At 52.0% G+C, this 71,287-nt stretch overlaps 6 protein-coding genes across 6 annotated transcripts; all 6 read left to right on the top strand.

The window, feature by feature from the left end:
• Nucleotides 1-10,299: 10,299 nt before the first annotated feature.
• On the top strand, nucleotides 10,300-10,614 carry LOC308037779 (feather keratin-like; the record flags this gene model as incomplete). Its single annotated transcript, XM_080339782.1, has 1 exon — nucleotides 10,300-10,614. One exon carries the CDS (start codon nucleotides 10,300-10,302, stop codon nucleotides 10,612-10,614), a length of 315 nt encoding a protein of 104 aa, XP_080195908.1.
• Nucleotides 10,615-13,863: 3,249 nt separating this feature from the next.
• On the top strand, nucleotides 13,864-14,178 carry LOC308038258 (feather keratin-like; the record flags this gene model as incomplete). Its single annotated transcript, XM_080340610.1, has 1 exon — nucleotides 13,864-14,178. One exon carries the CDS (start codon nucleotides 13,864-13,866, stop codon nucleotides 14,176-14,178), a length of 315 nt encoding a protein of 104 aa, XP_080196736.1.
• Nucleotides 14,179-20,801: 6,623 nt separating this feature from the next.
• LOC308038208 (feather keratin-like) lies at nucleotides 20,802-21,116 on the top strand (the record flags this gene model as incomplete). Its single annotated transcript, XM_080340535.1, has 1 exon — nucleotides 20,802-21,116. The coding sequence occupies one exon, from the start codon at nucleotides 20,802-20,804 to the stop codon at nucleotides 21,114-21,116; it is 315 nt and encodes a 104-aa protein (XP_080196661.1).
• Nucleotides 21,117-27,740: 6,624 nt separating this feature from the next.
• On the top strand, nucleotides 27,741-28,055 carry LOC308037391 (feather keratin-like; the record flags this gene model as incomplete). The annotated part of the gene is made up of 1 exon (XM_080339127.1): nucleotides 27,741-28,055. The coding sequence occupies one exon, from the start codon at nucleotides 27,741-27,743 to the stop codon at nucleotides 28,053-28,055; it is 315 nt and encodes a 104-aa protein (XP_080195253.1).
• A 17,035-nt stretch (nucleotides 28,056-45,090) lies between these two features.
• LOC308037390 (feather keratin-like) lies at nucleotides 45,091-45,405 on the top strand (the record flags this gene model as incomplete). The annotated part of the gene is made up of 1 exon (XM_080339126.1): nucleotides 45,091-45,405. The coding sequence occupies one exon, from the start codon at nucleotides 45,091-45,093 to the stop codon at nucleotides 45,403-45,405; it is 315 nt and encodes a 104-aa protein (XP_080195252.1).
• A 3,226-nt stretch (nucleotides 45,406-48,631) lies between these two features.
• On the top strand, nucleotides 48,632-48,946 carry LOC308038276 (feather keratin 4-like; the record flags this gene model as incomplete). Its single annotated transcript, XM_080340632.1, has 1 exon — nucleotides 48,632-48,946. The coding sequence occupies one exon, from the start codon at nucleotides 48,632-48,634 to the stop codon at nucleotides 48,944-48,946; it is 315 nt and encodes a 104-aa protein (XP_080196758.1).
• Nucleotides 48,947-71,287: the final 22,341 nt, after the last annotated feature.

Raw genomic sequence — 71,287 nt, 5'->3', positions numbered from 1 at the left:
TCCTGGCTCCCTTCCTTGACTTCCTACGTGTGGGGATGCTCTGATCCTGAGCGTGGAAGAAGCAATCTCTGAATGCAATCCAGCTCTCTTGGGCCCCTTTTCCTTCAAGCAGTCTTGCCCATGGGATTTCCCCCAGCAATTGCTTGAAAAGGCCAAAGTTAGCCCTGCTAAAGTCCAGGGTTGCAATTCTACTTGCTATTCTGTTCCTGCCACACAAGATGCTGAACTCCACCATCTCGTGGTCACTACAACCCAGGCAGCCCTCAACCTTTACTGCTTCGACCAGACCCTCCTTGTTAGTGAGGATGAGATCCAGCAGTGCACCTCTCCTAGTCGGCTCCTCCACCATCTGCATGAGGAAGTTATCATCAATGCACTGGAGGAACCTCCTGGACTGTGGCTGGCTGGCTGAATGGTCCTTCCAGCAAACATCAGGGAAGTTAAAATCCCCCACAACAACCAGGGCCTGTGACTGCGAGGCCACTCTCAGCTGCCCATAGAAGGCCTCATCAACTTCCTCAGCCTGATCTGGTGGCCTGTAACAGACACCCACAACAGTGTCACCCCTGCCAGCCTGCCCCTTGATCCTGACCCATACACTCTCAACTCGCTCATCATCCACTCCTGGGCAGAATTTAGTACATTATAGTTGCTCTCTCACATAGAGAGCAACTCCACCACCACGCCTGGCCGGCCTGTCTTTTCTGAAAAGGGCATAGCCATCCATGACCACATTCCAGTCATGTGAACTGTCCCACCATGTTTCTGTAATTGCCACCAGGTCATAATCTCCCAGCCGAACATAGGATTCTAACTCCTCCTGCTTATTCCCCATGCTGCGCGCATTGGTGTACAGGCATTTCAGGGAGCGAGCAGAGCACTCCCATTTCTCCCTAGGAGCATAGGAGGCCACCTGGTCCTCATCAGTTTTAGAATGCTGCCCCACTGGGACAAGCCCAGCTACAACCCCATCCCCCTTCGAGCCTAGTTTAAAGCTCTCCAAATGAGCCCAGCTAATTCCTGCCCCAGCATTCTTTTGCCCCTCTGAGATAAATCTTTCCCACGTGACACTGTCCGGACTGGTGTGTTATAGAACCAACCATTATCAAAAAATCCAAAGCCCTGCCTGTAGCACCACTCTTGGAGCCAACCACCTCCCACCCCCAGAGCACCGCCGTCGGATCCTCCTCATTGGCTGCCATGGGCAACGAACTCGGTGCCCAGGGCGTTGCCATCAACTCCGGCGCTTTTGGCTACGGCTTCGGAGGACTGGGCGGCTTCGGAGGCCTGGGCTGCTTTGGTGGCAGAAGGGGTGGATACATCTGCTAAGGGCCCTCGCCACCGCCCGTGATGCCAACCACACACACCCTGGAAGCAACGGCACACATTGAGGACAGGCACCTCTAGGCCCTTCCTGGCACATGGACCTGCTGTCCATGGCTCCTCGTCTCCAGGCACCAAACACAGAAGCAGGGAAGTTGCCAGCCTGGGCTGCCTGCGTACCTCCATGAAGGTCCTTCTCCTCTTCTCCCACATCTTTCTTTGCACCTCAGACTTGTGCTGTTCCACTTGGCACTCCTGCCTTTTCACTCTTCTCCCTCAATAAAATTCTCCTTCATCCCAGCTAGAGATGCAGCCTATTGTCTTTTTCTCCCACGGCTCGTCCAACTTCACCTGACAAAAACCAGGCTCAGTAGCTCATCGGGGTGAGTGGAAAAGGGAAACAAGACCTCTCCCAGGAAATATGCCACCATCAACACCTGCGCACAGTGTTTTCCAGGATGTGACACAAACCAACCTTGGCTCAAACAGAGCCTTCTGCATGAGAACGCTTCCCTGCGCTCATCTTGGACAAGATATCTCCCATGTCAGCACACACATGAATAACTCTCTTCCCCAGCATGACTCTCCAGCCCTCCCAGCAAACACACTTCATTCCCTCCCCTCAGAAAGTTCCACACATTGATAACATCCCCCATGTGCTCTTTGCCTCCTGGCTAAAACATCCCAGCTCTCTCAGTCTCTCCTCTGGTGGAAAATGTTCCAGACCCTTTAGCTTCTTCATGAAACCGCACTAATACATCCATGTCCTTTTTCCACTGGGGAACTCAGTCCTGCACGCAGGACTCCACACGGGACCTCACCAGTGCTGAGGAGAGAAGAACAGCCACCTACCTTTACCTTCTGTCAAGACTATCCTTAATGTTGCCTTGGACACTGGTGGCTCCTTTTGTGTCAAGGGTTCATTGCCACCTTAGGGCCCATTTCTTCTCCACCAAAACCACAAGACCCTTCTATGCCAAGCTGTTTTCTGTTCAACTGTCCCCCAGTCATTCCTTTTGCCAGCTCTGAGTCCTCCCCAGAACAGCACTTGGTCTCTGCCCTTGCTCAGTTCCATGAGATTCCACTGTGTCCAAGGAAATCAGGAAGCTACATTGGCAATCCACCGTTTCCCATGGACTTATGCACATCCAGATACACAACCACCTTTTGGAGGGCAGACTTGAGTCCACCTGACTCACCAGCACCACCAGCCCAGCCCTGCACTGGCCCAACCTGCCTCTTGCCTGCCAGGCGCTCCAGCACCATCAACACACACGCACAGAGACCCTTCCTGCCCCACCTCATCTTCCTCACCAACAAACACTGCTCATGCGGTGAACAACCCTCACCACACTCACCTCCACTGAATTCAGCCAGGTCTGGGGAGGCCAGAGATGCTCTCACTCACTGCAAGCCAGCCAACGTTATTCCAGTTTGTAAAAAGGGCGTGAGTGAAGAGCCAGGAATCTGCAGACCTGTTAGTCTGACCACAGTACCTGGAAAATTAGGGAGAAGATCCAACTGAGTGCTGCTGAGAAGCACTTAAGGGTAATGTAATCATCAGGTACAGTCAACAGGGGTTCACTAAGGGAAAGTCCTGTGTAACTGATTTCCTGTCCTACAATAAGGTCACCTGCCTAGTGGATGGAGGGAAAGTGGTAGAAGTAGCTTTTCTGGATATTAGTAAAGCTTTTTATCTGTCTGCAATAGGGGAGAACTGTGACCTGTTCTGGGTTGCACAATTAAAGAAAAATGTCAAGGTACTTGAAAGCACCCACAGGAGGGCAACTACGGTGAAGAAAAGGCTGGAAAGCGTGTCCTAAAGGAGCAACTGAAGACAGTTGGTTTGTGTAGTTTGGACAGAAATAGGCTGAGGGGCGACCTCACTGTTCTCTGCAGCTTCCTGGGGAGGGAACATGGAGAGGGAGGTGCTGAGCTCTTCTCCATCAGATCCAGTGACAGGACACATGGGAATGGATCAAAGCTGCAGCACTGGAGGTTTAAACCAGATATGAGGAAACATTTATTTACAGGGTGGGTGGTCAAACACTGCAACAGGCTGCCTAGAGAGGTGATTGATACCCGAAGCCTGTCAGTGTTTCTGAGGCATTTGGACACTGCTTTTAAAAACATGATTTAAATTATACTCAACCCTGAAGCGCTCTGGCAGTGGGACCTGATGATCACTGAAGATCCCTTCCATCTCAACTGCTCTAGTCTCATCTATCCTGCTTCCCCAACCCTTTCCCATGCAAACATCCCCTCGAGGTTCTCAGCTTCACAGCCCCGCGCACCACACACGCCTCCCATTGCCCCTGCACTACGCCCAGTCCCACTCTGGCCCCACAAACACTGCACACAGAAATGGCCTCACCCCTCGGCGCTCACCCCACATTCACCCCCCAAAGCCGTCACTCACCAGCCTCCCCTGCCTGCCGGTCCCGCTCCCCTGGGCCTCTCACCGGCCTCACCAGCTCTCCCAGAGCTCACCAGCCTCAGCCCCCAGTCGCAGCCTCCCCTCCCCACACCAGGCACTGCCTCAGCACTCACTGACCAGCCAGTCAGGGCGCAGGTAACAACCTGACCATCAGTGGGCAGCTTACAGTCACTATAGAAGCACCTGGAATGTTCCAGAAGGTGCCTTTCAGGACCTCAAAATCAACATTTCTTTTACAAGAGATAATCCTCAACAAATGGCCCCAAAACAACTGCTGAAGGATGAATGATGGAATGAAGGAGTAGAAATGCTGCCAGAACCAAACCAAAGGCCTCAGACTAGGGTAGTTCAGGAGACGCGGAAGAGTGAGATGGAAGGAAATTGTCCTGATTAAATAACAGCCGAAAAAAACTGCGATCAGTAAATACATCAACAGACCCTGCACTGCTTGCCTCACCTGCAGGTGTCAGGGCACCCATGTGGGGTCCCTGTCATGGCCCCCCTTGCTGTGGTCCCCAGCCCAACCACCTGGCAGTGCCCATGACACCATCTTCACTCACGGTCAGGTTCCAGGGACAAAAACACAGGAGTCCTGTATCCTGCGTCCCCTTGCGGCCAGGACCCTGGGCAACACAGCTCATTGTTTTAGGATTTCTCTCTCTGAGGTGATCCTGCAAGATCCTGGAAACTTAAAACTAAAACCTATTTTCCCATCAAACTTCTCCTCATTTCCTTAGATAACTTGTTTTCTCTAGTGGTGAAAACTAAATCTGTTTCTTGTTAAAATATTCCTTCTTGTCTTTTACTCTAGAACATTCTGGAGCAACATAACTCCAAACTCTTTTCTCTATATGTTTTGTATAATAGCCTTGCTGAGAGTATGAAGTACCGGTCTCTCCTTCTGGGCATGCTCCTGAAGTTTGGCTGGAGACACTCAGATCTTGGCTGGAGACACACTCAGTTGTTCCAAGCCATGGTTTTCCCCTTGCTGTACAGTGGTTTTACTGCATAGGACACTAGTACCACCACTGTGTTCACACACAACCACAGGCATACACTCGTCTGTGGAACACAACTACCGTTTTTTTAAAAAAAGTAGAATGTCAACGTATATTGCCGCAGCGACATATTTTGGCTTCTGATTTGAAGTCTATTATAAGTGAAAAGGACACTGAAACTGTTTTTAATTATTTCTTTTTTTCTTGCTGTATGGAGTATTGAGGCATAAATAAAAACTGGAAATGCCAATAGCAAGTTGTAGAAATTAAATCTTCTACGATAAGGATTTTATTTTGGCCGACCGAAATGAATTGGGTAGCTGCTTGTTGCTGCGCTACCACATATTTCTGAACTTGGATGATCATTTTCTCACAATCCTTTCAGCACAATATCTAAAACTGCATCATGCCAAAAAGTGGGGAACGGTACAAACTTTTCTCTAGTTTTCTTTGCTTCTGTTACTGATTCTGTTATCCCAGTAGCAAGATTCCAGAAGACCTTGTGTAATTTCAGTAAGTAGAGTCATAATAGTAGAGTAGGCATCTTAAGAATCCTGAATATCCTAAGGAAGTTTATTTACTTGTCTTTTGCCAGTAATCCAGGAGACATCTTTCACTTGCATTGTAAGTGTTTTCAGTGCAAATCAGATGCAATGTACTGGATTGTCTGATACTAAAAGGTACGGGGGTCTTTACTCTGCTATTTGCCTACTCATTTTTTTTCTCCCAGAAATTTCGTACACCCTGGAAGAGATTTTTCACTTCAATGCCAGTTTATGCAATCATTGTGGCAAACTTTTGCAGAAGTTGGACCTTCTACTTGCTCCTTATAAGTCAACCTGCTTACTTTGAAGAAGTCTTTGGGTTTGCGATAAGTAAGGTAAATGTCTGAGACGAAGCAGCAATATCCAGACCTCACCCTAGGACGTGCAGGGTGCTTAAAGATTCCCAGATCTCTCTGGAGTAATTACAGTAGATTATTCACAGTAGTTGGCATGACATGCTTCTGGTGATCGGACAGAGGGAAAAGTTTGTTAGCATCAAATTCTTAGCAAAAGAAACAACTGAAAAGTTGTTTTGGGAAAGCTGATTTAAAAACTACATATAATGAAAAGCACAATGTAAAGTAAATAGAAATACGTGTTTTGTTTCGTGCCAGCAGATTAGCATTACTTTCCAGGTAATTTTTATCCCTTTTTTTTTTTTTAATTTTATTACTTTCCATTGACAATGAGAGGTCAAGTTCTGTATGAACTTATATTCCCTTCCACTGCCACTTCTTCATTAAAGCCAGTATTATTGCACTCCCACTTCAGAGCATGAACGAGGACTTCAGAATATTTCTTCCAGAAAAGTTTTCACAAAATTACTTTAAAGAAACCTTCTTGCTGTACTGTGAATTATTTTCAAGCAAGTGTAATCCTGCAAACTGAAAACAAACAACATCATGGTCTGGGAGCTCTAGTGTGTCCAGGTTCTGTAATGCTGTCATGATAGCAATGATACTCTGAATGGCCAAGAGCAGCATGGTGGTGAAGAACATGGCTATTAAGACAAAACAGGTTTGTTTATTCTGAATTGTCTTTCATAAATCTGAGAGTTGCACCTCTGTGTGCCTCACTAGTTAAAAATTCATGTAAAACTAACTCAGTGTCAATGTAAGGTGGCAGCATGTCCTAAAAAATAAACTCAAATTTCTCTCTAAATTACTTCTTCAAAGAAAAGCTTCTGGAAAAAGACATGCTGATCACTGGAACTCCACCAAATAGTCTTTTTGCATATCTGGGCTAAGTACCAGAGCTAATAGAAACAGTAATAACCCTTTGGTGGAAAATCCATCAAGGGGAAGTCACAGTCGACCAACTTGATAAACTTCTACAATGAAATAACTAGCCTGGTAGACAAGGAGAGGGCAGAGGATATTGTCTATCTAGTCTTTGATAAGGTCTTTAACACCATTAGGGGAACAAGGATGACTAAGGGAGTGGAGCATCTCCCTTATGAGGAAAGCCTGAGGGAAGTGGGTCTCTTTAGTATGGAGAAGACTGAGGGGTGACCTTATTAACGTGTACAAATATATAAAGGCTGAGTGTCAGGAGAATGGAGCCAGTCTCTTCTCGGTGACAACCAACGGTAAGACAAGGGGTAATGGGTTCAAACTGGAACACAGGAGGTTCCACTTTAATTTGAGAAGAAACTTCTTCTCAGTGAGGGTAACAGAACACTGGAACAGGCTGCCCAGGGGGTTCTGGAGTCTCCTTCTCTGGAGACATTCAAAACCTGCCTGGACACCTTCCTGTGTAACCTCATCTAGGTGTTGATGCTGTGCCAGGGGGATTGGACTAGATGATCTTTTGAGGTCCCTTCCAATCCCTAATGTTCTGTGATTCTGTAACATATGCTGGGTCACCACCCCCTTGCTGTGGGGTCCTCAGCTGAGTCAGGTGTCGATCCTTGTTACATCGTCCCCCAGGCCCCATGGTCCCCATTCCACCTACGCAGGAGTCCCCAGACCACGGTCTCACCTTGCTGTGGGGTCCCCAAATGATCCCTTGGGGGGGATCTCCAGGCTACCATCCCCTCTTCTCTGCAGGCCCCACAGTGACCAATGCAGGGGGTCTCTGGACCACCAGCCTCCCTGCTGCAGGGTCCATGGAGCACCAGTGCAGGGGACACCAAGCAACCGTCCCTGTGCTCTGAGGTCACACAGAAAGCCCCTTTGTGACGTCACCGTCCTCCTCAGTGTGGGGTCCCTGAGGCACAGCCTGGGGCACTGAGGACCAGGAGCAGGAACAAGCCTGTGACCCTGCTCTGCTGGGTTGATCTTGGCTGGATGGCAGGTGCTCACAAAGCTGCAGTGGGACAATCTGCTCCAGCGTGGGGTTCACAACGGGCTGCAGGGGAATCTCTGCTCCAGCACCAGGAGCACATCCTGCACCTCCTTCTTCACTGAACTTACTTTCTGTAGGGTGTTTTCTCTTTACATACATCCATCCCTCTCTCTCTTCCAGTTACAATTTTGCAGCAGTTTTCCCCCTTCTTAAAGATGTTCACACATCTGTGCTACCACCATTGCTGACTGGCTCCGGTTTCACCAGCAACCAGTCTGGTTGGAGCTGGCTGGTGCCATTGAATAGAATCAAATGCTTGCTTAAGGTACAAAAGACCTTTAAGATCATCAAATCCAAGTGTTAACCAAGCAATACCAAGGTCACCACTAAACCATGTCCCCAAGCATCACATCCACACATCTTTTAAACACCTCCAGGGATGATGACTCCACTACTACCCTGGGCAGTCCATTCCAGTGTTTCACAACATTTTTGGTGAATAAATTTCCCTAATATCCAATGTAAATCTCCCCTGGTGCAGCTTGAGCACATTCTCTCCTGTCCTGATGCTTCTTCCTTGGGAAAGACACTGACACCTACCTCACTAAAACCGCCTTTCAGGTAGTTGTAGAGAGTGAGATGGTGTCCCCTCTGCCTCCCTTTCTCCAGGCTACGCCTACTGAGGGTCCACTCGATCCCCACATCAGACCATGGAGACAGATACTGAACAGAACTGGCCCCAGCACTGAGCCCTGGGGAACACCACTTGTGAGCAGCCACCAGCTGCATTTAACTCCAGTCACCACAGCTATTTGGGCCCAGTCATCCAGCCAGGTTTTTTGCCGGTGAAGAATACACCTGTCCAAGCCATGAGCAGCCACTTTCTCCAGTGGAATCACTGTCAAAGGCTTTAATAAAGTCCAGGTGGACAACATCTACAGCCATTCCCTCATCCACTAAGTGGGTTACCTGGTCAGAGAAGGAGATCAGGTTGGCCAAGCAGGACCTGCCTTTCATCACCCCATCCTGACTGGGCCTGATCACCTGGCCATCCCATACGTGCTGCATAATGTCACTCAACATGATCTGCTCCATGACCTTCCCTGTCACCAAGGTCACACTGACAGGTCTGCAGATCCACAGATCCTCCTTCTGTCCCTTCTTCTTACATAAGCAGCACATTTGCCAACCTCCAGCCAAGTGGGATCTCCCTGCTGAGCCAGGACTGCAGATAAATGATGCAAAGTGGCTTGGTGAGCGCCTCCGCCAGCTCCCTCGGTACGCTTGGCTGGATCCCATCAGGCCCCATAGGTTTGTGAGTGTCTAATTGGTGTAGGAGGTTTCCAACCATTTCCTCGTGGATTCTGGGGGTTTGTTCTGCTCCCTGTCTTCTACATCAGAGGCTTCGTATCAAGAGAATTATTGGTCTTATTAGAAAAACTGAGATGAAAAAAGCATTAAAGCATTTTCTTCATATTTGGCCATGTGACTGCCCCCACAACCAGTAAAGGATGGAGATTCTCTTTATCCCTCCTTTTTTCGAAATGTATCTCTAGAATAATTTTATTGTATTTTAGAACAATAACCAGATTATGTAGTAATTATGCTGTCGCAATTCTGATTTTCCCCCTGCATGACCATATGACATCCCTGTAGTCCTCCTGACATACCTGCCCCTTCCTGTAAAAGTCATATTCTCTCATTATTATCCAGAGATCCAGCTAAAGTTCTCTGTTTAGCCAGGAATGTCCTCTTCACCACAGCTTCATATTTCTGCACATACAGACTCTCTATGAACATCATAGAATCCTCGACAGCCTTATCTCAGAAACCACCCCTGTAGCTCCCTTGCTCCAAAACATTCTGAATGTATAACAAACAACACAGCTGCAACCTTAAAAGCAAGAGGGGCACCAAGACATGCACTGATCAAACCCAACTAGAAAGTCAAGCTTAAAGAGAGGCTTAGAGAGATGTTACCGAAGAGGGGACAGACCAAAGACCAGCTTAGAGGCAGCTCCTCATGCCTGGCACAGCTCCAGAGCCCAGACCAGGCTGCAAGGGCTGTGAGGAAATGAGGCGTCCTCCACACAATGCAACCGCAAACCACACGAGTGCTGTGGGATGACCTCACTCATGACACTCCACCTCACTTTTGCTTTGGACACGTTCTCTGCCCGCCCTGACACATGGCAGCAACGCCAAGTCCTTGCCCTCTAAAGCTCACACTTCAAAGGTGCCACCAGGGCCAAGTGAACACATCCTCAAGACAAGAACAAGAAACTGGAGCACTGCGGAAAGGAAAACACACCCTCCTCATTCCTGGCCAGGCTGTGGCATCAGACAGCTGCTGGCTGCAAAATGCCGCCATGCGCAAAGCCTGTCCCGCCCCTCGGGGACCGGCATAAAAGCCGGCCCAGCGCCTCTCTCCCTCACACACTCTCCTGACGCCTTCTCCTCCCTCCGCGCTCAACAAGGTGAGCCTCAAGCCCCTTCCCCTCCTTCTCCTGCCCCGCCTGGCCCCTCTCTTCCAGCACGCTCTGCCCCCAGCCTCAGCAGCCCTCACGCCTCCCCACCGCCACGCTCCCCACAGCCCCACACCAGCCTCCCCACTCCCTCGCCCTCCTGCACCACCGCTCCTCGCACCCTCAGCCCCCTGCGCTTGCTCAACAGCCTCTCGTCCCTTCCAGGGCCCCTCCACACCACACACATGGCCTGCTACAACGCCTGCGGATCCTGGGGACCCACCCCGCTGGCCAACAGCTGCAACGAGCCCTGTTCCCTGCAGTGCCAGGACTCCCGCGTCGTCATCCAGCCTCCCGCCGTGCTGGTCACCCTGCCAGGACCCATCCTCACCTCCCACCCCCAGAGCACCGCCGTCGGATCCTCCGCATCGGCTGCCGTGGGCAACGAACTCGGTGCCCAGGGAGTTGCTGTCAACTCCGGTGCTTTTGGCTACGGCTTCGGCTATGGCTTTAGAGGCCTGGGCTGCTTTGGCGGCAGAAGGGCTGGATACATCTGCTAAGGGCCCTCGCCACCACCCCTGACGGACACCACCTACCGCACTGAAGCTACGGCATGGATTATCGACTCACCTCTGGACCCTTCTTGGCACGTGGACCTGCTCTCCATGGCTCTTCCTCTAAAGGAGCCAGGAAGATCTTGGTGCTCTGGCAAGATCTCTGTCACAGAAGCAACTTCAGCTGACGCTCACCCTACGTGCAGCTTATACTTGTCACCGCCTACTTGTTGTTCCTGCCTTTTCACTCTTGTCTTTCCTCAATAAAGATCTCTTGCATCCCAGCCTGAGACATCTCGCTTTACTTTCTTCTCTCAAGGCTCTTCCAGCCTCACCCAGCACAAAGCCAGGGCTCAAGAAGCAAACTGGATAGGGGGGAAAAGGGCCACAAGACTTCTCCCAGGAAATATGTCACCACCTATACCACCAAGAACACAGACCAGAATCTGAGGGTCTTCCACAACATCATACAAGCCCATCACTGCATCAAAGAAAGATTTTGACATGAGAACACTCTCCTCAACATGCCTCTGGTGACACCTCCCTATGACAACACACACTTGACCATCTTCCTTCCCCAGCATGACTCTCCAGCTCCACCAGGAGCAGAATGACAGAATCATTTGGTATTTAGACTTTCCTCATGGGTTCACGGGTCCCACCAATTCTGTGGTCCAACACAGGCTTCCTACAGGGTCACACCTCCTGTGTGTGCACCCACCTGCTCCAGCGTCAGGTCCTCTACGGGCTCCAGGTGGTCATCTCCTCCACTGTGGACAACCCTTGTCTGGGAAGAAAATTTTCCTAATATCCAATCTAAACGTTCTCTGGCACAACTTAAGGCCATTTCCTCTTGTCCTGTCACTTGGTCGTTTGGAAAAGAGACTGAATCCCTTCCTCACTACAACCTCCTTTCAGGCAGTTGCAGACACACAGGAGCTCTCCCCTCACTTTTCTTTTCTCCAGGCTATACACCCTAAAACCCAAAGTGGGTCCTCCATCACTGCTGTGCTCCAACTTGTCACAAGTTTCCTTCTCCTTCTTTGAAATGGCTTAGGCACTTGAAGGTCTTTCTTTCCCTCAGGGGCCCAAAACTGAACACACCATTCAAGGGGTGGCCTCACCAGTGCCCAGAATAGGGCATGGTCACCGTCCTGCTCCTGCTGGCCACACCAGCTGGCATTGGTGTGACACAAGCCAAGACGCCGGTGGCCGTCACGGCCACACACGCTGGCTCATATGCAGCCACTGTCGACCCACACCCCCAGGTCCTTGACCACCGGGCAGCTTTCCAGCTACTCTTCCACAGCTCTTGACAGTTACTGGAGTCTTCATGGCGTTGTGGTGACCCAAGTGCATGACTCGACACTTGGCTTTGTTGAACCTCATGCAATTGGTCTCAGCCTATTGATCCAGTCTTTCCAGGGCCATCTGTAGAGCCTTCACAGCTCCAAGTGGCTCAACGCTCCTGCCTGTACTTGGTGTCATCTGCAGATGTACTGAGGGTGCACTCGATCCTCTCGTCCAGATCAAGAAGAAAGATTATTAAACAGAACTGGCCGCAGTATTTAACCAGGGGGAAAAGCACTTGTGAGTGGCCACCAAATGGATTTCACTCCAGTACCACAACTCTTTGGGCTCTGCCATCCAGTCAGTTTTTCAGCCATCAATGACTACGGTAGCCCAAGACATCAACACCCACTTTCTCTGGGAGAAACAGGGTCAGCTTGTTGTCTACACACCAACACTGTCTATGTACCATGAGTAAACTTCCAGAACCTCTGCTCAGCTTCCAACTAAAACCTTAAAAAATAAACTCTGTATACCCAGCTCATACGCAAGACACACACCAAGACCCCCAGAGATCGTAAGGAGCGTGGAAGGAAAGGATTAGTCAGATGCAAGCAAGCCACGCAGGGATCCTATTCCATGGAAGAGACAATTCCTCAAGGCCAGCACAGCTCCAAAGCCCAGAGCAGATTGTCAGCGCTGCAAGCAAATGAGGTCCCCTCCACACAATGCAACCGCAAACCACACGAGTGCCATGGCATGACCTCACTGATGACACTCCACCTCTCCTGCGCTTTGGCTGCATCCTCTGCCCGCCCTGACACGCGCCATCAATGCCATGGCATGGTCATGTTTTCAAGCAGTAGGCAGATGAAGTTCTTATTGAGCTTTGGCCCTTCTAGTGTTCTCCCTGCAGAAACTCACAACACTCATGTAGTCCTTCTAAGTTGCCTGCCCTGCCTTACAGAGGTCATAAACTCTCTTCTCCGGAGTTCCAGCCAGTCTTCTACCCCACTAGGTCATCTTTCTGCAGCTCAGGACTCTGTTTCACACATAGGGAAACTTGTGCAAGCTTCTGACAGAGAACAACCAAGCAGCTCCCTTGCAACCCAAACCGTGCCACGTAAGCCCAGTATACCCAGCTACAAGCTTGCAGCAAGAGGTGCAACAAGACACCCATAAAGGAAACTCAGTGGGATAGGCCAGGCCTAAAGAAAGGCTTAGCGAGATGGTAGCAAGAAAGGGAGTGAAAGGACATTGGAAGTGGCAGCCCTCATGACTACAAAAGCCCAAAAGCCAGGACCAGCCTGTCAAGGCTGTGAGGAACTGGGGCCCTCTCTTCACAAGGCAACCGCAAACCACACGAGTGCTGTGGGATGATCTCACTGACGACACTCCACCTCTGCTACGCCCTGGCCGCGTTCTCTGCCCGCCCTGACACGCGCCATCAACGCCAAGTCCTTGTCCTCTAATTCATGGACTTCAAAGCTGCTGCTGCCAAGGCCAAGTGGACACGTTCTCAAGAAAAAAACAAGAAACTGGAGCATTGTGGGAAGGAAAACACACCCTCCTCATTCCTGGCCAGGCTGTGGCATCAGACAGCTGCTGGCTGCAAAATGCCGCCATGCGCAAAGCCTGTCCCGCCCCTCGGGGACCGGCATAAAAGCCGGCCCAGCGCCTCTCTCCCTCACACACTCTCCTGACGCCTTCTCCTCCCTCCGCGCTCAACAAGGTGAGCCTCAACCCCCTTGCCCTCCTTCTCCTGCCCCGCCTGGCCCCTCTCTTCCAGCACGCTCTGGCCCCAGCCTCAGCAGCCCTCACGCCTCCCCACCGCCACGCTCCCCACAGCCCCACACCAGCCTCCCCACTCCCTCGCCCTCCTGCACCACCGCTCCTCGCACCCCCACACACCTGCGCTTGCTCAACAGCCTCTCGTCCCTTCCAGGGCCCCTCCACACCACACACATGGCCTGCTACGACGCCTGCCGCCCCTGCGGACCCACCCCGCTGGCCAACAGCTGCAACGAGCCCTGTTCCCTGCAGTGCCAGGACTCCCGCGTCGTCATCCAGCCTCCCGCCGTGCTGGTCACCCTGCCAGGACCCATCCTCACCTCCCACCCCCAGAGCACCGCCGTCGGATCCTCCTCATCAGCTGTCGTGGGCAACGAACTCGGTGCCCAGGGAGTTGCCATCAACTCCGGCGCCTTCGGCTACGGCAACGGCTATGGCTTTGGAGGCCTGGGCTGCTTTGGCGGCAGAAGGGCTGGATACATCTGCTAAGGGCCCTCGCCACCACCCCTTACGGACACCACCTACTGCATTGAAGCTCCACACAGTGGACCCTTCTGTCCATGGTTCCTCCTCTAAGAAAGGCAGGAAGATCTTGGTGCTCTGCCAAGATCTGTTTCACACAAGACACCTCACCTGATGGTCACCCTTCATGTAGCTTATACCTGTGACCTTCTACTTGGCGCTCAGTCCTTTTCACTCTTTTTGTTCCTCAATAAATTCTCCTGCATCCCAGCCTCAGACAATGCCTCTTCCTTTTTTTTTCCTAAGGTATTTCCAAGATAACCAAAACAAAGTCAGGGCGCAATAGGACTTTATGGTGGGTGCATGTGCACCACAATAGCTCTCCTTTGAAACAGGTAACCAGCATGACCACCACCAAAACAGACTGGCATCTATGGGGCTTCCATGATGTGTCACAAGGCCATCACTTGCTCAAACAAAAGCTTCAAACTCATAATGCCCCCCTCCACATGCCTCTATCAACATCTCCCTGCACCAGCGAACCCCTGACTATCTTTCCCAGCATGAGCTGATGGTCCTCCTGAGAAACACAATCTCAGAATCATTGAGTCTGGCAGGAACATCTGGACAGCAAGTGCTTCAATCCACTTGCTAAGGCAGGGCCACATTGAGCATAAACCAGGGCCAGTTGGGTTTAAATACGTCTCAGGATGGAGTCTCTACCACCTCCACTCCCAAGTCCCAGCTTTCTCAGCCTCTCCTCAGGTGGAAGATGTTCCAGCCCCTTAAGCATCTTTATGGCCCTGCACTGGCCTTACTCCACTAATTCCATGTCTTTTTCCAGTGGGGAACCCAGACCCGCACACAGGACCCCACATGGGACCTTCACAGTGCTGAGGAGAGAGGAAGGGTCACCCTCCTCAACCTCCTGCCAACACTTTGCCCGGGAGACTGGTGGCCCCTTTTGCCTCAGGAGCTCATTGCCACCTCAGGGTCCATTTGTTCTCCACCAGGATCACAAGGTCCTTCTCCACCAAGCTGCTTTCTATCCAACTGGCCTCCAGTCATTCCTGCTGCCAGCTCTGAGTCCTCTCCAGAAACAGGACTTGGCCTCTCCTCTTGCTCAGTTCCATGACATTCCACTATGTCCAGTGAAAGGAAATCAGGAAGGTCCCCCAGCAATCATGGCTTCAAACCACCATTCCCCCTGGACTTATGCACATCCAGATACACAACCCACCCTTTCTGGGGGGCAGACATGAGTCCACCTGACTCACTGGCACTCCAGCCCAGCCCTGCACTGGCCCAACCTGCCTCTTGCCTGCCAGGCGCTCCAGCACCATCAACACACACGCACAGAGACCCTTCCTGCCCCACCTCATCTTCCTCACCAACAAACACTGCTCATGCGGTGAACAACCCTCACCACACTCACCTCCACTGAATTCAGCCAGGTCTGGGGAGGCCAGAGATGTTCTCACTCACTGCAAGCCAGCCAACGTTATTCCAGTTTGTAAAAAGGGCGTGAGTGAAGAGCCAGGAATCTGCAGACCTGTTAGTCTGACCACAGTACCTGGAAAATTAGGGAGAAGATCCAACTGAGTGCTCCTGAAAGGCACTTAAGGATAATGTAATCACCAGGTACAGTCAACAGGGGTTCACTAAGGGAAAGTCCTGTTTCACTGCTTTCCTGCCCTTCTACGATAAGGTCACCTGCCTTGTGGATTGTGAGAAGTGCACTTGTGATTCGCGCTGATGTTTACACATACAACCAAATAAGGCACGGGCTTTTAAGGAAATAAAATGATAGTTAACTTTTATGTAAAAAGTGGGACTTGTTCTGCACCTTATGCACATGTGTACAGGAAAGGCAGGGGGGAGTGATGTGAAGGAGAAGGTGACCTTCCCCGAGATGGCCCCGTGGGGGAAGGAGGAGGGACTCGGTTAGCAAAGACCCCTAAGTAACAACCTGGAGTCTGCAGAGCAGAGACTCACCATGCACCCAGCACGGTTTGCTTGCCTCAATTCACCTATTTAATAAATCAGACTCTTGTTTGGCAAATATCGGAGTCTTGGTCATATATCACATGGATGAAGAGAAGGTGATGGATGTAGCTTTTCTAGATTTCAGAAAAGCTTTTGATTCATCCACAAGAGGGGAGTACTGTGGGCTGTTCTGGGTCACACAATTTCAGAAAAATGTCAAGGTACTTGAAAGCACCCGGAGGAGGACAACTAAGGTAATGAAAAGACTGGAAAGCGTGTCCTAAAGGAGCAACTGAGGACAGTGGGTTTGTCTAGTTTGGAGAAAAGGAGGCTGAGGGGCGACCTCATTACTCTCTGCAGCTTCCTGAGGAGGAACGTGGAGAGAGAGGCGCTGAGCTCTCCTCCATCAGATCCAGTGACAGGACACATGGGAATGGATCAAAGCTGCACTACTGAGGTTTAAACTTGATATAAGGACACATATATTTACAGGGAAGGTGGTCAAACACTGGAACAGTCTTCCTGGAGAGGTGGTCGATACCCCAAGCCTGTCAGTGTTTCTGAGGCATTTGGACAATGCCCTTAAAAACATGATTTAACTTGTACTCGGCCCTGAAGTGCTCAGGCAATGGGACTAGATGGTCACTGAAGGTCCCTTCCAACTGCAGTCTCATCTGTTTATTCTGCTTCCCAAACCCTTTCCCATGCAAACATCCCCTCGAGGTTCTCAGGTGCACAGCCCCGCGCACCACACACGCCTCCCATTGCCCCTGCACTACGCCCAGTCCCACTCTGGCCCCACAAACACTGCACACAGAAATGGCCTCACCCCTCGGCGCTCACCCCACATTCACCCCCCAAAGCTGTCACTCACCAGCCTCCCCTGCCTGCCGGTCCCGCTCCCCTGGGCCTCTCACCGGCCTCACCAGCTCTCCCAGAGCTCACCAGCCTCAGCCCCCAGTCGCAGCCTCCCCACCCCACACCAGGCACTGCCTCAGCACTCACTGACCAGCCAGTCAGGGCGCAGGTAACAACCTGACCATCAGTGGGCAGCTTACAGTCACTATAGAAGCACCTGGAAGGTTCCACAAGGTGCCTTTCAGGACCTCAAAATCAACATTTCTTTTACAATAGATAATCCTAGGCAAATGGCCCCAAAACAACTGCTAAAGGATGAATGACAGAATGAAGGAGTAGAAATACTGCCAAAACCAAACCAAAGGCCTCAGACTAGGGTAGTTCAGGGGACTTGGAAGGGTAAGATGGAGGGAAATTGTCCTGGTTAAATAACAGCCCAAAAAAGATGCGATCAGTAAATACATCAACAGACCCTGCACTGCTCTACAGGTGTCAGGGCACCCATATGGAGTCCCTGTCATGGGCCCCCTTGCTGTGGTCCCCAGCCCAACCACCTGGCAGTGCCCATGACACCATCTTCACTCATGGTCAGGTTCTAGGGACAAAAACACAGAGTCCTGTATCCTGCGTTCCCTTGCTGCCAGGACCCTGGGCAACACATGCTGGGTGCCCAGGTCACCATCCCCTTGCTGTGGGGTCCTCAGCTGACCCAAGTGTGCGTCCTTGTTGCACTGTCCCCCTGCACACATGGTCCCCATTCCACCTACGCAGGAGTCCCCAGACCACGGTCCCACCTTGCTGTGGGGTCCACAAATGATCCCTTGGGGGGGATCTCCAGGCCACCATCCCCTCTTCTCTGCAGGCCCCACAGTGACCTATGCAGGGGGTCTCTGCACCACCAGCCTCCCTGCTGCAGGGTCCATGGAGCACCAGTGCAGGGGACACCAAGCAACCATCCCTGTGCTCTGAGGTCACACAGAAAGCCCCTTTGTGAGGTCACCGTCCTCCTCAGTGTGGGGTCCCTGAGGCACAGCCTGGGGCCCTGAGGACCAGGAGCAGGAACAAGCCTGTGACCCTGCTCTGCTGGGTTGATCTTGGCTGGAGGCAGGTGCTCACAAAGCTGCAGTGGGACAATCTGCTCCAGCGTGGGGTTCACAACGGGCTGCAGGGGAATCTCTGCTCCAGCACCAGGAGCTCATCCTGCACCTCCTTCTTCACTGAACTTACTTTCTGTAGGGTGTTTTCTCTTTACATACATCCATCCCTCTCTCTCTTCCAGTTACAATTTTGCAGTCGTTTTCCCCCTTCTTAAAGATGTTCACACATTTGTGCTACCATCATTGCTGACTGGCTCCGGTTTCACCAGCAACCAGTCTGGTTGGAGCTGGCTGGTGCCATTGAATAGAATCTAAGAATTGTTTCAGGTACAAAAGACCTTTAAGATCATCAAATCCAAGTGTTAACCAAGCAATGCCAAGGTCACCACTAAACCATGTCCCCAAGCATCACATCTACATATCTTTTAAACACCTCCAGGAATAATGAATCCACTACTACCCTGGGCAGTCCATTCCAGTGTTTCACAACATTTTCGGTGAGTAAATTTCCCTAATATCCAATGTAAATCTACCCTGGTGCAGCTTGAGCACATTCTCTCCTGTCCTGATGCTTCTTCCTTGGGAAACACACTGACGCCTACCTCACTAAAACCTCCTTTCAGGTAGTTGTAGAGAGTGAGAAAGTCTCCCCTCTGCCTCCCTTTCTCCAGGCTACACTTACTGAGGGTCCACTCGATCCCCACATCAGACCATGGAGACAGATACTGAATAGAACTGGCCCCAGGACTGAGCCCTGGGGAACACCACTTGTGAGCAGCCACCAACTGCATTTAACTCCAGTCACCACAGCTATTAGGGCCCAGTCATCCAGCCAGGTTTTTTTGCCGGTGAAGAATACACCTGTCCAAGCCATGAGCAGCCACTTTCTCCAGTTGAATCACTGTCAAAGGCTTTAATAAAGTCCAGGTGGACAACATCTACAGCCATTCCCTCATCCACTAAGTGGGTCACCTTGACAGAGAAGGAGATCAGGTTGGCCAAGCAGGACCTGCCTTTCATCACCCCATCCTGGCTGGGCATGATCACCTGGTCATCCCATACGTGCTGCATAATGTCACTCAACATGATCTGCTCCATGACCTTCCCTGGCACCAAGGTCAGACTGACAGGCCTGCAGATCCACGGATCCTCCTTCTGTCCCTTCTTCTTACATAAGCAGCACATTTGCCAACCTCCAGCCAAGTGGGACCTCCCTGCTGAGCCAGGACTGCAGATAAATGATGCAAAGTGGCTTGGTGAGCGCCTCCGCCAGCTCCCTCAGTACCCTTGGCTGGATCCCATCAGGCCCCATAGATCAGTGAGTGTCCAACTGGTGTAGGAGGTTTCCAACCATTTCCCTTTGGATTCTGGGGGCTTCGTTCTGCTCCCTGTCTTCTACATCAGAGGCTTGGTATCCAGAGAATAATTGGTCTTATTAGAAAGACTGAGGTGAAGAAAGCATTAACGCATTTTCCTCATCCTTTGCCCTGCGACTGCCCCCACATCCAGTAAAAGATGGACATTCTCATTAGCCCTCCTTTTGTGGATAATGTATGTCTAGATTCATTTTATTGTATTTTGCTACAGTACTTGGATCATGTTGTAGTAGCGCTTCCACAATTCTCATTTTCCCCCTGTACAACTTCATGACATCCCTGCAGTCCTCCTGATTTACCTGCCCCTTCCTGTAAAAGTCATAACCTCTCATTGTTATCCGAGATCCAGCTAACGTTCTCTGTTTAGTCCAGATGGTCTTATTTCCGACAGCTTCATATTTTCACACATGCAGACTCTCTTTCGAACGTGACAGAATGTTCTGGAACCTTATCTCAGAAACCACCCCTGCAGCTCCCTTGCTCCAAAACTTTGTGAAGTATAACGAATCCACCCATCGACAAGCTTAAAAGAAGGACGGGCACCAAGGCATGCACAAAGTAAACCCAAGCAGGAAGCCAGGCCTAAAGACAGGTTTAGAGACATATTAGCAAAGAGAAACTGAACACCATATAGGAGGCAGGTCCTCAAGTCTGGCACAGCTCCAAAGCCCAGACCAGCCTGACGGAGCTACAAGGAAATCCAGCCCCGTGCTCGCAATGCACCTGCAAACCACATGGATGCCATGGGATGAGCTCACTGACAACATCCCACCTCTGCTACGCTTTGGCTGTGTCCTCTGCCCACCTAACACGCGCCATCAACGCCAACTCTTCGGTCTCTCGTGCTCACACTTCAAAGCTGCCGCCAGGGCCAAGTGGATACGTCCTCAAGGCAAAACCAATAAATTGGAGCATTGCGGGAAGGAAAACACACCCTCCTCATTCCTGGCCAGGCTGTGGCATCAGACAGCTGCTGGCTGCAAAATGCCGCCATGCGCAAAGCCTGTCCCGCCCCTCGGGGACCGGCATAAAAGCCGGCCCAGCACTTCTCTCCCTCACACACTCTCCTGACGCCTTCTCCTCCCTCCGCGCTCAACAAGGTGAGCCTCAACCCCCTTGCCCTCCTTCTCCTGCCCCGCCTGGCCCCTCTCTTCCAGCACGCTCTGGCCCCAGCCTCAGCAGCCCTCACGCCTCCCCACCGCCACGCTCCCCACAGCCCCACACCAGCCTCCCCACTCCCTCGCCCTCCTGCACCACCGCTCCTCGCACCCCCACACACCTGCGCTTGCTCAACAGCCTCTCGTCCCTTCCAGGGCCCCTCCACACCACACACATGGCCTGCTACGACGCCTGCCGCCCCTGCGGACCCACCCCGCTGGCCAACAGCTGCAACGAGCCCTGTTCCCTGCAGTGCCAGGACTCCCGCGTCGTCATCCAGCCTCCCGCCGTGCTGGTCACCCTGCCAGGACCCATCCTCACCTCCCACCCCCAGAGCACCGCCGTCGGATCCTCCTCATCAGCTGTCGTGGGCAACGAACTCGGTGCCCAGGGAGTTGCCATCAACTCCGGCGCCTTCGGCTACGGCAACGGCTATGGCTTTGGAGGCCTGGGCTGCTTTGGCGGCAGAAGGGCTGGATACATCTGCTAAGGGCCCTCGCCACCACCCCTTACGGACACCACCTACTGCATTGAAGCTCCACACAGTGGACCCTTCTGTCCATGGTTCCTCCTCTAAGAAAGGCAGGAAGATCTTGGTGCTCTGCCAAGATCTGTTTCACACAAGACACCTCACCTGATGGTCACCCTTCATGTAGCTTATACCTGTGACCTTCTACTTGGCGCTCAGTCCTTTTCACTCTTTTTGTTCCTCAATAAATTCTCCTGCATCCCAGCCTCAGACAATGCCTCTTCCTTTTTTTTTCCTAAGGTATTTCCAAGATAACCAAAACAAAGTCAGGGCGCAATAGGACTTTATGGTGGGTGCATGTGCACCACAATAGCTCTCCTTTGAAACAGGTAACCAGCATGACCACCACCAAAACAGACTGGCATCTATGGGGCTTCCATGATGTGTCACAAGGCCATCACTTGCTCAAACAAAAGCTTCAAACTCATAATGCCCCCCTCCACATGCCTCTATCAACATCTCCCTGCACCAGCGAACCCCTGACTATCTTTCCCAGCATGAGCTGATGGTCCTCCTGAGAAACACAATCTCAGAATCATTGAGTCTGGCAGGAACATCTGGACAGCAAGTGCTTCAATCCACTTGCTAAGGCAGGGCCACATTGAGCATAAACCAGGGCCAGTTGGGTTTAAATACGTCTCAGGATGGAGTCTCTACCACCTCCACTCCCAAGTCCCAGCTTTCTCAGCCTCTCCTCAGGTGGAAGATGTTCCAGCCCCTTAAGCATCTTTATGGCCCTGCACTGGCCTTACTCCACTAATTCCATGTCTTTTTCCAGTGGGGAACCCAGACCCGCACACAGGACCCCACATGGGACCTTCACAGTGCTGAGGAGAGAGGAAGGGTCACCCTCCTCAACCTCCTGCCAACACTTTGCCCGGGAGACTGGTGGCCCCTTTTGCCTCAGGAGCTCATTGCCACCTCAGGGTCCATTTGTTCTCCACCAGGATCACAAGGTCCTTCTCCACCAAGCTGCTTTCTATCCAACTGGCCTCCAGTCATTCCTGCTGCCAGCTCTGAGTCCTCTCCAGAAACAGGACTTGGCCTCTCCTCTTGCTCAGTTCCATGACATTCCACTATGTCCAGTGAAAGGAAATCAGGAAGGTCCCCCAGCAATCATGGCTTCAAACCACCATTCCCCCTGGACTTATGCACATCCAGATACACAACCCCCCCTTTCTGGGGGGCAGACATGAGTCCACCTGACTCACTGGCATCCCCAGCCCAGCCCTGCACTGGCCCAACCTGCCTCTTGCCTGCCAGGCGCTCCAGCACCATCAACACACACGCACAGAGACCCTTCCTGCCCCACCTCATCTTCCTCACCAACAAACACTGCTCATGCGGTGAACAACCCTCACCACACTCACCTCCACTGAATTCAGCCAGGTCTGGGGAGGCCAGAGATGTTCTCACTCACTGCAAGCCAGCCAACGTTATTCCAGTTTGTAAAAAGGGCGTGAGTGAAGAGCCAGGAATCTGCAGACCTGTTAGTCTGACCACAGTACCTGGAAAATTAGGGAGAAGATCCAACTGAGTGCTCCTGAAAGGCACTTAAGGATAATGTAATCACCAGGTACAGTCAACAGGGGTTCACTAAGGGAAAGTCCTGTTTCACTGCTTTCCTGCCCTTCTACGATAAGGTCACCTGCCTTGTGGATTGTGAGAAGTGCACTTGTGATTCGCGCTGATGTTTACACATACAACCAAATAAGGCACGGGCTTTTAAGGAAATAAAATGATAGTTAACTTTTATGTAAAAAGTGGGACTTGTTCTGCACCTTATGCACATGTGTACAGGAAAGGCAGGGGGGAGTGATGTGAAGGAGAAGGTGACCTTCCCCGAGATGGCCCCGTGGGGGAAGGAGGAGGGACTCGGTTAGCAAAGACCCCTAAGTAACAACCTGGAGTCTGCAGAGCAGAGACTCACCATGCACCCAGCACGGTTTGCTTGCCTCAATTCACCTATTTAATAAATCAGACTCTTGTTTGGCAAATATCGGAGTCTTGGTCATATATCACATGGATGAAGAGAAGGTGATGGATGTAGCTTTTCTAGATTTCAGAAAAGCTTTTGATTCATCCACAAGAGGGGAGTACTGTGGGCTGTTCTGGGTCACACAATTTCAGAAAAATGTCAAGGTACTTGAAAGCACCCGGAGGAGGACAACTAAGGTAATGAAAAGACTGGAAAGCGTGTCCTAAAGGAGCAACTGAGGACAGTGGGTTTGTCTAGTTTGGAGAAAAGGAGGCTGAGGGGCGACCTCATTACTCTCTGCAGCTTCCTGAGGAGGAACGTGGAGAGAGAGGCGCTGAGCTCTCCTCCATCAGATCCAGTGACAGGACACATGGGAATGGATCAAAGCTGCACTACTGAGGTTTAAACTTGATATAAGGACACATATATTTACAGGGAAGGTGGTCAAACACTGGAACAGTCTTCCTGGAGAGGTGGTCGATACCCCAAGCCTGTCAGTGTTTCTGAGGCATTTGGACAATGCCCTTAAAAACATGATTTAACTTGTACTCGGCCCTGAAGTGCTCAGGCAATGGGACTAGATGGTCACTGAAGGTCCCTTCCAACTGCAGTCTCATCTGTTTATTCTGCTTCCCAAACCCTTTCCCATGCAAACATCCCCTCGAGGTTCTCAGGTGCACAGCCCCGCGCACCACACACGCCTCCCATTGCCCCTGCACTACGCCCAGTCCCACTCTGGCCCCACAAACACTGCACACAGAAATGGCCTCACCCCTCGGCGCTCACCCCACATTCACCCCCCAAAGCTGTCACTCACCAGCCTCCCCTGCCTGCCGGTCCCGCTCCCCTGGGCCTCTCACCGGCCTCACCAGCTCTCCCAGAGCTCACCAGCCTCAGCCCCCAGTCGCAGCCTCCCCACCCCACACCAGGCACTGCCTCAGCACTCACTGACCAGCCAGTCAGGGCGCAGGTAACAACCTGACCATCAGTGGGCAGCTTACAGTCACTATAGAAGCACCTGGAAGGTTCCACAAGGTGCCTTTCAGGACCTCAAAATCAACATTTCTTTTACAATAGATAATCCTAGGCAAATGGCCCCAAAACAACTGCTAAAGGATGAATGACAGAATGAAGGAGTAGAAATACTGCCAAAACCAAACCAAAGGCCTCAGACTAGGGTAGTTCAGGGGACTTGGAAGGGTAAGATGGAGGGAAATTGTCCTGGTTAAATAACAGCCCAAAAAAGATGCGATCAGTAAATACATCAACAGACCCTGCACTGCTCTACAGGTGTCAGGGCACCCATATGGAGTCCCTGTCATGGGCCCCCTTGCTGTGGTCCCCAGCCCAACCACCTGGCAGTGCCCATGACACCATCTTCACTCATGGTCAGGTTCTAGGGACAAAAACACAGAGTCCTGTATCCTGCGTTCCCTTGCTGCCAGGACCCTGGGCAACACATGCTGGGTGCCCAGGTCACCATCCCCTTGCTGTGGGGTCCTCAGCTGACCCAAGTGTGCGTCCTTGTTGCACTGTCCCCCTGCACACATGGTCCCCATTCCACCTACGCAGGAGTCCCCAGACCACGGTCCCACCTTGCTGTGGGGTCCACAAATGATCCCTTGGGGGGGATCTCCAGGCCACCATCCCCTCTTCTCTGCAGGCCCCACAGTGACCTATGCAGGGGGTCTCTGCACCACCAGCCTCCCTGCTGCAGGGTCCATGGAGCACCAGTGCAGGGGACACCAAGCAACCATCCCTGTGCTCTGAGGTCACACAGAAAGCCCCTTTGTGAGGTCACCGTCCTCCTCAGTGTGGGGTCCCTGAGGCACAGCCTGGGGCCCTGAGGACCAGGAGCAGGAACAAGCCTGTGACCCTGCTCTGCTGGGTTGATCTTGGCTGGAGGCAGGTGCTCACAAAGCTGCAGTGGGACAATCTGCTCCAGCGTGGGGTTCACAACGGGCTGCAGGGGAATCTCTGCTCCAGCACCAGGAGCTCATCCTGCACCTCCTTCTTCACTGAACTTACTTTCTGTAGGGTGTTTTCTCTTTACATACATCCATCCCTCTCTCTCTTCCAGTTACAATTTTGCAGTCGTTTTCCCCCTTCTTAAAGATGTTCACACATTTGTGCTACCATCATTGCTGACTGGCTCCGGTTTCACCAGCAACCAGTCTGGTTGGAGCTGGCTGGTGCCATTGAATAGAATCTAAGAATTGTTTCAGGTACAAAAGACCTTTAAGATCATCAAATCCAAGTGTTAACCAAGCAATGCCAAGGTCACCACTAAACCATGTCCCCAAGCATCACATCTACATATCTTTTAAACACCTCCAGGAATAATGAATCCACTACTACCCTGGGCAGTCCATTCCAGTGTTTCACAACATTTTCGGTGAGTAAATTTCCCTAATATCCAATGTAAATCTACCCTGGTGCAGCTTGAGCACATTCTCTCCTGTCCTGATGCTTCTTCCTTGGGAAACACACTGACGCCTACCTCACTAAAACCTCCTTTCAGGTAGTTGTAGAGAGTGAGAAAGTCTCCCCTCTGCCTCCCTTTCTCCAGGCTACACTTACTGAGGGTCCACTCGATCCCCACATCAGACCATGGAGACAGATACTGAATAGAACTGGCCCCAGGACTGAGCCCTGGGGAACACCACTTGTGAGCAGCCACCAACTGCATTTAACTCCAGTCACCACAGCTATTAGGGCCCAGTCATCCAGCCAGGTTTTTTTGCCGGTGAAGAATACACCTGTCCAAGCCATGAGCAGCCACTTTCTCCAGTTGAATCACTGTCAAAGGCTTTAATAAAGTCCAGGTGGACAACATCTACAGCCATTCCCTCATCCACTAAGTGGGTCACCTTGACAGAGAAGGAGATCAGGTTGGCCAAGCAGGACCTGCCTTTCATCACCCCATCCTGGCTGGGCATGATCACCTGGTCATCCCATACGTGCTGCATAATGTCACTCAACATGATCTGCTCCATGACCTTCCCTGGCACCAAGGTCAGACTGACAGGCCTGCAGATCCACGGATCCTCCTTCTGTCCCTTCTTCTTACATAAGCAGCACATTTGCCAACCTCCAGCCAAGTGGGACCTCCCTGCTGAGCCAGGACTGCAGATAAATGATGCAAAGTGGCTTGGTGAGCGCCTCCGCCAGCTCCCTCAGTACCCTTGGCTGGATCCCATCAGGCCCCATAGATCAGTGAGTGTCCAACTGGTGTAGGAGGTTTCCAACCATTTCCCTTTGGATTCTGGGGGCTTCGTTCTGCTCCCTGTCTTCTACATCAGAGGCTTGGTATCCAGAGAATAATTGGTCTTATTAGAAAGACTGAGGTGAAGAAAGCATTAACGCATTTTCCTCATCCTTTGCCCTGCGACTGCCCCCACATCCAGTAAAAGACGGACATTCTCATTAGCCCTCCTTTTGTGGATAATGTATGTCTAGATTCATTTTATTGTATTTTGCTACAGTACTTGGATCATGTTGTAGTAGCGCTTCCACAATTCTCATTTTCCCCCTGTACAACTTCATGACATCCCTGCAGTCCTCCTGATTTACCTGCCCCTTCCTGTAAAAGTCATAACCTCTCATTGTTATCCGAGATCCAGCTAACGTTCTCTGTTTAGTCCAGATGGTCTTATTTCCGACAGCTTCATATTTTCACACATGCAGACTCTCTTTCGAACGTGACAGAATGTTCTGGAACCTTATCTCAGAAACCACCCCTGCAGCTCCCTTGCTCCAAAACTTTGTGAAGTATAACGAATCCACCCATCGACAAGCTTAAAAGAAGGACGGGCACCAAGGCATGCACAAAGTAAACCCAAGCAGGAAGCCAGGCCTAAAGACAGGTTTAGAGACATATTAGCAAAGAGAAACTGAACACCATATAGGAGGCAGGTCCTCAAGTCTGGCACAGCTCCAAAGCCCAGACCAGCCTGACGGAGCTACAAGGAAATCCAGCCCCGTGCTCGCAATGCACCTGCAAACCACATGGATGCCATGGGATGAGCTCACTGACAACATCCCACCTCTGCTACGCTTTGGCTGTGTCCTCTGCCCACCTAACACGCGCCATCAACGCCAACTCTTCGGTCTCTCGTGCTCACACTTCAAAGCTGCCGCCAGGGCCAAGTGGATACGTCCTCAAGGCAAAACCAATAAATTGGAGCATTGCGGGAAGGAAAACACACCCTCCTCATTCCTGGCCAGGCTGTGGCATCAGACAGCTGCTGGCTGCAAAATGCCGCCATGCGCAAAGCCTGTCCCGCCCCTCGGGGACCGGCATAAAAGCCGGCCCAGCACTTCTCTCCCTCACACACTCTCCTGACGCCTTCTCCTCCCTCCGCGCTCAACAAGGTGAGCCTCAACCCCCTTGCCCTCCTTCTCCTGCCCCGCCTGGCCCCTCTCTTACAGCACGCTCTGCCCCCAGCCTCAGCAGCCCTCACGCCTCCCCACCGCCACGCTCCCCACAGCCCCACACCAGCCTCCCCACTCCCTCACCTTCCTGCAGCACCGCTCCTCGCACCCTCAGCCCCCTGCGCTTGATCAACAGCCTCTCGTCCCTTCCAGGGCCCCTCCACACCACACACATGGCCTGCTACGACGTCTGCCGCCCCTGCGGACCCACCCCGCTGGCCAACAGCTGCAACGAGCCCTGTTCCCTGCAGTGCCAGGACTCCCGCGTCGTCATCCAGCCTCCCGCCGTGCTGGTCACCCTGCCAGGACCCATCCTCACCTCCCACCCCCAGAGCACCGCCGTCGGATCCTCTGCATCGGCTGCCGTGGGCAACGAACTCGGTGCCCAGGGAGTTGCCGTCCACTCCGGCGCCTTCGGCTACGGCAACGGCTATGGCTTTGGAGGCCTGGGCTGCTTTGGCGGCAGAAGGGCTGGATACATCTGCTAAGGGCCCTCACCACCACCCCTGACGGACACCACCTACCGCATTGAAGATCCTTCTGTCCATGGTTCCTCCTCTAAGAAAGGCAGGAAGATCTTGGTGCTCTGGCAAGATCTATGTCACACAAGACACCTCACCTGATGGTCACCCTTCATGTAGCTTATACCTGTGACCTTCTACTTGGCGCTCAGTCCTTTTCACTCTTTTTGTTCCTCAATAAATTCTCCTGCATCCCAGCCTCAGACGATGCCTCTTCCTTTTTTATTTCCTAAGGTATTTCCAAGATAACCAAAAACAAAGCCAGGGCGCAACAGGACTTTATGGTGGGTGCATGTGCACCACAATAGCTCTCCTTTGAAACAGGTAACCAGCATGACCACCACCAAAACAGACTGGCATCTATGGGGCTTCCATGATGTGTCACAAGGCCATCACTTGCTCAAACAAATGCTTCAAACTCATAATGCCCCCCTCCACATGCCTCTATCAACATCTCCCTGCACCAGCACACCCCTGACTATCTTTCCCAGCATGAGCTGATGGTCCTCCTGAGAAACACAATCTCAGAATCATTGAGTCTGGCAGGAACATCTGGACAGCAAGTGCTTCAATCCACTTGCTAAGGCAGGGCCACATTGAGCATGTTATCATAAACCAGGGCCAGTTGGGTTTAAATACGTCCCAGGATGGAGTCTCTACCACCTCCACTCCCAAGTCCCAGCTTTCTCAGCCTCTCCTCAGGTGGAAGATGTTCCAGCCCCTTAAGCATCTTTATGGCCCTGCACTGGCCTTACTCCACTAATTCCATGTCTTTTTCCAGTGGGGAGCCCAGACCCACACACAGGACCCCACATGGGACCTTCACAGTGCTGAGGAGAGAGGAAGGGTCACCTTCCTCAACCTCCTGCCAACACTTTGCCCTGGAGACTGGTGGCCCCTTTTGCCTCAGGTGTTCGTTGCCACCTCAGGGTCCATTTGTTCTCCACCAGGATCACAAGGTCCTTCTCCACTAAGCTGCTTTATATCCAGCTGGCCTCCAGTCATTCCTGCTGCCAGCTCTGAGTCCTCTCCAGAAACAGGACTTGGCCTCTCCTCTTGCTCAGTTCCATGACATTCCACTATGTCCAGTGAAAGGAAATCAGGAAGGTCCCCCAGCAATCATGGCTTCAAACCATCTTTCCCCATGGACTTATGCACATCCAGATACACAACCCCCCCTTTCTGGGGGGCAGACTTGAGTCCACCTGACTCACTGGCACTCCAGCCCAGCCCTGCACTGGCCCAACCTGCCTCTTGCCTGCCAGGCGCTCCAGCACCATCAACACACACGCACAGAGACCCTTCCTGCCCCACCTCATCTTCCTCACCAACAAACACTGCTCATGCGGTGAACAACCCTCACCACACTCACCTCCACTGAATTCAGCCAGGTCTGGGGAGGCCAGAGATGTTCTCACTCACTGCAAGCCAGCCAACGTTATTCCAGTTTGTAAAAAAGGCGTGAGTGAAGAGCCAGGAATCTGCAGACCTGTTAGTCTGACCACAGTACCTGGAAAATTAGGGAGAAGATCCAACTGAGTGCTCCTGAAATGCATTTAAGGGTAATGTAATCACCAGGTACAGTCAACAGGGGTTCACTAAGGGAAAGTCCTGTTTCACTGCTTTCCTGCCCTTCTACGATAAGGTCACCTGCCTCGTGGATTGTGAAAAATGCAGTTGTGATTCGCGCTGATGTTTACACATACAACCAAATAAGGCATGGACTTTTAAGGAAATAAAACGATAGTTAACTTTTATGTAAAAAGTGGGACTTGTTCTGTACCTAATGCACATGTGTACAGGAAAGGCGGGGGGGAGTGATGGGAAGGAGAAGGTGACCTTCCCCGAGATGGCCCCGTGGGGGAAGGAGGAGGGACCCGGTTAGCAAAGACCCCTCAGTAACAACCTGGAGTCTGCAGAGCAGAGACTCACCATGCGCCCAGCACTGTTTGCTTGCCTCAATTCACATATTTAATAAACCAGACTCTTGTTTGGCAAATTATCGGAGTCTTGGTCATTTATCACATGGATGAAGAGAAGGTGATGGACTGTGGAGGGGTTTTGATAGATAAAGATCTGTTGCTGAATTAGTCAGGCTCAAAGGAATCTCAAGGCCGATTCCAGAAGCTGAGAAAAGAATCTGCTGTGAGAACGAGGGGCGTTCCAAAATCACCGGGGTCCTGGCGTGGCGTGAATCATGGGACGTATCATCAGTGAGACTCCAGTGCATGGACAGCCCATGATACTCATTTAGTGAATCCATGTTTGAAGCGCGGACGTGTGATTAGAATATAGTTATATATATAAGGAGACTTGTTTCTGTAATAAATGGCTTTAGCGTGATTCACATTGAATCGACTTGTTTTGCTGAGTCCTTATTTCGCTCCAACAATGGACGTAGCTTTTCTAGATTCCACTAAAGCTTTTGATTCATCCACAAGAGGGGAGTACTGTGGGCTGTTCTGGGTCACACAATTTCAGAAAAATGTCAAGGTACTTGAAAGCACCCACAGGAGGGCAACTAAGGTAATGAAAACACTGGAAAGCGTGTCCTGAAGGAGCAACTGAGGACAGTGGGTTTGTCTAGTTTGGAGAAAAGGAGGCTGAGGGGCGATTTAATTACTCTCTGTAGCTTCCTGAGGAGGAACGTGGAGAGAGAGGTGCTGAGCTCTCCTCCATCAGATCCAGTGACAGGACACATGGGAATAGATCAAAGCTGCAGCACTGGAGGTTTAAACTTGATATAAGGACACATTTATTTACAGGTGGGTGGTCAAACACTGGAACAGGCTGCCTAGAGAGGTGGTCGATACCCCAAGCCTGTCAGTGTTTCTGAGGCATTTGGACAATGCCCTTAAAAACATGGTTTAACTTGTACTCGGCCTCGAAGTGCTCAGGCAGTGGGACTAGATGAACACTGAAGGTCCCTTCCAACTACAGTCTCATCTGTTCTGCTTCCTCAATCCTTGCCCATGCAAAAATCCCCTCGAGGTTCTCAGGCGCACAGCCCCGCGCACCACACACGCCTCCCATTGCCCCTGCACTCATCTTGGACAAGATCTCTCCCATGCCAGCACACACATGAATAACTCTCTTCCCCAGCATGACTCTCCAGCCCTCCCCGCAAACACACTTCATTCCCTCCACTCTGAAATTTCGACGCATTGATAACATCCCCCATGTGCTCTTTGCCTCCTGGCTAAAACATCCCAGCTCTTTCATTGTCTTGTCAGGTGGAACATGTTCCAGAACCTTTGGCATCTTTGTGAACCTGAACTTCTCCTGGACTAATACATCCATGTCCTTCTTCCACTGGGGAACTCAGTCCTGCACTCAGGACTCCACATGGGACCTCACCAGTGCTGAGGAGAGAAGAACAGCCACCTACCTTTACCTTCTGTCAAGACTGTCCTTAATGCTGCCTTCGATACTGGTGGCTCCTTTTGTGTCAAGGGTTCATTGCCACCTTAGGGCCCATTTCTTCTCCACCAAAACCACAAGACCCTTCTCTGCCAAGCTGTTTTCTGTTCAACTGTCCCACAGTCATTGCTGCTGCCAGCTCTGAGTCCTCCCCAGAACAGCACTTGGCCTCTCCCCCTGCTCAGTTCAATGAGATTCCACTGTGTCCAAGGAAATCAGGTAACTCCATCGGCAATCGTCTGTTTAAACCACCTTTCCCCATGGACTTACGCACACGCAGATACACAACCACCTTTTGGAGGGCAGACTTAAGTCCACCTGACTCACCAGCACCCCCAGCCCAGCCCTGCACTGGCCCAACCTGCCTCTTGCCTGCCAGGCGCTCCAGCACCATCAACACACACGCACAGAGACCCTTCCTGCCCCACCTCATCTTCCTCACCAACAAACACTGCTCATGCGGTGAACAACCCTCACCACACTCACCTCCACTGAATTCAGCCAGGTCTGGGGAGGCCAGAGATGTTCTCACTCACTGCAAGCCAGCCAACGTTATTCCAGTTTGTAAAAAAGGTGTGAGTGAAGAGCCAGGAATCTGCAGACCTGTTACTCTGACCACAGTACCTGGAAAATTAGGGAGAAGATCCAACTGAGCGCTGCTGAAAGACATTAAAGGACAATGTAATCATCAGGTACAGTCAACAGGGGTTCACTAAGGGAGAGTCCTGTTTCACTGACTTCCTGTCCTTCTACAATAAGGTCACCTGCCTAGTGGATGGAGGGAAAGTGGTGGACATTGCTTTTCTGCATATTAGTAAAACTTTTGATCCAACTGCAATAGGGGAGAACTGTGAGCTATCCTGGGTTGCACAATTAAAGAAAAATGTCAAGGTACTTGAAAGCACCCACAGGAGGGAAACAAAGGTGATGAAAAGACTGGAAAGCTTGTACTAAAGGAGCAACGGAAGATAGCAGGTTTGTCTAGTTTGGACAGAAGGAGGCTTAGAGGTGACCTCACTACTCTCTGAAGCTTCCTGAGGAGGGGACATGGAGAGGGAGGTGCTGAGCTCTTCTCCATCAGATCCAGTGACAGGACACATGGGAATGGTTCAACGCTGCACGACTGGAGGTTTAAACTTGACATTACGAAACAGTTATTTATAGGGACAGTGGTCAAACACTGCAACAGGCTTCCGAGAGAGGTGATTGATACCCCAAGCCTGTCAGTGTTGCAGAGTCATTTGGACAGTATCTTTAATACCATGCTCACTTTTGCTCAGCCCTGAAGTGCTCAGGCAGTGGGACTAGGTGGTCACTGTAGGTCTCTTCAATTGGACTGCTCTAGGCCCATCTGTTCTGCTTCCCCAACCCTTTCCCATGCAAACATCCCCTCGAGGTTCTCAGGTGCACAGTCCCGCGCACCACACACGCCTCCCATTGCCCCTGCACTACGCCCAGTCCCACTCTGGCCCCACAAACACTGCACACAGAAATGGCCTCACCCCTCGGCGCTCACCCCACATTCACCCCCCCAAAGCCGTCACTCACCAGCCTCCCCTGCCTGCCGGTCCCGCTCCCCTGGGCCTCTCACCGGCCTCACCAGCTCTCCCAGAGCTCACCAGCCTCAGCCCCCAGTCGCAGCCTCCCCTCCCCACACCAGGCACTGCCTCAGCACTCACTGACCAGCCAATCAGGGCGCAGGTAACAACCTGACCTTCAGGCAGCAGGTAACAACCTGCCAATCAGGGGGCAGATAACAATTTGACCATCGGGGGCAGCTGACAGGCACCAGCTGCTCTAGAAGCCCCTGGAAGGTTCCAGAAGGTGCCTGTCAAGACTGGAAAATCAACAGTGCCACTATAATAAATAGATAATCTTCAGCAGACAAACACAAAACAACTGCTGGGAGGGCTGGTGGGTGAACAAGGGATTGAAAGAGTAGAAATGCTGCTAAAAACTAAACCAAATACCTCCAAAGACAGCAGCTGGGGGACTTAATAGGGGCAAGATGGTCTGAAAATGCCCTGATTAAATACCAACGCTGCTGAAAATAAATTCACTAAATCAATATATCAACAGACACTGCACTTTTTGCCTGGCCTGCGCGTTGTCAGGTCCACCCATGTAGGGTCCCGTGTCCCCATGTCCCCTTCCTGAGAGGAACCCGCACAAACCAGACAAGGTGCCCAGGTCACAACCCCTTTGCTGTTGGGTCCTCAGCTGACTCAGGTGTGGGTCCTTGTTGCACTGTGAGCCGGGATGAACAGTCCCTACTCCATGTACAAGGGAGTAACCGGCCACTGTCTCACCTTGTTACAGGGTGGAGCCCCGGGCAGAGCACCCCGTCTTCATAGCAGGGCCCCAAAGTGACCAATGCAGGGGGGCTCTGCACCACCAGCCTCCCTGCTGCAGGGTCCATGGAGCACCAGTGCAGGGGACACCAAGCAACCGTCCCTGTGCTCTGAGGTCACACAGAAAGCCCCTTTGTGAGGTCATCGTCCTCCTCAGTGTGGGGTCCCTGAGGCACAGCCTGGGGCACTGAGGACCAGAAGCAGGAACAAGTCTGTGACCCTGCTCTGCTGGCAAGATGGGGCTCTGGGCTGGGTTGGCCTTGGCTGGATGGCAGGTGCCCACCAAGCTGCTCTATCACTCCCCCTCCTCAACTGCATGAGGGGAGAACATCTGAGGAAAGGCTCCTGAGTCTTTGTAAGGACAGGGAGATCTCCAGAGGCTGCAGTGGGACAATCTGCTCCAGCGTGGGGTTCACAACGGGCTGCAGGGGAATCTCTGCTCCAGCACCAGGAGCTCATCCTGCACCTCCTTCTTCACAAACCTTGCTGTCTGTAGTGATTTTTTCTATCGCATATATCACCTCTCTTCCAGTTACAATTTTGCAGTATTTTTTTCTCCTTCTTAATGATGTTCACACATTTGTGCTACCACCATTGCTGGTTGGCTCAGGTTTCACCAGCAACCAGTCTGGTTGGAGCTGGCTGGTGCCATTGAATATAATCAAAGAATTGTTTCAGGTACAAAAGACCTTTAAAATCATCACATCCAAGCGTTAACCAAGCAATACCAAGGTCACCACTAAACCATATCCCCAGGCACCACATCTACACATCTTTTAAACACCTCCAGGGATGATGACTCCACCACTACCCTGGGCACTCCATTCCAGTGCTTGAGAAAACTATCAGTGAAAAAATTTTCTGTAATATCAAAGGCAAACATCCCCTGGTGCAGCTTAAGGCCATTTTCTCTTGTCCTGGTGCTTCTTCCTTGGGAAAGACACTGACACCTACCTCACTAAAACCTCCTTTCAGGTACTTGTAGAGAGCGAGAAAGTCTCCCCTCTGCCTCCCTTTCTCCAGGTTACGCTTACTGAGGGTCCACTCGATCCCCTCATCAGACCATGGAGACAGATATTAAACAGAACTGGCCCCAGCACTGAGCCCTGGGGACACCACTTGTGAGCAGCCACCAACTGCATTTAACTCCAGTCACCACAGCTATTTGGGCCCAGTCATTCAGCCAGGTTTTTTCCCTGTGAAGGATACACCTGTCCAAGCCATGAGCAGCCACTTTCTCCAGTTGAATCACTGTCAAAGGCAGTGATAAAGTCCAGGTGCACAACATCTACAGCCATTCCCTCAACCACTAAGTGGGTCACCTGGTCAGAGAAGGAGATCAGGTTGGTCAAGCTGTACCTGCCTTTCATCACCCCATCCTGACTGGGCCTGATCGCCTGGTTGTCCTGTACTTGCTGTGTGATGTCACTCAACATGATCTGCTCCATGACCTTCCCTCTCACCAAGGTCAGACTGACAGGTCCACAGATCCTCGGATCCCCCTTCTGTCCCTTCTTCTTACATAAGCAGCACATTTGCCAACCTCCAGCCAAGTGGGACCTCCCTGCTGAGCCAGGACTGCAGATAAATGATGCAAAGTGGTTTGGTGAGCGCCTCCGCCAGCTCCCTCAGCACCCTTGGCTGGATCCCATCAGGCCCCATAGATTTGTGTCAAACTGGAGTAGGAGGTTCCCAGCCATTTCCCTTTGGATTCTGGGGGTTTGTTCTGCTCCCTGTCTTCTACATCAGAGGCTTCATATCAAGAGAATTATTGGTCTTATTAGAAAAACTGAGATGAAAAAAGCATTAAAGCATTTTCTTCATATTTGGCCATGTGACTGCCCCCACAACCAGTAAAGGATGGAGATTCTCATTATCTCTCCTTTTTTCAAAACGTATCTCTAGAATAATTTTATTGTATTTTAGAACAATAACCAGATTATGTAGTAATTATGCTGTCGCAATTCTGATTTTCCCCCTGCATGACCACATGACATCCCTGTAGTCCTCCTGACATACCTGCCTCTTCCTGTAAAAGTCATATTCTGTCATTATTATCCAGAGATCCAGCTAAAGGTCTCTGTTTATCCAGGAATGTCCTCTTCCCCGCAGCTTCATATTTTTGCACATACAGACTCTCTATTAACATCACAGAATCCTCGTCAGCCTTATCTCAGAAACCACCCTTGTAGCTCCCTTGCTCCAAAACATTGTCAATGTATAACAAATCCACACAGTTAAAAGATTAAAAGCAAGAGGAGCACCAAGACATGCACAGATCAAACCCAATCAGAAATCCAGGCCTAAAGACATGCTTAGAGAGATGTTAACAAAGAGGGGACAGACCAAAGACCATGTAAAAGGCAGCTTCTCATACCCGTCACAGCTCCAGAATCCAGACCAGGCTGCAAGGGCTGTGAGGAAATGAGGCGCCCTCCACACAATGAAACCGCAAACCACACGAGTGGTGTGGGATGACCTCACTGACGACACCTCACCTCACCTTTGCTTTGGACGCGTTCTCTGCCCGCCCTGACACGTGCCAGCAACGCCAAGTCCTAGGCCTCTAAAGCTCACACTTCAAAGGTGCCACCAAGCCAAGTGGACACGTCCTCAAGACAGGCACAAGAAATGGGAGCATTGCGGGAAGGAAAACACACCCTCCTCATTCCTGGCCAGGCTGTGGCATCAGACAGCTGCTGACTGCAAAATGCCGCCATGCGCAAAGCCTGTCCCGCCCCTCAGGGACCGGCATAAAAGCCGGCCCAGCGCCTCTCTCCCTCACACACTCTCCTGACGCCTTCTCCTCCCTCCGCGCTCAACAAGTTGAGCCTCAACCCCCTTCCCCTCCTTCTCCTGCCCCGCCTGGCCCCTCTCTTACAGCACGCTCTGCCCCCAGCCTCAGCAGCCCTCACGCCTCCCCACCGCCACGCTCCCCACAGCCCCACACCAGCCTCCCCACTCCCTCGCCCTCCTGCACCACCGCTACTCGCACCCCCACACCCCTGCGCTTGCTCAACAGCCTCTCGTCCCTTCCAGGGCCCCTCCACACCACATACATGGCCTGCTACGACGCCTGCCGCCCCTGCGGACCCACCCCGCTGGCCAACAGCTGCAACGAGCCCTGTTCCCTGCAGTGCCAGGACTCCCGCGTCGTCATCCAGCCTCCCGCCGTGCTGGTCACCCTGCCAGGACCCATCCTCACCTCCCACCCCCAGAGCACCGCTGTCGGATCCTCCGCATCGGCTGCCGTGGGCAACGAACTCGGCGCCCAGGGAGTTGCCATCAACTCCGGCGCTTTTGGATACGGCTTCGGGGGCCTGGGCGGCTTTGGAGGCCTGGGCTGCTTCGGTGGCAGAAGGGCTGGATACATCTGCTAAGGGCTCTCCCCACCACCCGTAATGCCAACCACACACACCCTGGAAGCCACGCCACACATTGAGGACAGGCACCTCTAGACCCTTCCTGGCACATGGACCTGATGTCCATAGCGGCTCCTTGTCTCCATGCACCAAGCACGGAAACAGGGAAGTTGCCAGCCTGGGCTGCCTGCGTACCTCCATGAAGGTCCTTCTCCTCTTCTCCCACGTCTTTCTTTGCACCTCAGACTTGTGCTGTTCCACTTGGCACTCCTGCCTTTTCACTCTTCTCCTTCAATAAAATTCTCCTTCAAACCAGCTTGAGATTCAGCCTATTGTCTTCTTCTCCCACGGCTCGTCCAACTTCACTTGAGAAAAACCAGGACTCAATAGCCCATCATGGTGGGAGGAAAAGAATAACACGACCTCTTCCAAAAAATATGCCACCACCAACACCAGCGCCCAGTGTTTTCCAGATTGTGACACAAACCCATCCCTGGCTCAAACAGAGCCTTCCGCATGAGAACGCTTCCCTGCGCTCATCTTGTACAAGATCTCTCCCATGCCAGCACATACATGAATAACTCCCTTCCCCAGCATGACTCTCCAGCCCTCCCAGCAAATAAACTTCATTCCCTCCTCTCTGAAATTTCCACATTGATAACATCCCCCATGTGCTCTTTGCCTCTTGGCTAAAACATCCCAGCTCTCTCAGCCTCTCCTCCGGTGGAAGATGTTCACAGTATCACAGTATGTTTGGGATTGGAAGGGACCTCAAAAGATCATCAAGTCCAATCCCCCTGCTGGAGCAGGAATACCCAGGTGAGGTCGCACAGGAACATGTCCAGGCGGATTTTGAATGTCTCCAGAGAAGGAGACTCCACAATCCCCCTGGGCAGCCTGTTCCAGTCTCTGTCACCCTTACTGAGAAGAAGTTTTTTCTCAAATGTAAGTGGAACCTCTTGTGTTCCAGCTTGATCCCATTACCCCTTGTCCTATCATTGTTTGCCACCCAGAAGAGCCTGGCTGCATCCTCGTGGCACTCACCCTTTATATATTTATAAACATTAATAAGGTCACCCCTCAGTCTCCTCTTCTCCAAACTATAGAGCCCCAGCTCCCTCAGCCTTTCCTCATAAGGGAGGTGCTCCACTCCCTTAATCATCTTTGTTGCCCTACGCTGGACCCTCTCCAGCAGTTCCCTGTCCTTCTTGAACTGAGGGGCCCAGAACTGGACACAATATTCCAGATGGGGTCTCACCAGGACGGAGTAGAGGGGAAGGAGGACCTCTCTTGATCTACTAACCACCCCCCTTCTAATACACCCCAGGATGCCATTGGCCTTCCTGGCCACAAGGGCCCAGTGCTGGCTCATGGTCATCCTGTTGTCCACCAGGACCCCCAGGTCCCTTTCCCCTACACTGCTCTCTAATATGTAATTTCCCAACCGATACTGGAACCTGGGGTTGTTCCTGCCCAGATGCAGGACTCTACACTTTCCCTTGTTAAATTTCATTAGGTTATCCCCCGCCGAACTCTCCAGCCTGTCCAGGTCTCTGATGGCAGCACAGCCTCTGGTGTGTCAGCCACCCCTCCCAGCTTGGTGTCATCAGCAAACTTGCTGATAGTGTACTCTATTCCCTCGTCTAAATCGTTAATGAATATACTGAATAATACCGGCCCCAGTACTGACCCCTGAGGCACTGCACTAGATACTGGTCTCCAACTAGACTCCGCACCATTGACTACCACTCTCTGGCTTCTCTCCTTAAGCCAGTTTGTAACCCACCTCACTACTCTATTCTCTAGACCACACCTCCGCAACTTAGCAACTAGGATGCTGTGGGAGACTGTGTCAAAGGCTTTACTGAAGTCAAGGTAGACCACATTCACCGCTCGGCCATCATCCATACACCTTTTTACATTCTCATAAAAGGCTATGAGGTTGGTCAAGCATGACTTACCCTTGGTAAAGCCATGCTGACTGCCCCTAATAACCCTCTTATCCTTGATATGCCTTGAGATGGCACCAAGGATAAGCTGTTCCATTACTTTCCCAGGGACAGGGGTGAGGCTGACCGGTCTATAATTACCCAGGTCCTCCTTCTTGCCCTTTTTGAAGACTGGAGTGACATTTGCTTTCCTCCAATCCTCGGGCACCTCTCCCGTTTCCCAAGACTTGGCAAAGATGATGGAGAGCGGTCCAGCAATGACCTCAGCCAGCTCCCTCAGCACCCGAGGATGCATCCCATCTGGACCCATGGATTTATGGATGTCCAGACTATTTAATTGCTTGCTAACCCAGTCCTCATTGACTAAAGCAAACTCCTCTATTGACCTGGCTTCACCCAGGGTCTCAGGGGTACATGGCTCCCCAGGACAGCCTCCGGCAGAGTAGACAGAGACAAAGAAGGCATTCAGTAATTCTGCCTTCTCTGTATCTTCTGCCACCAGGGCACCCTGAACCTTGTGGTCAGCTGAACCCCGCTGGCTCCGGCTCTTGCTGGGCTGGCTCCGATCATGACTGAATGTTCCAGACCCTTTAGCATCTTCATGAAACTGCACTAATACATCCATGTCCTTCTTCCACTGGGGAACTCAGTCCTGCACACAGGACTCCACATTGGACCTCAGCAGTGCTGAGGAGAGAAGAACAGCCACCTTCCTTTACCTCCTGTCAAGACTTTTCTCAATGCTGCCCTGGAGACTTGATGGCCCCTGTTGCGTTAAGGGTTCATTGCCACCTTAGGGCCCATTTCTTGTCCACCAGAACCACAAGACCCTTCTCTGCCAAGCTGTTTTCTGTTCAACTGTCCCCCAGTCATTTCTGCTGCCAGCTCTGAGTCCTCCCCAGAATAGGACTTGGCCTCTCCCCTTGTTCAGCTCCATGAGACTCCCCTGTGGACAGGGAAACCAGGAAGCTCCATCATTAAACGTGTGTTTAAACCACGTTTTCCCACGGATTTATACACGTCCATATACACAACCCCCCCTTTCTAGGGGGCAGATGTGAGCCCACCCAACTCACCGGCACCCCCAGCCCAGCCCTGCACAGGCCCAACCTGCCTCTTGCCTGCCAGGCGCTCCAGCACCATCAACACACACACACAGAGACCCTTCCTGCCCCACCTCATCTTCCTCACCAACAAACACTGCTCATGCGGTGAACAACCCTCACCACATTCACGACACGTCTTGGGAGGCCAGAGATGTTCTCACTCACTGCAAGTCAGCCAGCGTTATTCCAGTTTGTAAAAAGGGCGTGAGTGAAGAGCCAGGAATCTGCAGACCTGTTAGTCTGACCACAGTACCTGGAAAATTATGGAGAAGGTGCAACCGAGTGCTGCTGAAAGGCATTTAAGGGCAATGTAATCATCAGGTATAGCCAATGTTGGCTTGCTAAAGGAAAGTGCTGTGTAACTGATTTCCTTTCCTTATACAATAAGGTCACCTGCCTCGTGCATGAAGGGAAGCTGGTGGACGCAGTTTTTCTGGATTTTAGTAAAACTTTTGATCCTGTCCCAAATACGGGAGTATTGTGAACTGTTCCATGCTTTAACTTCTACTGAGCCCTGATCCGATCAGGCTTCTTGACTCAATAATCACTGTAGGTCCCTTCCAACTGGACTGGTCTAGTCCCGTTTATTCTGCTTCCCAAACCCCTCCCATGCAAACATCCCCTCGAGGGTCTCAGCTTCACAGCCTCGCGCACCACACACGCCTCCCATTGCCCCTGCACTACGCCCAGTCCCACTCTGGCCCCACAAACACTGCACACAGAAATGGCCTCACCCCTCGGCGCTCACCCCACATTCACCCCCCAAAGCCGTCACTCACCAGCCTCCCCTGCCTGCCGGTCCCGCTCCCCTGGGCCTCTCACCGGCCTCACCAGCTCTCCCAGAGCTCACCAGCCTCAGCCCCCAGTCGCAGCCTCCCCTCCCCACACCAGCCACTGCATCAGCACTCACTGACCAGCCAGTCAGGGCGCAGGTAACAGAGTGACCATCGGGCAGCAGGTAACAACCTGCCAATCAGGAGGGTGGTTACAGCTGCTACAGAAGCACCTGGAAGGTTCCAGAATGCACCTTTCAGAACCCCAAAATCAACACTTCTGGTATAATAAATAAGATAATCCTCACCAAATGGCCCCAAAACAACTGCAGGAGGGTGAGCGAGGGAATGAATGAGTACAAAGGATGTCAAAAACCAAACCAAGGCCTCAAACAAGAGTAGTTGAGGGGACCTGGAACGGTGAACGCGGGAATGAATGAGTAGAAATGCTTCCAAAAAACAAACCAAATGCCTCGGACAAGAGTAGTTGGGGATATTTGGAAGAGTAAGATGCAGGGAAATTGTCCTGATTAAATAACACTCCCAAGAAACTCTAATCAGTAAATACATCAAGAGACCCTGCACTTCTTGCCTGTGCTGCAGGTGTCAGGGCACCCATGTAGAGTCCCTGTCATGGCTCCCCTTGCTGTACTCCCCAGCCCAACCACCTGGCAGTGCCCATGACACCATCTTCACTCACGGTCAGGTTTGGGACAAAACCACGGAGTCCTGTATCCTGTGTCCCCTTGCTGCCAGGACCCCAGGGCAACACAGGCTGGGAGCCAAGGTCACCACCCCCCCCTTGCTGTGGGATCCTCAGCTGACCCAAGTGTGGGTCCTTGTTGAACTGTCCACCTGGCTGGATGGTTCCCGTTTCACCTACACAGGAGTCCCCAGACCACGGTCTCACCTTGCTGTGGGGTCCACAAATGATCCCTTGGTGAGGGAGATCCCCAGAAAACAATCCCCTCTTCACTGCAGAGCCCCACAGAGACCCAGGCCGAGGGTCTATGGACCACCAGCCTCCCTGCTGCAGAGTCCATGGAGCACCAGTGCAAGGGACACCAAGCAACCGTCCCTGTGCTCTGAGGTCACACAGAAAGCCCCTTTGTGAGGTCACCGTCCTCCTCAGTGTGGGGTCCCTGAGGCACAGCCTGGGGCCCTGAGGACCAGGACCACAAACAAGCCTGTGACCCTGCTCTGCTGGCAAGATGGGGCTCTGGGCTGGGTTGGCCTTGGCTGGATGGCAGGTGCCCACCAAGCTGCTCTATCACTCCCCCTCCTCAACTGCATGAGGGGAGAACATCTGAGGAAAGGCTCCTGAGTCTTTGTAAGGACAGGGAGATCTCCAGAGGCTGCAGTGGGACAATCTGCTCCAGCGTGGGGTTCACAACGGGCTGCAGGGGAATCTCTGCTCCAGCACCAGGAGCACATCCTGCACCTCCTTCTTCACTGAAATTGCTGTCTGTAGAGATCTTACTCTCACATATATACCAACTCCTCTTCCAGTTACAATTCTGCAGTTATTATTCCCCTTCTTAAAGATGTTCACACATTTGTGCTACCACCATTGCTGGTTGGCTCAGGTTTCACCAGCAACCAGTCTGGTTGGAGCTGGCTGGTGCCATTGAATAGAATCAAATACTTGTTTCAGGTACAAAGACCTTAAAGATCATCAAATCCAAGTGTTAACCAAGCAATACCAAGGTCACCACTAAACCATGTCCCCAAGCACAACATCTACACAGCTTTTAAACACCTCCAGGGATAATGACTCCACCACTACCCTGGGCAGTATAAGTGCTTGACAATAATTTTGGTGAATAAATTTCACTAATATCCAATGTAAATCTCCCCTGGTGCAGCTTAAGGACATTTTCTATTGTCCTGTTCCTTGTTCCTTATTCCTTGGGAAAGACACTGACACCTACCTCGCTAAAACCGCCTTTCAGGTAGTTGTAGAGAGTGATAAAGTCTCCCCTCTGCCTCCCTTTCTCCAGGCTACACTTACTGAGGGTCCACTCGATCCTCTCATCAGACCATGGAGACAGATATTAAACAGAACTGGCCCCAGGACTGAGTCCTGGGGAACACCACTTGTGAGCAGCCACCAACTGCATTTAACTCCAGTTACCACAGCTATTTGGGCACAGTCACCTAGCCAGATTTTTTGCCAGTGAAGGATACACCTGTCCAAGCCATGAGCAGCCACTTTCTCCAGTTGTATCACTGTCAAAGGCTTTAATAAGGTCTAGGTAGACAACATGCACAGCCATTCCCTCATCCACTAAGTGGGTCACCTTGGCAGAGAAGGAGATCAGGCTGGTCAAGCAGGACCTGCATTTCATCACCCCATCTTGACTGGGCCTGATGGCCTGGTTGTCCTTTACATCCTGTGTGCTGTCACCTAACATGATCTGCTCCGTGACCTTCCCCGGCACAAAGGTCAGACTGACAGGTCTGCAGATCCTCGGATCCTCTTTCTGTCCCTTCTTCTTACATAAGCAGCACATTTGCCAACCTCCAGCCAAGTGGGATCGCCCTGCTGAGCCAGGACTGCAGATAAATGATGCAAAGTGGCTTGGGGAGCGCCTCCGCCAGCTCCCTCAGTACCCTTGGCTGGATCCCATCAGGCCCCATAGGTTTGTGAGTGTCTAATTGGTGTAGGAGGTTTCCAACCATTTCCCTTTGGATTCTGGGGGTTTGTTCTGCTCTCTGTCTTCTACATCAGAGGCTTCGTATCAAGAGAATTATAGGTCTTATTAGAAAAACTGAGATGAAAAAAGCATTAAAGCATTTTCTTCATATTTTGCCATGTGACTGCCCCCACAACCAGTAAAGGATGGAGATTCTCTTTATCCCTCCTTTTTTCGAAATGTATCTTTAGAATAATTTTATTGTATTTTAGAACAATAACCAGATTATGTAGTAATTATGCTGTCGCAATTCTGATTTTCCCCCTGCATGACCACATGACATCCCTGTAGTCCTCCTGACATACCTGCCCCTTCCTGTAAAAGTCATATTCTCTCATTATTATCCAGAGATCCAGCTAAAGTTCTCTGTTTAGCCAGGAATGTCCTCTTCCCCACAGCTTCATATTTTGGCACATACAGACTCTCTATGAACATCACAGAATCCTCGACAGCCTTATCTCAGAAACCACCCCTGTAGCTCCCTTGCTCCAAAACATTCTGAATGTATAACAAACAACACAGCTGCAAGCTTAAAAGCAAGAGGGGCACCAAGACATGCACTGATCAAACCCAACTGGAACGTCAGGCTTAAAGAGAGGCTTAGAGAGATGTTAGCAAAGAGGGGACAGACCAAAGACCAGCTTAGAGGCAGCTCCTCATGCCTGGCAAAGCTCCAGAGCCCAGACCAGGCTGCAAGGGCTGTGAGGAAATGAGGCCCCATTCACACAAGGCAACCGCAAACCACACGAGTGCTGTGGGATGACCTCACTCACGACACTCCACCTCACCTTTGCTTTGGACACGTTCTCTGCCTGCCCTGACACGTGGCAGCAACGCCAAGTCCTTGGCCTCTAAAGCTCACACTTCAAAGGTGCCACCAGGACCAAGTGAACACATCCTCAAGACAAGAACAAGAAACTGGAGCATTGCGGAAAGGAAAACACACCCTCCTCATTCCTGGCCAGGCTGTGGCATCAGACAGCTGCTGGATGCAAAATGCCGTCATGCGCAAAGCCTGTCCCGCCCCTCAGGGATCGGCATAAAAGCCGGCCCAGCGCCTCTCTCCCTCACACACTCTCCTGACGCCTTCTCCTCCCTCTGCGCTCAACAAGGTGAGCCTCAACCCCCTTGCCCTCCTTCTCCTGCCCCGCCTGGCCCCTCTCTTCCAGCACGCTCTGCCCCCAGCCTCAGCAGCCCTCACGCCTCCCCACCGCCACGCTCCCCACAGCCCCACACCAGCCTCCCCACTCCCTCGCCCTCCTGCAGCACCGCTCCTCGCACCCTCAGCCCCCTGCGCTTGATCAACAGCCTCTCGTCCCTTCCAGGGCCCCTCCACACCACACACATGGCCTGCTACGACGCCTGCCGCCCCTGCGGACCCACCCCGCTGGCCAACAGCTGCAACGAGCCCTGTTCCCTGCAGTGCCAGGACTCCCGCGTCGTCATCCAGCCTCCCGCCGTGCTGGTCACCCTGCCAGGACCCATCCTCACCTCCCAGCCCCAGAGCACCGCCGTCGGATCCTCCGCATCGGCTGCCGTGGGCAACGAACTCGGTGCCCAGGGAGTTGCCGTCAACTCCGGTGCTTTTGGCTACGGCTTCGGCTATGGCTTTGGAGGTCTGGGCTGCTTTGGCGGCAGAAGGGCTGGATACATCTGCTAAGGGCCCTCGCCACCACCCCTGACGGACACCACCTACCGCATTGAAGCTACGACATGGATTGTGGACTCACCTCTGGACCCTTCTTGGCACGTGGACCTGCTCTCCATGGCTCTTCCTCTAAAGGAGCCAGGAAGATCTTGGTGCTCTGGCAAGATCTCTGTCACAGAAGCAACTTCAGCTGACGCTCACCCTACGTGCAGCTTATACTTGTCACCGCCTACTTGTTGTTCCTGCCTTTTCACTCTTGTCTTTCCTCAATAAAGATCTCCTGCATCCCAGCCTGAGACATCTCGCTTTACTTTCTTCTCTCAATGCTCTTCCAGCCTCACCCAGAACAAAGCCAGGGCTCAAGAAGCAAACTGGATAGGGGGGAAAAGGCCACAAGACTTCTCCCAGGAAATATGTCACCACCTATACCACCAAGAACACAGACCAGAATCTGGGGGTCTTCCACAACATCATACAAGCCCATCACTGCATCAAAGAAAGCTTTTGACATGAGAACACTCTCCTCAACATGCCTCTGGTGACACCTCCCTATGACAACACACACTTGACCATCTTCCTTCCCCAGCATGATTCTCCGGCTCCACCAGGAGCAGAATCACAGAATCATTTGGTATTTAGACTTTCCTCATGGGTTCACGGGTCCCACCAATTCTGTGGTCCAACACAGGCTTCCTACAGGGTCACACCTCCTGTGCGTGCACCCACCTGCTCCAGCGTCAGGTCCTCTACGGGCTCCAGGTGGTCATCTCCTCCACTGTGGACAACCCTTATCTGGGAAGAAAATTTTCCTAATATCCAATCTAAACGTTCCCTGGCACAACTTAAGGCCATTTCCTCTTGTCCTGTCACTTGGTCGTTTGGAAAAGAGACTGAATCCCTTCCTCACTACAACCTCCTTTCAGGCAGTTGCAGACACACTTTTCTCCAGGCTATACACCCCAAAACCCAAAGTGGGTCCTCCATCACAGCTGTGCTCCAACTTTTCACAAGTTTCCTTCTCCTTCTTTGAAATGGCTTAGGCACTTGAAGGTCTTTCTTTCCCTCAGGGGCCCAAAACTGAACACACCATTCAAGGTGTGGCCTCACCAGTGCCAAGAATAGGGCATGGTCACCGTCCTGCTCCTGCTGGCCACACCAGCTGGCACTGGTGTGACACAAGCCAAGACGCCGGTGGCCGTCACGGCCACACACGCTGGCTCATATGCAGCCACTGTCGACCCACACCCCCAGGTCCTTGACCACCGGGCAGCTTTCCAGCCACTCTTCCACAGCTCTTGACAGTTACTGGAGTCTTCATGGCGTTGTGGTGACCCAAGTGCAGGACCCGACACTTGGCTTTGTTGAACCTCATGCAATTGGTCTCAGCCTATTGATCCAGCCTTTCCAGGGCCATCTGTAGAGCCTTCATAGCTCCAAGTGGCTCAACGCTCCTGCCTGTACTTGGTGTCATCTGCAGGTGTACTGAGGGTGCACTCGATCCTCTCGTCCAGATCAAGAAGAAAGATTATTAAACAGAACTGGCCCCAGTATTGAGCCAGGGGGAAAAGCACTTGTGAGTGGCCACCAAATGGATTTCACTCCAGTACCACAACTCTTTGGGCTCTGCCATCCAGTCAGTTTTTCAGCCATCAATGACTACGGTAGCCCAAGACATCAACACCCACTTTCTCTGGGAGAAACAGGGTCAGCTTGTTGTCTACACACCAACACTGTCTATGTACCATGAGTAAACTTCTAGAACCTCTGCTCAGCTTCCAACTAAAACCTTAAAAAATAAACTCTGCATACCCAGCTCATACGCAAGACACACACCAAGACCCGCAGAGATCGTAAGGAGCGTGGAAGGAAAGGATTAGTCAGATGCAAGCAAGCCACGCAGGGATCCTATTCCATGGAAGAGACAATTCCTCAAGGCCAGCACAGCTCCAAAGCCCAGAGCAGATTGTCAGCGCTGCAAGCAAATGAGGCCCCCTCCACACAATGCAACCGCAAACCACACGAGTGCCATGGCATGACCTCACTGATGACACTCCACCTCTCCTGCGCTTTGGCTGCATCCTCTGCCCGCCCTGACACGCGCCATCAATGCCATGGCATGGTCATGTTTTCAAGCAGTAGGCAGATGAAGTTCTAATTGAGCTTTGGCCCTTCTAGTGTTCTCCCTGCAGAAACTCACAACACCCATGTAGTCCTTCTAAGTTGCCTGCCCTGTCTTACAGACGTCATAAACTCTCTTTTCCTGAGTTCCAGCCAGTCTTCTACCCCACTAGGTCATCTTTCTGCAGCTCAGGACTCTGTTTCACACAAAGGGAAAATTCTGCAAGCTTCTGACAGAGAACAACCAAGCAGCTCCCTTGCAACCCAAACCGTGCCACGTAAGCCCAGTACACCCAGCTACAAGCTTGCAGCAAGAGGTGCAAAAAGACACCCATAAAGGAAACTCAGTGGGATAGGCCAGGCCTAAAGAAAGGCTTAGCGAGATGCTAGCAAGAAAGGGAGTGAAAGGACATTGGAAGTGGTAGCCCTCAGGACTACAAAAGCCCAAAAGCCAGGACCAGCATGTCAAGGCTGTGAGGAACTGGGGCCCTCTCTTCACAAGGCAACCGCAAACCACATGAGTGCTGTGGGATGATCTCACTGACGACACCCCACCTCTGCTACGCCTTGGCTGCGTTCTCTGCCCGCCCTGACACGCGCCAGCAACGCCAAGTCCTTGTCCTCTAATTGATGGACTTCAAAGCTGCTGCTGCCAAGGCCAAGTGGACACGTCCTCAAGAAAAAAACAAGAAACTGGAGCATTGTGGGAAGGAAAACACACCCTCCTCATTCCTGGCCAGGCTGTGGCATCAGACAGCTGCTGGATGCAAAATGCCGCCATGCGCAAAGCCTGTCCCGCCCCTCGGGGACCGGCATAAAAGCCGGCCCAGCACCTCTCTCCCTCACACACTCTCCTGACGCCTTCTCCTCCCTCCGCGCTCAACAAGGTGAGCCTCAACCCCCTTCCCCTCCTTCTCCTGCCCCGCCTCGCCCCTCTCTTACAGCACGCTCTGCCCCCAGCCTCAGCAGCCCTCACGCCTCCCCACCGCCACGCTCCACACAGCCCCACACCAGCCTCCCCACTCCCTCACTCTCCTGCAGCACCGCTCCTCGCACCCCCACACCCCTGCGCTTGTTCAACAGCCTCTCGTCCCTTCCAGGGCCCCTCCACACCACACACATGGCCTGCTACGATGCCTGTCGCTCTTGGGGACCCACCCCGCTGGCCAACAGCTGCAACGAGCCCTGTTCCCTGCAGTGCCAGGACTCCCGCGTCGTCATCCAGCCTCCCGCCGTGCTGGTCACCCTGCCAGGACCCATCCTCACCTCCCACCCCCAGAGCACCGCCGTCGGATCCTCCGCATCGGCTGCCGTGGGCAACGAACTCGGTGCCCAGGGAGTTGCCATCAACTCCAGCGCCTTCGGCTACGGCTTCGGCTATGGCTTTGGAGGCCGGGGCTGCTTTGGCGGCAGAAGGGCTGGATACATCTGCTAAGGGCCCTCGCCACCACCCCTGACGGACACCACCTACTGCATTGAAGCTCCTCACAGTGGACCCTTCTGTCCATGGTTCCTCCTCTAAGAAAGGCAGGAAGATCTTGGTTCTCTGCCAAGATCTGTTTCACACAAGACACCTCACCTGATGGTCACCCTTCATGTAGCTTATACCTGTGACCTTCTACTTGGTGCTCAGTCCTTTTCACTCTTTTTGTTCCTCAATAAATTCTCCTGCATCCCAGCCTCAGACGATGCCTCTTCCTTTTTATTCCTAAGGTATTTCCAAGATCACCAAAAACAAAGCCAGGGCTCAATAGGACTTTATGGTGGGTGCATGTGCACCACAATAGCTCTCCTTTGAAACAGGTAACCAGCATGACCACCACCAAAACAGACTGGCATCTATGGGGCTTCCATGATGTGTCACAAGGCCATCACTTGCTCAAACAAATGCTTCAAACTCATAATGCCCTCCTCCACATGCCTCTATCAACATCTCCCTGCACCAGCACACCCCTGATTCTCTTTCCCAGCAGGAGCTTATAGTCCTCCTGGGAAACAGAATCTCAGAATCATTGAGTCTGGCAGGAACATCTGGACAGCAAGTGCTTCAATCCACTTGCTAAGGCAGGGCCACATTGAGCATGTTATCATAAACCAGGGCCAGTTGGGTTTAAATACGTCTCAGGATGGAGTCTCTACCACCTCCACTCCCAAGTCCCAGCTTTCTCAGCCTTTCCTCAGGTGGAAGATGTTCCAGCCCCTTAAGCATCTTTATGGCCCTGCACTGGCCTTACTCCACAATTCCATGTCTTTTTCCAGTGGGGAGCCCAGACCCGCACACAGGACCCCACATGGGACCTTCACAGTGCTGAGGAGAGAGGAAGGGTCACCCTCCTCAACCTCCTGCCAACACTTTGCCCTGGAGACTGGTGGCCCCTTTTGCCTCAGGGGCTCATTGCCACCTGAGGGTCCATTTGTTCTCCACCAGGATCACAAGGTCCTTCTCCACCAAGCTGCTTTCTATCCAGCTGGCCTCCAGTCATTCCTGCTGCCAGCTCTGAGTCCTCTCCAGAAACAGGACTTGGCCTCTCCTCTTGCTCAGTTCCATGACATTCCACTATGTCCAGTGAAAGGAAATCAGGAAGGTCCCCCAGCAATCATGGCTTCAAACCACCATTCCCCCTGGACTTACGCACATCCAGATACACAACCCCCCCCTTTCTGGGGGGCAGACATGAGTCCACCTGACTCACTGGCATCCCCAGCCCAGCCCTCCACTGGTCCAACCTGCCTCTTGCCTGCCAGGCGCTCCAGCACCATCAACACACACGCACAGAGACCCTTCCTGCCCCACCTCATCTTCCTCACCAACAAACACTGCTCATGCGGTGAACAACCCTCACCATACTCAACTCCACTGAATTCAGCCAGGTCTGGGGAGGCCAGAGATGTTCTCACTCACTGCAAGCCAGCCAACGTTATTCCAGTTTGTAAAAAGGGCGTGAGTGAAGAGCCAGGAATCTGCAGACCTGTTAGTCTGACCACAGTACCTGGAAAATTAGGGAGAAGATCCAACTGAGTGCTCCTGAAAGGCACTTAAGGGTAATGTAATCACCAGGTACAGTCAACAGGGCTTCACTAAGGGAAAGTCGTGTTTCACTGCTTTCCTGTCCTTCTACGATAAGGTCACCTGCCTCGTGGATTGTGAGAAATGCAGTTGTGATTCGCGCTGATGTTTACACATATAACCAAATAAGGCACGGGCTTTTAAGGAAATAAAGCGATAGTTAACTTTTATGTAAAAAGTGGGACTTGTTCTGTACCTTATGCACATGTGTATAGGAAAGGCGGGGGGGAGTGATGGGAAGGAGATGGTGACCTTCCCCGAGATGGCCCCGTGGGGGAAGGAGGAGGGAGCCGGTTAGAAAAGACCCCTCAGTAACAACCTGGAGTCTGCAGAGCAGAGACTCACCATGCACCCAGCACTGTTTGCTTGCCTCAATTCACCTATTTAATAAACCAGACTCTTGTTTGGCAAATTATCGGAGTCTTGGTCATATATCACATGGATGAAGAGAAGGTGATGGACGTAGCTTTTCTAGATTTCACTAAAGCTTTTGATTCATCCACAAGAGGGGAGTACTGTGGGCTGTTCTGGGTCACACAATTTCAGAAAAATGTCAAGGTACTTGAAAGCACCCACAGGAGGGCAACTAAGGTAATGAAAACACTGGAAAGCGTGTCCTAAAGGAGCAACTGAGGACAGTGGGTTTGTCTAGTTTGGACAGAAGGAGGCTGAGGGGCGACCTCATTACTCTCTGCAGCTTCCTGAGGAGGAACATGGAGGGAGAGGTGCTGAGCTCTTCTCCATCAGATCCAGTGACAGGACACATGGGAATGGATCAAAGCTGCAGCACTGGATGTTTAAACTTGATATAAGGAAACATTTATTTACAGGGAAGGTGGTCAAACACTGGAACAGGCTTCCTAGAGAGGTGGTTGATACCCCGAGCTTGTCATTGTTTCTGAGGCATTTGGACAATGCCCTTAAAAACATGATTTAACTTGTACTCAAGCCCTGAAGTGCTCAGGCAATGGGACTAGATGGTCACTGAAGGTCCCTTCCAACTGCAGTCTCATCTGTTTATTCTGCTTCCCAAACCCTTTCCCATGCAAACATCCCCTCGAGGTTCTCAGGTGCACAGCCCCGCGCACCACACACGCCTCCCATTGCCCCTGCACTACGCCCAGTCCCACTCTGGCCCCACAAACACTGCACACAGAAATGGCCTCACCCCTCGGCGCTCACCCCACATTCACCCCCCAAAGCCGTCACTCACCAGCCTCCCCTGCCTGCCGGTCCCGCTCCCCTGGGCCTCTCACCGGCCTCACCAGCTCTCCCAGAGCTCACCAGCCTCAGCCCCCAGTCGCAGCCTCCCCTCCCCACACCAGCCACTGCCTCAGCACTCACTGACCAGCCAATCAGGGCGCAGGTAACAACTTGACCATCAAGCAGCAGGTAACAACCTGCCAATCAGGGGGGCGGTTACAGCTGCTACAGAAGCACCTGGAAGGTTCCAGAATGCACCTTTCAGGACCCCAAAATGAACACCTCTGGTACAATAAATAAGATAATCCTCCCCAAAAGACCCCAAAACAACTGCTGGAGGGTGAAAGAGGGAACGAATGAGTAGAAATGTTGTCGAAAACCAAACCAAAGGCCTCAGACAACAGTACTTGGGGGATTTGGAAAAGTAATACGAAAGGAAAATGGAATAACATCCCCAAAAAGATGTAATCACTAACTATGTCAAGAGACCCTGCACTTCTTGCCTGTGCTGCAGGTGTCAGGGCACCCATGTGGGGTCCCTGTCATGGCCCCCCCTTGCTGTGGTCCACAGCCCAACCACCTGGCAGTGCCCATGACACCATCTTCACCCACGATCAGGTTCCAGGGACAAAAACACAGAGTCCTGTATCCTGTGTCCCCTTGCGGCCAGGACCCTGGGCCCCCAGACCACGGTCTCACCTTGCTGTGGGGTCCACAAATGATCCCTTGGGGGGGTTCCCCAGGCCAGCATCCCCTCTTCTCTGCAGGCCCCAAAGTCACCAGTGCAGGGGGGCTCTGCACCACCAGCCTCCCTGCTGCAGGGTCCATGGAGCACCAGTGCAGGGGACACCAAGCAACCGTCCCTGTGCTCTGAGGTCACACAGAAAGCCCCTTTGTGAGGTCACCGTCCTCCTCAGTGTGGGGTCCCTGAGGCACAGCCTGGGGCCCTGAGGACCAGGAGCAGGAACGAGCCTGTGACCCTGCTCTGCTGGCAAGATGGGGCTCTGGGCTGGGTTGACCTTGGCTGGATGGCAGGTGCCCACCAAGCTGCTCTATCACTCCCCCTCCTCAACTGCATGAGGGGAGAAAATCTGAGGAAAGGCTCCTGAGTCTTTGTAAGGACAGGGAGATCTCCAGAGGCTGCAGTGGGACAATCTGCTCCAGCGTGGGGGTCACAACGGGCTGCAGGGGAATCTCTGCTCCAGCACCAGGAGCTCATCCTGCACCTCCTTCTTCACTGAACTTGCTGTCTGTAGGGAGTTTTCTCTTTACATACATCCACTCCTCTCTCTCTTCCAGTTACAATTGTGCAGTCGTTTTCCCCCTTCTTAAAGATGTTCACACATTTGTGCTACCACCATTGCTGGTTGGCTCAGGTTTCACCAGCAACCAGTCTGGTTGGAGCTGGCTGGTGCCATTGAATAGAATCAAAGAATTGTTTCAGGTACAGAAGACCTTTAAGAACATCAAATCCAAGTGTTAACCAAGCAATACCAAGGTCGCCACTAAATCATGTCCCCAAGCACCACATCTACACATCTTTTTAACACCTCCAGGGATGACAACTCCACCACTACCGTACCCAGTCAATGCTTGACAACAATTTTGGTGAATAAATTCCCCTAATAGTCAATGTAAATCTCCCCTGGTGCAGCTTGAGGCCGTTTTCTCTTGTCCTGTTCCTTGTTTCTTGGGAAAGACACTGACACCTACCTCACTACAGCCTCCTTTCAGGTAGTTGTAGAAAGCGAGAAAGTCTCCCCTCTGCCTCCCTTTCTCCAGGCTACGCTTACTGAGGGTCCACTCGATCCCCTCATCAGACCATGGAGACAGATATTAAACAGAACTGGCCCCAGGACTGAGCCCTGGGGAACACCACTTGTGAGAAGCCAACAACTGCATTTAACTCCAGTCACCACAACTGTTTGAGCTCAGTCATACAGACAGTTTTTTTGCCAGTGAGGAATACACCTGTCCAAGCCATGAGCAGCCACTTTCTGCAGTTGAGTCACTGTCAAAGGCTTTAATAAGGTCTAGGTAGACAACATCCACAGCCATTCCCTCATCCACTAAGTGGGTCACCTGGTCAGAGAAGGAGATCAGGTTGGTCAAGCTGTACCTGCCTTTCATCATCTCATCCTGACTGGGCCTGATCGACTGGTTGTCCTGTCCTTGCTGTGTGATGTCACTCAACATGATCTGCTCCATGACCTGAAAGACTAAGGCAAAGAAAGCATTCTCCTCATCCTTTGCCCTGTGATTGCCCCCACATCCAGTAAAGGATGGAAAGTCTCGTTAGCCTTCCTTTGGTTGATAATGTATGTCTAGAATCATTTTATTGTATTTTGTAACAGCATCCAGATTTTGTTGTAGTAGCGCTTCTGCAATCCTAATTTGCTCCCTGCACAACCTCATGACACTCCTGTAGTCCTCCTGAGTTATCTGCCCCTTCCTGTAAAAGTCATAAACTCTCTTTGTTTCACCAAGTTCCAGCTAAAGCTCTCTGTCTAGCTAGGATGGTCTTCTTCCCCACAGCTTCGTATTATTGCACAGGGGGACTCTCTACAAACATGACAGCATCACTGTGAAGCTTATCTCAGAAACCACACTTGTAGCTCCCTTGCTCCAAAACCTTGTGTTGTATAACATATCCACACAACTACAAGCTAAAAGCAAAAAGGGCACCAAGACATGCACAGATCAAACCCAATTGGGAAGCCAGGCCTAAAGACAGGCTTAGAGAGATGTTAGCAAAGAGGGGAAAGACCAAAGACCATCTTAGCGGCAGCTCCTCATGCCTGTCACAGCTCCAGAGCCCAGACCAGCTGGCCAGGGCTGAGAGGAAATGAGGCCACATCCACACAATGCAACCGCAAACCACACGAGTGCCATGGGATGACCTCACTGACGACACCCCACCTCTCCTGCACTTTGGCCACGTCCTCTGCCCGACCTGACATGCGCCATCAATGCCAAGTCTTTGGCCTCTAATGCCAGCACTTCAAAGCTGCCGCCAGGGCCAAGTGGACACGTCCTCAAGACAAGCACAAGAAATTGGAGCATTGCGGGAAGGAAAACACACCCTGCTCATTCCTGGCCAGGCTGTGGCATCAGACAGCTGCTGGCTGCAAAATGCCGCCACGCGCAAAGCCTGTCCCGCCCCTCGGGGACCGGCATAAAAGCCGGCCCAGCGCCTCTCTCCCTCACACACTCTCCTGACGCCTTCTCCTCCCTCCGCGCTCAACAAGGTGAGCCTCAACCCCCTTCCCCTCCTTCTCCTGCCCCGCCTCGCCCCTCTCTTCCAGCACGCTCTGCCCCCAGCCTCAGCAGCCCTCACGCCTCCCCACCGCCACGCTCCCCACAGCCCCACACCAGCCTCCCCACTCCCTCGCCCTCCTGCAGCACCGCTCCTCGCACCCTCAGCCCCCTGCGCTTGATCAACAGCCTCTCGTCCCTTCCAGGGCCCCTCCACACCACACACATGGCCTGCTACGACGCCTGCCGCCCCTGCGGACCCACCCCGCTGGCCAACAGCTGCAACGAGCCCTGTTCCCTGCAGTGCCAGGACTCCCGCGTCGTCATCCAGCCTCCCGCCGTGCTGGTCACCCTGCCAGGACCCATCCTCACCTCCCACCCCCAGAGCACCGCTGTCGGATCCTCCGCATCAGCTGCCGTGGGCAACGAACTCGGTGCCCAGGGAGTTGCCATCAACTCCGGCGCTTTTGGCTACGGCTTCGGGGGCCTGGGCAGTTTCGGAGGCCTGGGCTGCTTCGGTGGCAGAAGACGTGGATACATCTGCTAAGGGCTCTTGCCACCACCCGTGATGCCAACCATACACACCCTGGAATCCACGGAATGGACTGAGGATACGCACCTCTAGGCCTTTACTGGCACATGGAGCTGCTGTCCATGGCGCCTCATCTCCAGGCACCAAGCACGGAAGCAGGGAAGTTGCCAGCCTGGGCTGCCTGCGTACCTCGATGAAGGTCCTTCTCCTCTTCTCCCACATCTTTCTTTGCACCTCAGACTTGTGCTGTTCCACTTGGCACTCCTGCCTTTTCACTCTTCTCCCTCAATAAAGTTCTCCTTCATCCCAGCTTGACATGCAGCCTATTTCCTTTTTCTACCACGGCTCATCTAACTTCACTTGAGGAAAACCAGGACTCAGTAGCTCATCAGGGTGGGTGGAAAAGCGAAACACGACCTCTCCTAGGAAATATGCCACCACCAACACCAGCGCCCAGTGGTTTCCAGGATGTGACACACACCAACCCTGGCTCAGACAGAGCCTTCCGCATGAGAACGCTTCCCTGAGCACATCATGAACAAGATCTCTCCCATGTGAGCACACACATCAATAACTCTCTTCCCCAGCATGACTCTCCAGCCCTCCCAGCAAACACACTTCATTCCCTCCCCTCTGAAATTTCCACACATTGATAACATCCCCCATGTGCCCTTTCCCTCCTGGCTAAAACATCCCAGCTCTCTCATTGTCTTGTCAGGTGGAACATGTTCCAGACCCTTTAGCATCTTGGTGAACCTGCACTTCTCCTACACTAATACATCCATGTCCTTCTTCCACTGGGGAGCTCAGACCCGCACACAGGACCCCACATGGGACGTCACCAGTGCTGAGGAGACAGGAACGGTCACCTCCCTCAACCACCTGCCAACATTTTTGCCAATGCTGCCATGGATTCTTGGTAGCCCCTTTTGCCTCAGGGGTTGATTGGCACCTCCAGGTCCTTTTGTTCTCCACCAGGACTGCAATGTCCTTCTCTGCCAAGACACTTTCTATCCAACTGACCCACAGTCATTCCTGCTACTGCCACTGAGTCGTCTCCAGAAACAGGACTTGGCTTCTCCCCCTGCCCAGGTCCCTGAAATTCCACTATGTCCAGTGAAAGAGAATCAGGAAGTTCGTTCAGGAATCCCGAATTCAAACCACCATTCCCCATGGACTTATGCACATCCAGATACACAACCCCCCCTTTCTGGGGGGCAGACATCAGTCCACCTGACTCACTGGCATCCCCAGCCCAGCCCTCCACTGGTCCAACCTGCCTCTTGCCTGCCAGGCGCTCCAGCACCATCAACACACACGCACAGAGACCCTTCCTGCCCCACCTCATCTTCCTCACCAACAAACACTGCTCATGCGGTGAACAACCCTCACCACACTCACCTCCACTGAATTCAGGCAGGTCTGGGGAGGCCAGAGATGTTCTCACTCACTGCAAGCCAGCCAACGTTATTCCAGTTTGTAAAAAAGGCGTGAGTGAAGAGCCAGGAATCTGCAGACCTGTTAGTCTGACCACAGTACCTGGAAAATTAGGGAGAAGATCCAACTGAGTGCTCCTGAAATGCATTTAAGGGTAATGTAATCACCAGGTACAGTCAACAGGGCTTCACTAAGGGAAAGTCCTGTTTCACTGCTTTCCTGTCCTTCTACGATAAGGTCACCTGCCTCGTGGATTGTGAGAAATGCAGTTGTGATTCGCGCTGATGTTTACACATACAACCAAATAAGGCACGGGCTTTTAAGGAAATAAAACGATAGTTAACTTTTATGTAAAAAGTGGGACTTGTTCTGTACCTTATGCACATGTGTATAGGAAAGGCGGGGGGGAGTGATGGGAAGGAGAAGGTGACCTTCCCCGAGATGGCTCCGTGGAGGAAGGAGGAGGGAGCCGGTTAGAAAAGACCCCTCAGTAACAACCTGGAGTCTGCAGAGCAGAGACTCACCATGCACCCAGCACTGTTTGCTTGCCTCAATTCACCTATTTAATAAATCAGACACTTGTTTGGCAAATATCCTGTATCCTGCGCCACTTGTTACCAGGACCCTGGGCAACACATGCTGGGTGTGCAGGTCACCACTCCCTTGCTGTGAGGTCCTGAGCTGACCCAAGTGTGGGTCCTTGTTGCACTGTCCACCTGCACGCATGCTCCCCATTCCACCTACGCAGGAGTCCTCAGACCACGGTCTCACCTTGCTGTGGGGTCCACAAATGATCCCTTGGGGGGGATCCCCAGGCCAGCATCCCCTCTTCTCTGCAGGCCCCACAGTGACCAGTGCAGGGGGTCTCTGCACCACCAGCCTCCCTGCTGCAGGGTCCATGGAGCACCAGTGCAGGGGACACCAAGCAACCGTCCCTGTGCTCTGAGGTCACACAGAAAGCCCCTTTGTGAGGTCACCGTCCTCCTCAGTGTGGGGTCCCTGAGGCACAGCCTGGGGCACTGAGGACCAGGACCACAAACAAGCCTGTGACCCTGCTCTGCTGGCAAGATGGGGCTCTGGGCTGGGTTGACCTTGGCTGGATGGCAGGTGCCCACCAAGCTGCTCTATCACTCCCCCTCCTCAACTGCATGAGGGGAGAAAATCTGAGGAAAGGCTCCTGAGTCTTTGTAAGGACAGGGAGATCTCCAGAGGCTGCAGTGGGACAATCTGCTCCAGCGTGGGGGTCACAACGGGCTGCAGGGGAATCTCTGCTCCAGCACCAGGAGCTCATCCTGCACCTCCTTCTTCACTGAACTTGCTGTCTGTAGGGAGTTTTCTCTTTACATACATCCACTCCTCTCTCTCTTCCAGTTACAATTGTGCAGTCATTTTCCCCCTTCTTAAAGATGTTCACACATTTGTGCTACCACCATTGCTGGTTGGCTCAGGTTTCACCAGCAACCAGTCTGGTTGGAGCTGGCTGGTGCCATTGAATAGAATCAAAGAATTGTTTCAGGTACAGAAGACCTTAAAGATCATCAAATCCAAGTGTTAACCAAGCAATACCAAGGTCGCCACTAAACCATGTCCCCAAGCACCACATCTACACATCTTTTAAACACCTCCAGGGAAGACGACTCCACCACTACCGTACCCAGTCAATGCTTGACAACAATTTTGGTGAATAAATTTCCCTAATATCCAATGTACATCTCCCCTGGTGCAGCTTGAGGCCATTTTCTCTTGTCCTGTTCTTTGTTCCTTGGGAAAGACACTGACACCTACCTCACTAAAACCTCCTTTCAGGTAGTTGCAGAGAGCAGAGAAAGTCTCCCCTCTGCCTTCCTTTCTCCAGGCTATGCTTACTGAGGGTCCACTCGATCCCCTCATCAGACTGTGGAGACAGATATTAAACAGAACTGGCCCCAGCACTGAGCCCTGGGGAACACCACTTGTGAGCAGCCACCAACTGCATTTAACTCCAGTCACCACAGCTATTTGGGCCCAGTCATCCAGCCAGGTTTTTTGCCAGTGAAGAATAAACCTGTCCAAGCCATGAGCAGCCACTTTCTCCAGTTGAATCACTGTCAAAGGCTTTAATAAAGTCTAAGTAGACAACATCTACAGCCATTCCCTCATCCACTAAGTGGGTCACCTGGTCAGAGAAGGAGATCAGGTTGGTCAAGCCCATCCTGACTGGGCCTGATCGCCTGGTTGTCCTGTACTTGCTGTGTGATGTCACTCAACATGATCTGCTCCATGACCTGAAAGACTAAGGCAAAGAAAGCATTCTCCTCATCCTTTGCCCTGTGATTGCCCCCACATCCAGTAAAGGATGGAAATTCTTGTTAGCCCTCCTTTGGTTGATAATGTATGTCTAGAATCATTTTATTGTATTTTGTAACAGCACCCAGATTTTGTTGTAGTAGCGCTTCTGCAATCCTAATTTGCTCCCTGCACAACCTCATGACACCCCTGTAGTCCTCCTGAGTTATCTGCCCCTTCCTGTAAAAGTCATAAACTCTCTTTGTTTCACCAAGTTCCAGCTAAAGCTCTCTGTCTAGCTAGGATGGTCTTCTTCTCCATAGCTTCATATTTTTGCACAGGGGGACTCTCTATGAACATGACAGAATCATTGTGAACTTTATCTCAGAAACCACCCTTGTAGCTCCCTTGCTCCAAAACTTAGTGTTGTATAAGAAATCCAACCAGCTACAAGCTTAAAAGCAAGAGGGGCACCAAGACATGCACTGATCAAACCCAATTGGGAAGCCAGGCCTAAAGACAGGCTTAGAGAGATGTTAGCAAAGAGGGGAGAGGCCAAAGACCATCTTAGAGGCAGCTCCTCATGCCCATCACAGCTCCAGAGCCCAGACCAGCTGGCCAGGGCTGAGAGGAAGTGAGGTCCCCTCTTCACAAAGCACCTGCAAACCACACGAGTGCTATGGGATGACCTCACTGACAATACCCCACCTCTCCTACGCTTTGGCCACAACCTCCTCATTTTCTCCCTCATCTTCTCTTCCATCATCCATTCTGCTTTGTCCAGTACTATCCATAGCCAACACCTTCTCACAGCCAAAGACCACCGGGGACCTCTAGTGTGGGGCAGGAAGATCTTGGTGCTCTAGCAACATGCATCTCACACAAGAGACCTCGTCTGCTGTTCACCCTATGTGTACCTCAGACCTCCTCCTTTCTACTTGGCATTCCTGCTTTTAAGTGTTTTCTCTCAATAAAATTATCTTGCTTCCCAGTCTGAGACATCTCCTCTTGCTTTCTTCTCCCAAGGCTCTTTCAACCTCACTTGGCACAAATCCAGTTCTCAAGATGCCATCGGTGTGGGCAGGCAATGATCCAGGGCTCAGTGTCCTTCAAGCCTGGCAAAGCCATTCTGTCCTAGCATATATACACACATTGAGATTGTTGGCATCAGCTGTGCATTAGTGCCCCAAGGTGGCACGACCTCTTCTGGGAAATATTTCTCGCCCAACAACACAGATTGGCACACTTTTTCCTTCCAGCACATAACACAAGCACTTCACTTGCCCAAACAAAGGCTTAGGCACAGGAATGCTCACCTGGTCATGCCTCTTATGCTATCTCCCTTTGGCAGGACGCTCTTAACCAACTGTCTTCTCCGGCACCACTCTCCAGCCCTAACAAGAAATGGTCTCAGTGATGCAGAAATGAAAGCTGGAATATGCAAAACATATAAAAAGGAAAGAGGAAATGACAGAGGAACAATGTGTTATTTCCTAACAGCAGTTTCACACTGGCCTCTGTGTCCCCAATTCCACAATGTGCGAGACACCGACAAAAAGGGCTCAGCTCCCTTCCCCACAGGGACCAGCACTGCTTGTGGCATCTGCCCTGTATCACACAGAGGCAGAGAATCACAGAATCACAGGATGGTTGGGGTTGGAAGGGACCTCTGGAGATCATCCAGTCCAACCCACCTGCTAAAGCAGGTTCAACCTAAAGTAGATTGCAAAGGAATGTGTCCAGGTGGATTTGAATGTCTCCGGAGAAGGAGATTCCACTACCTTTCTGGGCAGCCTGTTCCAGGCTCTGCCACCCTCAAAGAAGTTTTTCTTCATATTCAGATGGAACCTTCTGTGCTTCAGTCTGTGCCTGTTGCCCCTCATCCTATCGTTGAGCACCACTGCAAGGAGTCTGGTCCCACCCTCTTGACATCCACCCTTGAGTTATTAATAAACATTGATGAGGTCCCCTCTCAGCTTCTCTTCTCCAGGCTGAACAGACCCAGCTCTCCCCTCACACAAGAGATGCTCCAGTCCCTTCATCATTCTCATGGCCCAACACTGGACTCTCTCCAGTATGTCCATATCTCTCTTGTGCTGGGGAGCCCAGAATTTGATGCAGTACTTCTCATGTGGCCTCACCAGTGCTGAGTACAGAGGAAGAATCCCCTCTCTCAACCTGCTGGCAACACTTCAGCAGCAGCACACAGCCCAGGACATCATTAGGCCCCTTTACAGCAAGAACACGTTACTGCCTCATGTTCAACTTGGTGTCCACCAGGACCTCCATGTCCTTTCCTGCAGAGCTGCTTCCCAGCTGGGTGACCCCCAGCATGTCCTGGTGCCTGTGGTGGGTCCTCTCCAGGCACAGGACTTTGCAGTTCTGCAGAAACAGTGTGGCCAGCAGGACCAGGACAGTGACTGTCCCCCTGTGCTGGGCACTGGTGAGGCCGCACCTCTAATCCTGAGGTCAGTTTTAGGCCCTTCATGGCAAGAAAGACCTTGAGTTGCTGAAGCGAGTTGAGAGAAGGGAACGGAGCTGCTGAGGGGCTGGAGCACAAGTGTGACGGGAGAGGCTGAGGGACCTGGGGGGTTCAGCTGGAGAACAGGAGCTGAACTGCCTGAAAGGAGCTTGGAGCCAGGGGGGGTTGGGCTCTGCTCCCCAGGAACAAGCACCAGGACCAGAGGAAATGGCCTCAAGTTGCCCCAGGGTAAGTTTAGATTGGATATTAGGAAAAAAATCATCACCAAAGCACTGGAACAGGCTGCTCAGGGAAGTGGTGGAGCCACCATCTCAGGAGGTATTTAAAAGATGCATAGATGAGGTTCTTAGGGACATGGTTTAGAGGTGGACTTGGAAGGGCTAGGCTAACACCTGGACTTGATGATCTTAAAGGTCTTTTATAACCTAAACGATTCCATGATTCTATGACTGTTGAACTGCATGAGGCTTCTGTCAGCCCATTTCTCCAGCCTGGCAAGGTTCCTCTGGATGGCAGCACAACCCTCTGGCATATCAGCCACTCCTTTCAGCTTGGTATCATCCACAAATGTGCCTAAGCTATGCTCAGCCCCATCATCCAGATCATTAATGACGATATTAAACAGGATTTGAAACAGAACTGACCTCTGAGATACAGCTCTAATTACTGGCCTCACACTAGACCCTGGGCCCAGCCATTCAGCCAGTTTTAAGTCCACCTCACTGCTCATTGAGCCCATATTTTATCTCCTCTATGAGGATATTATGAGAGACAGTGTCAAAAGCCTTACTGAGGTCTAGCTGGACAACATCTACTGCTCCCCCCTCATCTACCAAGCCAGTCATAGAATCATTTCAGCTGGAAGAGACACTCAGGATCATCAAATCCAAGCATAACCTGACTCTGTCACCAAACCACATCCCTAAGAACCTTGTCTAAACACCTTTTAAACCCCTCCAGGGATGGTGACTCCCATCACCTTTCAGAGCAGCCTGTTCCAACACCTGACAACCCTCTCCATGAAGACTTTTTCCTAATATCCAATCTAAACCTCCCTGGCGCAACTTGAGACAATTTCCTCTTGTCCTATCACTTGCTACTTGGGGGAAGAAACCAACACCCTCCATAGTAATTTCATTGCAAAAAGTTATTAGGTTGGGATAAGCAAAACTTTCCCTTGGTGAAGCCGTGCTGACTATTCCTGATTACTTACTTGTCCTTTGTGTGCCTGGAAATGGTTTCCAGGATTACCTGCTCCAACATCTTCTCAGGGATCCAAATGAAGCTGACTGGCCTGCAGCTCCCTGGGTCCTCCTTCCTGTGCTTCTTCAAGACAGGAGTGACATTTGCTTTCGTCCAGTCCTCAGACACCTTCCTCGCTCCCTAGGAGAGTTCAAACATTCTTGAGAGTGACCTCACAATGACATTAGGCAGTGACATCAGCCAGCAACATTAGCATTTTTGGGTGCTTCCCATCATGGTCCACGGACTTCTGTACCTCCATGTTGCTGAAGCTTGTCTAATCTTATCCCCTTCCACCAACAGTAAAGCTTCCTTGCTCCTGACATCCCCCTGGGTTCTAGAGCCCAGCATGGAGGTGAAGGTGGCGTTAAGTACCTCCACCTTTTCCTTACCCTGTGGTACAACGGACCCTGCCCCAGTCCGCAATCCCCCTCAACCTCCTTTTGTCACTTCATAGAATAGAATCATACAATCATAGAATGTCCTCAGTTGGAAGGGACACAAAAGGATCATCGAGTCCAACTCCTGTCCCTGCACAGGACAACCCCACAGGTCACACTGTGTGTCTGAGGACGTTGTCCAGTCTCATCTTGAACACTGTCAGGCCTGGGGCCGTGACACCTCCGTGGGGAGCTTGTTCCAGTGTCCAGCACCTCTGGGTGAAGAGCCTTTTCATAATGTCCAACCTGAGCCTCCCCTGGCACATCTTCTGCCATTCCTTGGGGTTCTGACATTGGTCGCTAAAGAGAAGAGCTCAGCCCTGCGCCTCCTGCTCCCCCAGTGACCAAGTGACTTCAGCCACTCCCCACACAGCTTCCCCTCCAAACCCTTCACTAACTTGGTGTCCCTCTTCTGGACACTCTCCAGTAGCTTTAGATCCTTTTTATCCTGTGGCACTCAGACCTGCACAGAGTGACTCAGGTGAGAGCAGAGTGCGACAATCCTTCTTGTTGCCTTTGACGCCCCTCAATGACTGCAGCCTATGGATAAAAGTTCTCTTCCTTCACTATATCACACACATCCCATCCCTCCTCAGAGCCCCAGCAGCACCCACCACACAGCCCAGCCCAGACTGGATCTCCCTGACAAGCAGGATCAGCTCCAACAGCACAACACAGTAGAAGTTGGGGAAGGACCTATTAGAGAGCAGTGTAGGGGAAAGGGACCTGGGGGTCCTGGGGACAGCAGGGTGACCATGAGCCAGCACTGGGCCCTTGTGGCCAGGAAGCCAATGGGACCTGGGCTGGGTTAGAAGGGGGTGGTCGGTAGGTCAGAGAGGTTCTCCTGCCCCTCTACTCTGCCCTTTAGTTCAGATACTATCAGGATATACTTTGGGAACATATACATACATACATATATGATATATACAGCCATACCACCCTGAGAACACCTGATCTCATCTGATCTGGGAAGCTAAGCAGGGTCGGTCCCGGTCAGTACTTGGATGGGAGACCAGGTGGGAACAGCGGGTGCTGTGGGCTGAGCCAGCACTGGGCCCTTGTGGCCAGGAAGCCAATGGGACCTGGGGTGGGTTAGAAGGGGGTGGTCAGTAGGTCAGAGGGGTTCTCCTGCCCCTCTGCTCTGCCCTGGGGAGACCACACCTGGAATCTTGTGTCCAGCTGTGGCCCCTCAGTTCCAGCAGGACAGGGAACTGCTGGAGAGAGTCCAGCGCAGCCACCAAGATGCTGCAGGGAGTGGAGCATCTCCCGTGTGAGGAAAGGCTGAGGGAGCTGGGGCTCTGGAGCTGGACAAGAGGACACTGAGGGGTGGCTCATTAATGTTTACAGATATAGAAAGGGGCAGTGTCAGGAGGATGGAGCCAGGCTCTTCTGGTGACAACCAGTGACAGGACAAGCGGCAATGGGTGCAAACTGGAACACAGGAGGTTCCACTTAAATTTGAGAAGAAACTTCTCAGTGAGGGTGGCAGAACAGTGGAACAGGCTTCTCTGCAGACATTCAAAACGCACCTGGACACCTTCCTGTGTAACCTCATCTGGGTGTTCCTGCTCCATGGGGGGATTGCACTGGATGAGCTTTCGAGGTCCCTCTCCCTGACGTTCTGTGAGTCTGTGAACCCCAGTGCCACAATATGTCCCACCAATGAGGCACGGGCACCCCAGCACCAAGGGTGGTGGGACAGGGTCTCCACACCAGCCACACATGGGACAGAAATGGGGTTCCAGACCCTCGATGTCCCCTATCAGTCCCCTCTTCAACCCCCCAGTCACAGCCTTCCCGCCCCACAGCCAGGCCCTACCTCAGTGACCAGCCAATCAGGAGGCAGCTAACAACATAATCATCAGGAGGCGGCAACAACCTGCCAATCAGGGGCCAGATAACAACCTGGCAATCAGGGGGCAGCTGACAGGCACCGGCTGCTGTAGACGCCCCTGGAAGGTTCCAGAAGGTGCTTGTCAGGACTCCAAAATCAACACCACCAGTACAATAAATAGATAATCAACACCAAACAGCCCCAAAAACAACTGCTGGGAGGGGTGGGGCGGTGAATGGGGGAATGAATGAGTAAAAAAGCTGCCAAAAATCAAAGATCTCACACAACAGTAGTTGCGGGACTTGAAGGGTTAAGAAGGTGCCAAAATGCCCTGATTAAATAACACCTCCCCCAAAAAAAAGCCACAATCAATAAATACATCAATGGACCCAGCAAGCAAGTGATGGGGATGGAAAAATAACCCGCCAAAGACACAAAAACCCCACGTGTCAGACGGCTTTGAATAAATACATAAAACCCCAGCAGAATACATGGCAACAAAACCACCCTGCAAAGCCATTCTAGGGGGAAAATCTGCTAAAATAAGATGAAAAAATCCCTGGTTAGAAAGCCCTGAGTGAACAAATTGTTAAGATCAACCAAAGGGCCCACAAAACGCTGCCGAAAATAGAGGGGAAGGAGAGAAAAGAATCAATCAAAAAATGAGGATAAAAGGCAAGGAGGCATCAAACCATGGAAATAAAAAGGGTGTGTGTGGGGGGGAGTAATGACAAAATGTTGTTAGAATGGTGATAACAGCAACAACAAAACCCATAACTCTCAAAAGTGGATGTCTGTCCTGCTAGGTGCCATGAAACCCTCAGCACAGACATCCTGTGCCCATCATATGTCACCGTTCCTCATCCATGGGGTCCTTGGACCAACCACATGGTGTCCTGTCACTGTCCTCCTGGCTGAGGCATCCCAAAGCCACTGTCCCCACCACTTCTGGTGTCTATGTCACCTTTCAGCCATACCACAAGGTCACTGGAATGCCCATGTGGAGTCCCCTGACATAGGATCATGGAAACTGGAGAGTGGGGAATAACCTAATGAAGTTTAACAAGGGCGAGTGTAGAGTCCTGCATCTGGGCAGGAACAACCCCAGGTTCCAGAATAGGTTGGGAAATTACATATTAGAGAGCAGTGTAGGGGAAAGGGACCTGGGGGTCCTGGGGACAGCAGGGTGACCATGAGCCAGCACTGGGCCCTTGTGGCCAGGAAGGCCAATGGCATCCTGGGGTGTATTACAAGGGAGGTGGTTAGTAGATCGAGAGAGGTCCTCCTTCCCCTCTACTCTGCCCTGGTGAGACCACACCTGGAATATTGTGTCCAGTTCTGGGCCCCTCAGTTCCAGCAGGACAGGGAACTGCTGGAGAGGATCCAGCGTAGGGCAACAAAGATGATTAAGGGAGTGGAGCACCTCCCTTATGAGGAAAGGCTGAGGGAGCTGGGGCTCTTTAGTTTGGAGAAGAGGAGACTGAGGGGTGACCTTATTAATGTTTATAAATATATAAAGGGTGAGTGCCATGAGGATGGAGCCAGGCTCTTCTCGGTGACAAACAATGATAGGACAAGGGGTAATGGGATCAAGCTGGGACACAAGAGGTTCCACTTAAATTTGAGAAGAAACTTCTTCTCAGTAAGGGTGACAGAGACTGGAACAGGCTGCCCAGGGGGGTTGTGGAGTCTCCTTCTCTGGAGACATTCAAAACCCACCTGGACATGTTCCTGTGCGACCTCACCTAGGCGTTCCTGCTCCAGCAGGGGGATTGGACTAGATGATCTTTTGAGGTCCCTTCCAATCCCAAACATACTGTGATACTGTGATACTGTAATCATAGAATGTCTTGAGTTGGAAGGGACCTGCAAGGGTCATCGAGTCCATCTCCTGTGCCTCCACGTGTCATGGTCCCCTCCTTGGTGTGGTCCCCAGCCCAACCACCTGGCAGTCCCCATGACACCATCTTTCCTCGCCATGGTGTCCCAGGGCCACCCACCAAGGGTCCTGTGTCTCTGTCCCACACCTTGATGGGAGGTTTTGGGGCAATGGTTGCAGGGTCCCCGGGTCACCACCACCTTTGATGCAGGGTCCCCACCGACCCACGTGGGAGGTCCATGGGCCACTTTCTTATCCGTATGTTCCCCACATGATCTCTGTGGGGGTTCCCAAAATACTGCCCCATCTTCCTATGGAGTCCAGCACCCACCTCAGCTGAATGTGGGAAGTCTTGCATTTATCAGACCTTTCCACCACCCACATGGCCACAACAACCTGAGGACTGTAGCCCAGAGGCCACGTTCACCTCCAGTTCCTCTCTGCAGTGTCCTCTTGTGTCACAATGACTGTGACCGCGGCAGTGAGTCACAAGGCATCAGGGATCGTGACATTTTCTCACCTGCCCCTTACCCTGAGCAGATGTAACCCGGGCTCCTAAGTGAACCGTGAGGGTCACATCTTTGTCATCAGCGTGGTGCTTGAGGGCCTTTGGTGGGCCATGTGGATGGCAGGACGCCGTGAACCTCCTCAGCCCCTCTCCCATGTCCCACTATGGGCACATCTTTTTGTTGGTTGCATCCCACCTTGACTTGGGCTTGGGATAAGCAAGCTGGGTCTAGAAGAGGTAAAACCCATCAGGATAAAGACAGGACCTGCGTTTAGCTCTGACCGGGTAGACCTGGGCACCACGAGGATGCTCCTCCTGAACCCTCCTCGGCAGGGAGCAGCCATCCCATTGGCAGGACAACGTTGTCCCTGTGCTTGCCCACATCTTCATGTCCCTGCAACCCCTGGCTGATCCCAGAACCTCCTTCTCCCAGCACATGAAGAATATTTTGACATCGCATGTGACAGGAGATGTGGATAAATATAACTGGGGTGGAGCTGGTGAGGGGGGAGTTGATACTGCTGTGGCTTTTGCAAACGTACCTTGATGGAAGGGTGCATTTATTTCTTTTTCTTTGCTTCTCTTGTTTAATCGTTGGGGGGGGTTGAGAGATATTTCAAGTCTTTATATAGCTTAAAAAATTAAAACATAATAGTCTTCTGTTTCCATGGCAACAGAGGCAGCGGGTATTCATGGGGCTGAGATGTTGGCATCTTGCATTCATCACGAGGTTTAAAAGACAGAGCAATTTGCTTCAAGGTTGCCACAAAACACAACACAGAGAGAATGGAGACCGTGGCCTGGAAGGGACGAGCAGAGGCCAAAGCCCAGTCCCAGGGCTGGGGCTACGAGCTTGGGTGATCTCCATCTTGTAGGGAGCTGGGGCTCTGGCACTGGTTTCCATCCCTCTTGCCCATAGAATCACAGATTGGTTTGGGTTGGAGGGGACCTTGAAAGGTCATTTAGTCCAACCCCTGCCATGAGCAGGGAAATCTTCACCAGCTCAGGTTGCTCAGAGCCCAGTCCAGCCTGGCCTGGGATGTCTCAAGGGTGGTTCATCCACCACCTCTCTGGCCAACCTGGGCCAGGTTCTCACCACCCTCTTCATAGAAAAATTCTTCATTATGTCCAGCCTGAATCTCCCTCCTTTAGTTTAAAACAATCACACCTTGTCCTATCACACCAGGCCCTGCTCAGAAGTCTGTCCCCATCTTTCTTATAGGCCCCTTTTAAGAATGGAAAGGCTGCCCTAAGATCTCCTGAAGCTTCTCCTTCCCAACTCTCAGCCTTTCGCCCCCAGAGCTGTTCAGCCCTCGGCCCATTCCTGTGTCCCTCCTCTGTCCTGCTCCAACAGCTCCATGTCTGGCTGGTGCTGGGACCCCAGAGCTGGACGCAGAGCTCAGGGGGCTCAGGACATGGGGGCGCAGGGGCAGGATCCCCCCTCCACCTGCTGCTCACGCTGCTCTGGGTGCAGCGCAGGACACGGTGACTGTGAGTGGTGGGCTGTGCTGGTGGGAGGCAGGAAACCTCTGGAACATCATCTGAGAGCTCCTGCTGCATCCTGGACCAGGTTGCCCAGGGAAGTGGTAGATGTCCCCAGGTTATGGTGTCTTCAGGTTCTCCCAGTGGTGCAAGATGAAAGTAGAAGACAAAGCTGAAAACAGAAGACAAAGCTTTTCCCTCTTCAAGTGTGTTCTCCTTGGGAACTCAAGAGGACCATCCCAACACTTGGTGCACCTCTCTGCCATTCTCCCCAGCAAGGGCTGTGCAGGACATTGCAGCTACATGGGGACAGTCATAACCCTGCAGTTATTTCCCCTCTCTCCAGGGAAGGTGATCTCCAAAGTCGCCAGGACCATCCGGCCTAAATGCCAAGAGCAGCAGGTACAGACTCGCTGAGCTTGACCCACCTTTCTTGCAGTCCCCACAACACCATCTTTCCTCACCATGTTGTCCCAGGGCCACCCACCAAGGGTCCTGTGTCCCTGTCCCACACCTTGATGGGAGGTTTTGGGGCAATGGTTGCAGGGTCCCTGGGTCACCACCACCTTTGATGCAGGGTCCCCACTGACCCACGTCTGTATGTATGTATGTATGACCCACATATGTTCATAGAATCAAAGAATAGTTTGGGTTGACAGGGGCCTTCAAAGGTCATCAAATCCAACCCCTCTGCAACGTGCAGGGACATCTTCAACATCTTCCATGTTGATTACCAGTGACTGGGTGAGTGCTTCTCCACGAGACCCACTGCTCTGGCCATCCCAATTGATGCTGAGAAACCATCCCAGATGTCCCTCTGCAGAAACCCCGAGCACGGGGCTGGGAGTGTGAGCAGCACTCCAAGCTTCATCTTCTCTCCAGATGGATCTTAGTTTCTCAGCTCTTGTACGAGCCTCCAGCCTTCCCCTCCCTCCCGCTCCATGGTCCTTGCAGCTCACTTGCTGGGACCAACACCATCCTGTACTCGGATTCCAAATCCTCTTGCCTCAGGTAGAATCACAGAATCATTTTGATTGGAAGAGTCCCTTAAGATCGAGTCCAACCATAACCTAAATCTAGCACTAAACCATGTTGTCTATATGTCTTGCCCAGTGCGGGCATCCTTGTGCTTTTCAGTGCTTCTCACATTACCTGCAAACCCCAGGGAGATATTGATGCATCTGTTCTTCCTCTGCAAGGCAACTTTTCTTGTGGAGAAAGAACACGCTTTTTTTAGTCAGTAAAATTCTAAGATCTGCCATTCCCTGGGCACCTAAAGTGCGTTTGATCATGTTCAAGTGACACCACAGGGACTGAAGGTGTGTAATTTAAGTAATTACAGGAGAGCTTGAAAATTCAACGCAGTTCTTACTGCTCAGAAATGTGTCCAGATATTCACATTTCTGTTGGGTTAAAACGTGCGGGACACCTGCAGCTTTTGTCGTGACTGTGTCTGCAGGCGTTTGCTGCAAAGCTTCAGCATCTGGAGTCGTGGGAAACCAATAAATCTCCTGCTTTCAGCTTACAAAAGGAAGATAGAAAGAAAGTGCTAATAAAAACCTAGAAGACTACAAAGCAGGATCTGTATCATCTTACTTTTTAATCAAAATCCCACTATTTGAGGAAGCGGAGCTGAAGTTTTTTACACTGAGGGTGATGAGACACTGCCCAGGTTGCCCAGAGAGGTGGTGGATGAACCATCCCTGGAGACATCCCAGGCCAGGCTGGACGGGGCTCTGAGTAACCTGAGCTGGTGAAGATGTCCCTGCTCATGGTTGGGGTGGCACTGGGGGAGCTTTGAAGGTCCTTTCCAACCCAAACCACTCTATGAATATCTGATGACTGTCCATGATCCATCTTTCCACTTCATCTTCAGAATCAGGCTCCTTTGGAAACCTCTTTCATATCTCAATGGCTCAAGGTGTGTCTGTGTGTGTCCACCATGTTGCGAGCATCAGTAGAACGTTGCTCTCCATTGTTCTCCATTGTGGTTGGACTCGATCTTGAGGGTCTTTTCCAACCGAAACAATTCTATGATTCCATTCTATGATTGCACTGACCTCAGAGCTGCTCAACTGTCTATTTCCACTGTGACATCCCTCCCAGTCTGCTCTGGAGGACCTGGTGACATAGTCTATGGGCTGGGTGGC

Source organism: Nesoenas mayeri (genome assembly GCF_963082525.1).
Source record: "Nesoenas mayeri genome assembly, chromosome: 2".
Classification (NCBI taxonomy): domain Eukaryota; kingdom Metazoa; phylum Chordata; class Aves; order Columbiformes; family Columbidae; genus Nesoenas; species Nesoenas mayeri.
The sequence above is the reverse complement of the archived record's forward strand: the minus strand, read 5'-3'. Positions and strand labels throughout refer to the sequence as shown.